This window comes from Notolepis coatsorum, assembly GCF_963971535.1.
Source record: "Notolepis coatsorum genome assembly, chromosome: 17".
NCBI classification, from domain to species: Eukaryota; Metazoa; Chordata; class Actinopteri; order Aulopiformes; family Paralepididae; genus Notolepis; species Notolepis coatsorum.
In genome coordinates this window covers 105,970,344-106,042,432 of record NC_140181.1, presented here as the reverse complement: position 1 = coordinate 106,042,432, position 72,089 = coordinate 105,970,344, and the positions used below count along the sequence as shown (strand labels likewise).

The 72,089-nt window shown below is 41.9% G+C and overlaps 2 protein-coding genes and 1 long non-coding RNA gene across 4 annotated transcripts; all 3 read right to left on the bottom strand.

Annotated features, from left to right (window-relative positions):
* Nucleotides 1–4,796: 4,796 nt before the first annotated feature.
* On the bottom strand, nucleotides 4,797–17,008 carry adtrp1 (androgen dependent TFPI regulating protein 1; the record flags this gene model as incomplete). The annotated part of the gene is made up of 6 exons (XM_084333084.1): nucleotides 4,797–5,788; nucleotides 11,258–11,418; nucleotides 13,581–13,696; nucleotides 15,357–15,458; nucleotides 16,529–16,678; nucleotides 16,850–17,008. 6 exons carry the CDS (start codon nucleotides 17,006–17,008, stop codon nucleotides 5,763–5,765), a joined length of 714 nt encoding a protein of 237 aa, XP_084189210.1. The 3' UTR covers nucleotides 4,797–5,762.
* Nucleotides 17,009–20,290: 3,282 nt separating this feature from the next.
* On the bottom strand, nucleotides 20,291–41,163 carry LOC311243641 (uncharacterized protein). 2 transcript variants are annotated; one of them, XM_084332945.1, is made up of 4 exons: nucleotides 40,879–41,163; nucleotides 29,940–29,991; nucleotides 24,940–25,155; nucleotides 20,291–21,006 (listed from the first exon to the last, which is right to left on the bottom strand). In XM_084332945.1, the coding sequence occupies exons 1-4, from the start codon at nucleotides 41,119–41,121 to the stop codon at nucleotides 21,002–21,004; spliced, it is 516 nt and encodes a 171-aa protein (XP_084189071.1). In that variant the 5' UTR covers nucleotides 41,122–41,163; the 3' UTR covers nucleotides 20,291–21,001. The 2 variants fall into 2 exon arrangements, with proteins under 2 accessions (XP_084189071.1, XP_084189070.1); XM_084332944.1 differs by lacking the exon at nucleotides 20,291–21,006 and adding an exon at nucleotides 21,052–23,140.
* Nucleotides 41,164–43,319: 2,156 nt separating this feature from the next.
* Nucleotides 43,320–68,030, bottom strand: LOC311244353. Its single transcript, XR_014620688.1, has 3 exons — nucleotides 67,621–68,030; nucleotides 46,879–47,058; nucleotides 43,320–45,506 (listed from the first exon to the last, which is right to left on the bottom strand). It is a non-coding gene; the product is annotated as an uncharacterized lncRNA (long non-coding RNA).
* Between the last annotated feature and the right edge of the window lie 4,059 nt (nucleotides 68,031–72,089).

Here is a 72,089-nt window from a genome sequence, read left to right as displayed (position 1 = left end):
GCATGATCGCACGTGGGAGGAACAATTAAAAAGATTTGTAGATTAAATCAACAAATCGAGTAATCAACCAAATCTATGACCTTTAATCGATGAGGAACTTCTTTAGTGGAAGACAGACTTAATATATTTAATACAGCGGCGAGGGCCAGCCCCTCTTCATTATCTCGTAGGCATTATAGACTTAATTGTAGGCCCTGCACATGTAAACAACACAGTAACTTTCTAGATTCAAAACAGGCTTCAACTGAATTCTGAGGACTGTTTGTTTATTCATTTATGAAAACATACCAGATTTGTTTTTTTTTATTGTTTTTATTTAACCTTTATTTCACCAGGTAAGAAGCTTGAGCTCAAAGAGCTCTTTTTCGAGCAACACCTGACATAAAACAACAACAAACAACCATACAGGACAGCAGTGATGCCAGTAACTAGTTACTAAGTAACTAGTTACTCTAATCTGATTACTTTTCTCAGTAAATACATAGTAATCTAACTTGTTACTTTTTACAAGCCAGTAATCTGATTACAGTTACTTTTCCAAGTGGCTGTGCGTTACTATTTAGTTACTATCTCATAATGCTGATAAGAGAGCCAGGGGTACAGTCAGCTACCTCTCCAGAACCCAGACCGGAGATGGGACGTGCGCTCGCGCACGCACACAGCCACACACACATGTTTACGCTTATAGCTGATTTTAGAATAGCTTCAGCATGAAGTTAAATCAACTATCCAGTTCGTTTTATAGTGTAATTTGGCTACTTGAGAGAGAGTGAGAGAGTGAGAGTGAGAGAGATTCCTGTTACCCGCGACTTGCGGAGTACGCACTGAGTCCGTTGTCACAGAATGGATGGAGTGCCTGAGCAGTGAACAGCTGCGACCTTATATGGCCTGATGGCTGATGACGTCTCATGATTTATGACATTATGCACTTTCAATAAAGCATTATAAAAAAAAAAAAAAAAAACTGTTGTCATTCTTAAGTTGTGGCAGCAGCAGGGGGGACAACGACGACTTAGGCCCAGTCCACACGATCACGGGTATTTTTGACACGTTTTTTAAAATTATTATTCACACAAAAAAAACTCTGTATACATGTAGTACAACGCCAAAGCAGTAGGTGGCGATGTAGTTCAAACATGAAGGCCATTTTCAACCAATCAGAAGGGTTGAACCATCACTACACGTCCTGCTCAAAAACAGAAACCCACCATCTTTAAATTACCTCGCATGAACCATTTAGCAACATAGCATTTATTTGCAGCAAGAAACAAAGTGCAATAAAAGTGCAATAAACAAAAAAGGATACATTCACTGCGTGTTCTGCCTCATTTGTTGATTAAACAAAACCAACATCAACACAATTTACCACCAAGAGCGGAGAGTTTAGTCTCACAAAAAGATCTCTGATGTTGTTAGCTACATGCTAATGTAATTGGTATTTTCCATTTATATAGTTAGCATTGAGGCTAGCGTACATTAACGTAGTAACGTTAACGCTAGTAGAATAAATGGATGAAAACGTTATTTAACAGATTGCAGAATGGGTACAATACAATACGGCTCAATACAAACAATTGTTAAGGGGATGCAGACTGTTATAGTTTGGACTGGGTTCCTTATAACAATAACTTTTATTTTTTATCCACTTTTTCTCCTCCTTTTTCTATTTTTCTCCAATCCCAATTTAGCCGTGCCAATTCTCCCCTCCCGTCTTGAACGTTGCTCGCATGTGCCCCCCACTGGCCGGTTGTAGGGAGGATAGAAGCCTGTCACATGTCCCCTCTGATACATGTGCAGGCAGCCAGTCGCATCTTTTCACCTGCCAGCGCGGACTCATATTTGGCAAGGAGTAACGTGTAGGAGGCTCACACTGCCTCCGCCATTTGCCTGTCTCTGCTGTGCAGGCGCCCCAACCGACCTGTAGGAGTCGCTGTTTACAACGTCCAGATTACCAACCATCGACTTCCACCCGCTAACTCTGCCAATTGAGTTAGTATGACGGCCGGCCCAAGCCGGAGGCAACGCAGACAGCCAGATTCGAACCCGGTGTCTCTTGCGTTGGTGACGAGCGCAATGTCCACTGCGCCACCCAGCCGCCCCTTATAACAATAACTTGACAACACATGAGCTTAGTTGGTAGCCGCAGCTACTTGGGACAGCTCTGCTGTAAACACTGGAAATAACCTCAGTTACTATGTCCACACGCAACCACTGCAACCGGGATGCGCGCAAAACGTCACCCTGGACTCCGGTTGTAAAAGAACACGGTTGCAGTGTTCCAAAAACCCGGTTGCGTGTGGACGAACAGTGCAACCGCGCACATTGAGGGTCGGTTATATAACACCCCGCGTTCGTGTGGACAGGGCCTTAGTAACCTAGTTACTTTCAAAGTAACGATAATCGAGTAATCAGTAAAGTAACTAGATTACTTTTTAAAGGAGTAATCAGTCATCAGTAATCAGATTACTTTTACAAGTCATCTGTAGCATCACTGCAGGACAGTAAATGAACATAGACAAAGGACAAAAAGATAAAGATAAAAAGAGCAAGCAGCAGCCCGGGGGAGAGCAATGCTTAACCTGAGAAGCATTTGCACACTCCCATATCGGTCATTAAAAGGTCAGTAATTACTAGTAATTACTTTTACTTTTCTGAGGTTCAAGTTTCCCTCACAAATCTACACGCTGCAGCTTTAACCCTGGACAGACAGCCGTTGCCAATATCAGGACTTGCTACTGTACAGGCTCAGTAAAGAACAGCTCAATGTTTTCAATCCTCTACGCTGAGGGGAAACGCAGGATTAGCTCCGATTAGCGATCTCAATCAGGGTCAACTATGACAGTAGTCTGATCCCGGGCCAAAGAGGACCCGCTACAAAGTGCTACATCTCTCAATAGGGAGGTGTAGTGGTTACGTCATTGCTGTTTTTCGTGTTCCACCCTCTGTCCAACGCAATGTATTTCCCCATTGCCCATTTCTAAATCGTCTCATTTAAAACAAATAACTCCTCACCAACGACAACGAGGAGGAGTACAGAGCTGTGGTGGAGAGCTTCACAGAGTGGAGCAAGGAAAACCACCTACAGCTCAACATCAGCAAGACAAAGGAGATGGTGGTGGACCATCGGCGGAGCAGGAGGAAGCCCCCAACTCCCATCATCATCCAGGGGGTGGAGGTGGAGATGGTGGAGAACTACAAATTCCTGGGTGTTCTCATGAACAACAAACTGGACTGGACGGACAACACGAGGCCCTCTACAGGAAGGGACAGAGCAGACTGTTCTTCCTGAGAGGGCTCAGGTCTTTCAATGTCTGCAGCAAACTGCTGCAGATGTTCTACCAGTCTGTGGTTGCTGGTGCCCTCTTCTTCGCTGTGGTATGCAACACCAACACAGACAAAATAAACAAACTGGTCAAAAAAGCAAGCTCTGTGGTGGGAGCGGACCTGGACAGTCTGGAGGTGGTGGCAGAGGGGAGGACGAGGAGGAAGCTGTACGCTATCCTTGAGAACCCCTGCCATGATGAGCTGACCGCAATGCGGTCCACGTTTAGCCACAGACTCATCCCCCCCCCCCGACATACCACAAACCGATTTGGGCAGTCCTTTGTGCCGGTGGCAATCAGGCTCCACAACCAGGCAGGGCCAGGACGGGCCAACTGCCGAGGACTGGAGGAGCTGGGTTGTGGACTGTAACCAATTAATTTAATTATTTAACATCATGATTGGACTTGTTTCTTTTTCTTTTCACCACTTTTAGCTCTATTTTAGTCCTATTTTCGCTATTTTTATCCCTGTGTACTTGTCCGTCTTGTTTTTAACACACACTAATACGTGTATGTTATGTATTAACTGTTTTTAAATTGCTGTTATGCTGTAAAGGACATCTGAATCTCCCATCGGGGATAAATAAAGGTTTTCAATTAAATTCAAATCAATAAAGCATTAACATTTGCATGGTGTACCTTTCTGTGCGTATTCATCCACAATCTATAGCTCAACATGAAAATATTCCCAATTAATCATAAAAGAAAATCGCCAAATTTTATTTCAACCAAAAATACTTAAACAATAATGTTAGTGATAGAAGGGAACTCATTTTGTGCAAAAATGGAAAGCTTTTCAATTTCCATGTGGCAGAATTGTTACAATAGCTGATAATCCATTTTCCCAATGATAAATCCCTATACGGGTGGACCTCGCGGGCGGTCCAAAGTGACGTCAGACTACACCTCCCTAATGTGTTGTGTTTCAGCACAGTGCACTAATCCATTCATTCAGGAATTTTCCATAATCACAGTGAAACACTGTGTTTGCCATCGTTTTCTTTTCATGGGCACAATAGATTCTATCACAAATTGTTACTTGTCGTCGCCTGGTGTAACAGGACGGTACAAAATCCTGTAAGAACAAACGTGTTCTCTTCACCTCTCAGCGTGGTCTAATTCAGTGGTTCTCAAGTCGGGGGGCCCCCAGGGATCCTTAAGGGTGTTCCGGGGGGGTCCACACAAAATGGATGAATAGTTTGATTTCACTATTCTATTTTTTTATTATTACAATGAGAGAACGAGACTATTCTAATCGTAGGTCTCTCCGCGGTTTTCTCTTCAACTACAATATAGACAGCTATAGAACTCTGGACTTAATCATATGAAACTGCAAAAGGCTCACTAAGGCTAAATCTAATCAAATAGGGCTCTATGGCCTAATGAGTATCAATTCGGGAGTCCTTGACATTAAAAAGGTTGCGAACCACTGCTACAATTCAAAGAATCAACAGACCCTCATCGGCACCTTTATTCAGTTCATTATAGTTCACCGTTTATTTTTTTCATATTTTCAATATTCAGATCTAATTGTATTGCCTATATTTATGTATTTCTACTATTACCCTGCTCATACCTGTACCTCCCCTCCCCCATGCTGCTATGACCCCCTGAACTTTCCCCAAGGAGCTCAACAAAAGGAATATCTCATCTTATCTCAATAATTGCTCCAGTCTGCTGGGGAGGAGAACTTTGCCAGACGGCTCCCTCTCCTGGCTAGAAGTGTAACAGCAGCCATCTGCTGAAGAAACAGGATGGTGAGGAATTACATAAATCACTTTATTTCATTCTAACCAAGAAACATCCTCATCTTCACATACATAATAACAGTAAAGCTTACTAAAAAACCACTAAGTCATCGGTTGTAAAGGTAAAATAGCAAGTGCAGGTTCGGAACGGTCCCTTTCACAGAGTCACAAATTCCCATGAATTTGTGCCAAGCTAGGCTAACGTGCAGCCAGATAGCTTTCTACTGAACACACAGAGAGGAAATTGGTATTCTGCAATCTGTTAAATAAAGTTTTCATTCATTCATTCATTCAGTGTACAGTATCAAGACAAGCAGCTTGGTGAGAACGGAATTGGAACACAGGGAGAGGGGAGGAATCACGAGTATTGTACGAATCCTATCCTGACTTATGTCGGTGCTAATCTGAACAGAACCCAAACGATGGGTCGACGAGGGTCGATGTGACAACAGTCAGTTAGTTAGCGGCGTTGCCCTTGCAGATGACGGTGTTGCCCTTTTATGTTTTATTTATAGTGTGTCTGGCCACAGACGTCACGTGTCCAGCAGTAGTTTTCAATAGATCCATCACCGCGGTGACCTTGAGGAGGTAGTCGCGCTGGGGTTCTGTTCTGTCCGGTCCTGGGGCGAGGCAGGCCGTTTCTGGTCCCCATCTCCTTATGTTGCTCCTCAACTTGCACGCCAACAAATTCTTATTTCTTCTTTTTCTTCTGAGGCCCTTTCAGAGATAAGTAGAAGAAGAAGTCTTTATTTGTCATGCAGATTAACACACACACACACACACACACACATGCACTGAGTCGCCGATGAAATGTCTCTCTGCACTTGACCCCTCCCGTCGCCCTTCCCCCCTAAAAGGCAGCCGGGAGCAGACATGGGCTGCGCCCGGGGACCAATCCAAGTGCTCCTGTCCATCTTCGTCAGGGACACGACAGCGTTAGTGATCTGTTCTGTAGGGCTGTACCGAATGTCATTTTTTAACATTCGAAGCTTCGATTGAAGTATTCGAACGAAGCTTCGAATGTCTAAAAAAAAAAATTTACTTCAAAACTTAATTTTTTTAAATACTTTTAAAAAAAAAATGTATAAACTAAATCCTCAATTTGAATAAAGTGATTAATCTGATTAAATTAGTCTTTTTCTTTTATTAAATCAACTTTCTTTAATGAATATAACTCATCAGTTTCGTCAACATAAAGTGAAAGTGATGGTGACGTCTTATAGTATAATATTATAATATTAGTGTAGCCTAATCTTTAACTGCAACTGTGAAGAAAACCCCCATTGGTTTAAACAGATTGAATAGACACAAAAAAAAAGATTACATTTTTTATATATTTTTTTATTAACAATTAAAAATTCAAATGTTGATTTAGAATTCGAATGTCAACATTATGATCGAAGCTTCGAAAGCATTCGGTACAGCCCTACTGTTCTGCATGTTTTTCCATTGGGTTCATCTTATCAGGAGGGGCGAGAGAACACGCAAACTCCACACTGAAAGGCCCGGGAGATACCCCACCTGGGTACCTGGCAACCTGGTCCCCAAGCGGGAATCGAACCCTGGTGTTAATCAATCATGTTAATATGCAACCGACACAGATACAGAAGGTCAACGTTTCTCACCCAAGGATGAAATGATTATCAAATCTCAACGAGGAACAGTTGTTGATGGCAAGGAAAGTTATGAGTAATAATCTTTACATTTTCATAAATATAAATGTCTATTTTTCCCCACTCTATTGCCAACTGATATAACACACACTACCTATACCCAGTTCAGAATGCTTTTACGTTTGTGGTTTTTGGGCTGTTCTAAAACACTGTTTTTTTTTTTACTCAGTTTCTTTTTACTGTATGTAGCACACTCTCAGGGGCTCATACAGAAACAAGCATTTCATCATAAAGTATTCTGTATTTTGTTGTGACTAATAATAAACAAACTTGAACTTGGTAAGATGCTCCTAGGTACATAGGAAGGGTTTTTCCACATCAGCAGGCAGCAGCAACAGACGTTTGTTTGGAATTAAATCTGCAGTAGGAACCATTGGAGAAATTAGAGTGAGTTTGTGTATGTGAGTGAGTTTGTGTATGCGAGTGAGATTGTGTATGTGAGTGAGTTTGTGTATGTGAGTGAGTTTGTGTATGTGAGTGAGATTGTGTATGTGAGTGAGTTTGTGTATGTGAGTGAGTTTGTGTATGTGAGTGAGTTTGTGTATGTGAGTGAGTTTGTGTATGTGAGTGAGATTGTGTATGTGAGTGAGTTTGTGTATGTGAGTGAGTTTGTGTATGTGAGTGAGTTTGTGTATGCGAGTGAGATTGTGTATGTGAGTGAGATTGTGAGTGAGTTTGTGTATGTGAGTGAGTTTGTGTATGTGAGTGAGTTTGTGTATGTGAGTGAGATTGTGTACGTGAGTGAGTTTGTGTATGTGAGTGAGTTTGTGTATGTGAGTGAGTTTGTGTATGTGAGTGAGTTTGTGTATGTGAGTGAGATTGTGTATGTGTCCATGTGTAGGCTGGTGCTGTGAGTTAGACCACCACTACATCTATGTAAGGAAAACAATGCCTAGTGGTGAAAATCTACCGGATCTTTTTCTCCCATCTTCCCAATTTAGTCGTGGGGCGACAGTGGCTCGGGAGGTAGAGCAGTCGTTTGGTAATCAAGATGACACCAGTGTTAATTTCGTCAGTTATTTTTTATTTTAGTTTTAGTCATGTCTCAAATGCTCTTTTTCGTTTCATCATATTTAGTCACCTTTATCTATTTTTCGTTTGGTCAAGTATTTGTAGATCTGGTATGTCATAACCGTCTGTAGTGTGATAGTAAAGGGTTAACCTTCTGCAGTGTGGTAGTGAAAGGGTTAACCCTTTGTCATGTGGCAGTGAAAGGGTTATACTTCTGTATCGTCGCAGTGCAAGAGTTAACCATTTGGTAGTGTGTTAGTGAAAGGGTTAACCGAATTGTACAATATTATATAAGGGGCAACAGTGGCTCAGGAGGTAGAGCGGTCGTCTGGTGATCGGAAGGTTCCCGGTTCAATTCCCGCTCCTCCCGGGCAGCGTGTCAAAGTGTCCTTGAGCAAGACACTTAACCCCTAACTGCTTCCAATGAGCAGGTTAGCACCTTGCATGGTCACCTCCACCATGTGTTCACACGGGAACCGGTTCTAAATTAGAAAAATGAGTATTGATATTATAAGCTCCGACGGTACTCGAGAAATTATGGAGGTTTTTTTTCGAGGAATTTAAACGTTGCAAACTAATCTTGTTTGCCATTTTCTCTATCTCTCCTCTCTCTGTCTCTCTCTCGGTCTGCACGAGGAGTGGGGCTGTGCTGTGCTCTTACACACACAGTCACACACTTGCGACTCGAGTCGCTCACACATGCACATACGGATACTTGAGAGATTTGATTTGATTTTATTTTATTAGGGATCCCCATTAGCTGGTGCGATAGCAACCAGCTAGTCTTCCTGGGGTCCACACACAAAAAAAACATACAAAAACAATCACTATTGCAAAAACAAAATTATTAAAAGTCAGTACACACAATGCATAATGAAACTACTGTAACAATTAAGATAGCTAAAATTACATTAGTGTAAAACAAAAACAAAAAATTACTTTACAGTGTTAAAAACAATTTAAAAACTATTTAAGATTCTTTTTAAAAGTGAATCTACTGTAAATGCAGCAGAGGTTCCGAGGCAGGCCATTCCAAAGAGTTAATGCTCTAAAAATAAAAGAGAGGTGTTCTGACATAAATATATCGCGTTAATATCGCGTTAACTCCCGATTCTATTAATGCCACTAATTTTTTTAACTCAAGATTAACAAACATTTTTTTTTTTTTTTTTACTAGACTTCACTCAGGTGTATTATTGATGCTCTCATTGATACTATGTTTGTTTCTGAAGTGTGTGTGTGTGTGTGTGTGTGTGTGTGTGTGTGTGTGTGTGTGTGTGTGTGTGTGTGTGTGTGTGTGTGTGTGTGTGTGAGATATAGAGAGAGAGGGGGGTGAGAGAGATGAGGAAGGGGCAAAAGAGAAAAAGAGCTGGGAGAGTGTGTGTGAGGGAGAGAGGGGGGGGTGTGATTAATCAGCCCTTGTGTGTGTGAATGTAACAAGTTCCTAACGTTTTCTTTCCCCTATTATTTCATGCACACTTTATTCATTGTTTTAAATTATTATTTTCTTTTAAGTTATTTTGTGCATCACTCTGTTTTGAATTTGATGCAAATTTGCAATGCATGAGGGTCATCCTTTTGTGTTAAATGGCTGCACAAAGCAAGCATTTGTTGACTCGCATGTTGATAAGAGTATTAAAACTTGGAACTTGAAAAAGGTCTGTTTAAGGTATAAAAAGAATTAAAAATAAAAATGCGATTAATTTGCGATTAATCGCGAGTTAACTATGGACAATCATGCGATTAATCGAGTTAAATATTTTAATCGTTTGACAGCACTAAATATTAATCTGCAGAAATGCGCCGTTTTCGACTGCTTTGGTGTTCTATCTCCATCCACTGCAGGTAAGAATTGTATGTCGTATTTATGCTTGATATAAATAATCATTCAGGACGAGTAAGTTGAGATCTTTATTCAGCGTTGGCATAACGAGTGTGGTTCTAGCGTATGCCAGTAGCCAACTGACCACCAGGGCCATGTGTGGGTAACCAAACAGAAAGGTGCGCTTTGTGCGCCCGTCATAAATTAACATATTGAAGGCATGAATATTATATCACCCTTCTTTTAAAGAAAACTTTAAAGCTACTAACAACAGACTGCAAGTAAAAAAATATATTATGCATGACTTCTATATTCTTCCGAAAACATTAACCAGGTGTGTTAACAATATATCAGGTAATATAATCAGGTAAGTATTAATATGTATCAAACTTAAAAATATATACTCTTGTTTCAAAGGTATTACAGTTCTTAGTTTATTATTTTTCTTGCAAAATAATCAAAAAGAACCGATAAGAGTAGCGATAAAGTACCGAACCGTTAAGCAGTATCGATAAGAGTAGTAGTATCGATAAAATCCTAACGATACCCATCCCTATGTGTGAGTGAATGTGTAAAATTGAGCAAATTGAAAAAAACGCTTTGGATAAAAGCTGCTATATAAATGCAGCCATTTACCATTTTATCATTTAGTCATTATGACTGGTCATTGTGCCGCCCTACTGTCGGTCTGGGGAGGGTGTAGACTAGACATGCCTCCTCCGACACATGTGGCGTCGCTTCATTTCACCCGACAGCGAGGAGTTTCACTGGGAGAAAGTAACGCGCATGGAGGTTCACACCATCCCCCCCCCAGATCCCCTCCCTGCTGAACAGGTCAACCAGTAGGAGTCGCTGTTTTGCAATGACCAGGACTCATACCCCACGGGCTTCCCACCCACGAACACTGAGAATTGTGTTCGTAGGGACGACTGACCAAGCTGGAGGTACCGCTGCCAGGAAGTTAACTCGGATTGGGCAAGTGCTTAGACCTCTACATTACCCAGCTGCACAAACTGTGGGATCTTTAATCTTTAATACAGTCAACACAGAGTGGGGCGGCTTTGGCTCAGGGGTAGAGCGGGTCGTCCAATGATCGAAGGGTTGGTGGTTCGAATCCCGCTCAAGCCCATGTCCATCCCATCTCCGTTGTGTCCTTGGGCAAGACACTTAACCTACTTGCCTCGTATGAATGTGTATGCATGTGAATGAATGTTGGTGGTGGTCGGAGGGGCCGTAGGCGATGATTATTCGCCACGCTTCCGTGAGTCTGCCTCAGGGCAGCTCTGGCTGCAATTGTAGCTTACCACCACCGGTATGACTGTGTATGAACGAATAATGGACTCTGAAGCGCTCTGGGTGTCATGAAGAGCGCTATATAAATCCAAGTCATTATTATTATTATTGTTGCAATGGCTGAAACACAAAACCTCCTATCTGCAAAATTTCTGATTTTCTGATTTCACTTTGGATGATGAGAAACCTCCCATCTGCACCTATTCAGTCTGTTTGCAAGATATTTTCCAAAAGCAGTGTATTGTATTGGGTATCATTAAAAAAAAAAAAAAAAAAAAAAAAAATTCGTTTTCTCAAAAAAGTTACATTTTCAGATAGGAGGTTTTGCGTTTCAGCCATCAATGGTGACATTGTGAACTGTACTAGATATCTCCCGTGTCATCCCACCTGCACTGCCCCAGATTCTGCGGTTGAGCTTCTCTCCCAGCAGGTAGAGAGGAGCCATGGTGAGGGACGCCACTCCAAAGAACACCACCAGGCCTACAGGACTCAGTTTGGCCATGATGGGGTACACCCAGGTCCCTGTGACGTGGTGCACCCAGAGCACCCTGGGGGAGAGGGAGAGCGGAGAGGCGGGGAGCGGAGAGGCGGAGAGACGGGGAGCGGAGAGACGGGGGAAATCAGACATCCTCAGTAGCAACGCTTGTGCCAAAACTTCAATACTAAACTACATTCATTAGATATAATGTAGAAGTTAATTGACATTTTAGGCATTTTTAGCAAATGCTCTTGTCCAGTGGGACTTACAACAAAGATCAACGGTAGTTAAGTTTAAATTCTAGTAACACAACATAGCAAGCAAGTTGCCAGAAAGAGCAGTACTCAGAATGAATAGCTTTCTACTGAATGCATATAGAGCAGGGGTCAGCAACCTTTACTATCAAAAGAGCCATTTCCCCCCCTCCCACAAAATAAAATCCCTCTGGAGCCGCAAAACCAATTTACCCTTAAAATGAAGATAACAGTGTATAACATTTTATATATAGTTATCCCCAAGCATACCCCACATTTAGCATAAAACGCCTGACAATTGCATACCCAAAGTAATTTGCGATGTATTATACTTTATACTTATAGCACACAGTTTGTTGCATTAATGGAATTATAAAGCAACAAAAAGAAAGATTTTGACTTTTTATTGCTGTTTTTACCCGTTATAACAAAGAAAAACCTCAAACTCTTATGAAGAGGAGAAAAAAGACTGGCTGTGTAGACCTATTTTTAAATAAAACACTGAACTATGCAGGTATATTTGAGTATTTCCCTTATTTGTGGAACATTTATAAAATAAAAAGTAGTCCACTTTGAAAAAAGACTACCATGTGTAGACCTACTTTGAAATAAAACCCTGAACTATGCAGCTCTATTTGAGTCCTTCCCTTATTTGTGGAAAATCGATAAAATAAAAAGTAAATTTTTTGTTGTTCGCAAATTTCTCACCACATATCAGGCATACAGGTAAGCCTGCATCGTTAGTCGTGAAAGCAAATGTATCTGTCCACGGACTCCACGCTGAATTAAACCCTCTATTTTCCTCAGATTTTCCTTTTTTTGGATTTAACCATGGTTAGCTTACTGGGGGGTCAGAAACTCAAGATTAGCCACTTGCAGACGGCAGGGAGAGGCGCGGGGTGTGACGTACTGTAGAGTTGATGAAATATTTTTTCATTTCAGTGTCACAGTATGACATCGATCTCCAAAATAAGAGATAAAAAAATAAAAAGTATAAAATAAAATAAAATGCTGCAGGTTGCCAACCCCTGATATAGAGGAAACTGGTATCCATCTTCTTGTCAGACTAGTAAAGATCATAGATATAATAAGACTAGATGGCACAAAGCGGAGTCTCCCGTGTAATTCACTGGCGGCCATCTTGCTACAGTTAACTACTGCTTTAAGGTGAGTGATCTGCACAAAAATACTCTTAACGGATTTACAAACGTTTATTACAAGCGTTATTAACGTGGGTATGATTCTTGCTTGGAAGAATTTGTTTTTTTAATCCTCTCTTTCTCCGATTTTTCTCTGTTTTCTTCCCGTCCCAATTTAGTCGTTGTGCCAATTCCCCCCCTCCCCTACCTGGTTGTTGTGCGCATGTTCTCCTACTGGTCGGTACAAGGGAACCCTGAAGTCATCCGCACGCTTCCTCCGACACGCGCGGCGACAGCCAGTGACTCTTTTTTCACCTGGCAGCGAGGACTCTCACTGGTGAAGTGTAATGCGTGGGAGATCACGCTGCCTTCATCAAGTCCTGCCTCCGCTGAGCAGGCGCCCAGACCCGACCTGTAGGCGTCGCTGTCCACAACGCCAGATTCCCACCCATGACTTGCCCTCCCCCTAACCCAGCCAAACGGGTTAGTATAGCGATCAGCCCAAGCCCCAAGCAATGTGCTTGGAAGAATTTTATATATATATTAAAAATATATATTTTCATATGAAAGTCCATTATAAGTATACAGTATGATAACTACATCTCTGATGTTAATTTTCGGTTGAAAATTGAGCAAGCTATGGTTATTTCAATAGTACATGCACTATAGACATTCATGTTGTGAGTGGGCGTGCTACCCTGTGGCAAGATGGCCGCCATGTGGCAACGTCGGTCTCCGTTGGCCAGCAGCGCGGGTGAGTCATCTAGCCTTTATATATGTCTATGGTAAAGATAGTCTCTAAAGTCTGAGTAGAGGGTGAAGGGCAGCGGCGTTCTTACCATGACAAGTACAGGGCTGTGAAGAGAGCCAAGCCCAGGACGCCCTTCATTCTCCTGCCATATCTGTGATTCTGAACGTACGTCTGCAGGAACAGCAGGGGCAGGATGACGGTGTGCTATAAAAGAATAGAATAGAAATACTTTAATCATCCCGAGGGAAATTTGACACTACAGATCGCTCACATTAAAGAATTTAGACATTTAGACAGAACAAAGTCACGAATAAGAACAACAAAACAAATGGCCTGAGAATAAGAATAGAATAAAGTATACAGTAAAAATATACAGAAGTAAGATGGTAACTGTCACCCTGTGCTCAGTGACGCAGTGAGGCACAGTGATGCGTTGTAAAGTCTGATGGCTGTCGGAATGAAGGACTTCCTGTGCCGTTCAGTGCTAGATTTAGGGAGTGTTAGTCTAGCACTGAACATGCTCCTCCTGTCAGCCAAGTCCGTGTAAAGTGGGTGGGAGATGGGTGGGGAGATAAACAGGGAGATGTGGCAGAAAGGGGCTAGCCCAATACAAATAAAAAAAAGATAACCTTTAGTTATAGAGAGCAAATAATTACCTATTGCAAAATATATTATGTCACTGTGCAACTTTTAACAGCGGTGCGCCATAAAACTATCACAGCTGAATACAGCAGATGAGTGAGAGCGCGCCCTACACGATCCTGACCGGGTCAAACAAGGTGGGTTGTGCAACTTAAAATGTTCCGTGTGAGAAGGGAAGGAAGTCCTGTTGTGCAACACAGCATGATTGTAAAACATTCATGGGGGGGAAGTTCATATAAGGCTGTGAGCAAAAATCCACCCTAAAAACTACATTTACATTGTGATATTCCAATGATCTAGCAGAGTCAAGTCAATATCTATAAACACGAGAGCCTGAGCATCAAGATAACACTTTTTGGAGTTGGTTCCATTGATAATGAATTAATGGCCAACTTTGTGGTCTCGTGGAAATGTTGTTTAAATGCAGGGCTTTTACAGCTCTGACTCAGAACATGCACCATAGGTTCTGTCATGGCGTCCTGTGTTCCACGTTATTCACCATCTATGGAGCGGCTCCAGGATTTATCCGTTGATGACATCACTAGAGTCTCTCTGGCATTCAGCCTAAGGGTTTATATTCTACATAATTTAACCGAGTTGTACAATATTATATAAGGGGTGTCCTTGAGAAAGACACTTAAGACCCTAAAACTGCTCCCGATGAGCAGGTCGGCACCTTGCACGGTCGCCTCCGCAGTCGGTGTGTGAACGTGTGAGCGGATGGGTCAAAAGTGAGGAACAAAAATTGTAAAGCGCTTTGGATAAAAGCTGCTATATAAAATGCACCATTTACCATATAAATAATATTATGTGAATTCTCATTTAGGGTGGGTTTTCCCTTTCGGTACTAAGGCTTATAGGACTAGCTGATAAAACTATGTCTATGGTTGTATTATATCATGCAATATTAAATTAGTGCTACCGAGGACACACAAAACGTGCATTCATAAAACACTATAAATAATGTCTACATTGAACAACATACTGTGTCAAATGCGATTGCAAGGACTCAAAGAACGACACTGTTCTAACCAACCAAAGCAAAGCCACGGGCACTTAGTCACAAGAGACCCTACAGAGAAGCCCGTCTTGTGATCCTCTCAAATGACCACGTGATACACAACGGCATGCCTGTAGTTGGTGTGTAAAGTAGAGACAACACATTATCTGTAATTTAATCTTATAGTGCTATTTCTCAGTCCAAATTAGCGTCAAGACTTACCATAGCATGGTTCAACCAAACGGGGATGATGTCATCCAGGACCTTCGGGTAGACCAGCTCTCGGTCATAGGCGTATAACGACCAGAAAGATAAAAATACAAACTGTGAAAGAGGGGATAACAACGATAGTTATGTTGCACAATTGGTTTGGCGATTAATAAGAGTGCAGTATCATCATAATAATAACAACTGTAATAAACTGTATTTGTATATAGCACCTTTCATATAAGAATTGCAGCTCAAAGTGCTTCACGGCAGTAAAAAAAAGACCGGCATAAAATGAGCACGAAATTGGCAGATCAATGCATAAAGTGCAGACATATAAAATAGATAGCTGAAAAATAGACAAGGTAAGGTAAAGGCATATAGAGCATCAAATCATAGTTTTTCACATTAGTTTCTATAGGCTAACAATCCCAATAATAGGCCTTTTTGTTGATTATATGGATGATTGATTGATTGAAACCTTTATTAAGATTGCAGAATGGGTACAATACAGTACATCTCAATACACACAATTGTTAAGGGGATGCAGACCAGAGAAAGACTTTCGTCTTGTTTACATCAGGGTCCCCCATTTTCAATTCATCAGGACATATATGACATATATGACATACAGATAGACAGTATTCCTACATCTATACATTTATGACATACCAGATTTGCAAATACAGTACCGTTTGTGATACAAAAAGAGTCCAGAAAAGAGAGTATATACATTTGACGTAAAAACTGTACATTGGAGGAGGTTGGGTAGGTGGGTGGGTGGGGGACACTGTACAACTGTACAAGCAAAACTGTACATTGGAATATTGACAAAACCATACTAGGTAATTTACTGTACATTGGAGGGGGTTGGGTTAGGACATTTACAGGGGCCAGTTTCGAATTGCAGTCTCCCGTAGGTGTTCTTTGAGAATGGTTTTGAAAGTGGGTAGTGATTCACATTCCTTTACAGCTTTGGGTAGGGCGTTCCACGTTGATGTGGCATAATTGCGAAACGTGTTTAGTCCCTTGTTTGAGCCGAATCTGGGTTTAACATGATTTGTGGAGCTCCCTCTGGTGTTGTGGTCGTGGTATTCACTGACCGTTGGGAAGTATTTTGACATGTACAAAGACTTTCGTCTTGTTTACATCATGATTATAATAATATCGCAGGTGGAGTTCCTTACTGTGCCGATAGGGAACGCCAGAACGGTGAAGATGTTGTCCCTCAGCTTCACCAGCAGCGACGCGACGCGGCTCCTCAGCTCCTTGGCCGGGAGGATCAGGTGGATGATGTCCACCAGGACGCACGAGCCGAAGAACCCGGTCTGCAGGACCTGTTAGTGTTACAACACCACGCCAGTTATTCATCAACGAATCGTTTCTTTATTCATAACCACACACATGCATGCAATGTCAGTTTTCTCGTCCCTAAAGTAGCTATAACGTTAACGTCATGTCTATATAGTATAAACTCGACCTGCTATAAATATAAAGCTGCTAGTTACCAGGTTGAGGAAAGTTAAATATTTCCATCGTCCTCCGTAGGTTTTTGCTCCCGGGTGTGTGTTATTCAAAGAGCAGTTGGCGGATAATGTGAAGACATACCACGCGAGTATTAAGATGTGAACGCACAGGCACGAACCCCAGGACACGGTCGCAGCCATTTTGTGCCAGCAGTGACAGCTCCCCTGGTCACGTGACAACGGTGAGCGCAGAAAAAGCTCGTCACGTGGGTGGAGTTTAACTCCTGTTTGACTATTCAAATCTCCCAAACAGTGTCGTTAGATCATTGCGACCAAGCCCCCCTAAACCTAAATATATATATATATTTATAAAAATAGATATATATCTCTTAGCTTCAGCAGCATTCCCAATTCCCCTTGACGTGCCAGGCTGATTGATTTATTGATTGCAGAATGGGTACAGTACCATACAATCTCACTCCAGTGTTTCCCCTGAGAAAAAATTCAACAGCGGTGCTGTGCTGCGCGCACTCTGCCGGAATCCATATTAGCGCACGCTGCCGGAGAAATAACTTAAAACTACCGTATAATTGTTCGAGATAGGTTATTCATGTTCATGGAGTCATGTGCGTGTGAATTCGCTAGGATGTTTTTGGTGTCCGCTGACACTAGAAGTGCTCTGGAGGCCCAGGTAGCTGCGTATTTGTACACGGCAAAAAAAAGAAATCTTATCAAGTGAAAATATCTTGTAGTTTTTTGGTACCAAAAAAAAAAAACAAGATTAAATCGACAAAAATCAGAAAAAAGCTAAATCATCTGCCAGTGGGATTAGATAATTCAAGATACTGTAATTCTACTCAATATACTTATTGTACTAAATACAGGATATGTTCACTTGATAATAATTTTTTTTGCAGTGTAGTTGTAATCAAAGTAAATGTCAAGATTAATGACATGCCTCAACACTTGTACACCATTTGTAATACATACTGTCTGTACATGTGCCCCTACCCTGTAACCCCCCTACAAGGACCACAATGGAAATAAGCTGAGCTTTTTTGTGTCTATCCTTGGCAGTATTCCAGACTGTGCTTCTGTCACATGTGTATTTATATATTGTCAAAATAAAATCAATCAACTGGCATACTCTAGCTATAGCCCACTATAACTGTACCGTGTCACTGTCTTAACCTGTAGGGGACAGTGGCTCAGGGGGTAGAGCAGTCGTCTGGCCATCCAGAGGTTCCTGGTTCGATTCCCGCTCCTCCCGGGCAGCGTGTCGATGTGTCCTTGAGCAAGATACTTAACCCCTAATTGCTCACGATGTGCAGGTTGGCACCTTGCATGGTTGCCTCTGCCGTCGTGTGTGAATGTGTGGGTGAATGGGTAAAAATGTGAGTACGAAATTGTAAAGCGCTTTGGATAAGAGAGCTATATAAAAAAGCAATCATTTACCATTTTATACTTCCTGTTAGTTTTGTTTTTAACTTCACCGACACTTTTGCCAAGACCAGTGTTTTTCATTTCGACTGTCTTGTTTTGATGCCCTGTAAGGTGACCTTGGGTGTTTTGAAAGGCACCTCCATGTAGCAAGCTACATTGCAAATTCTCTAGTCAACTATGTGCCTTCTAGAACATTGCGATCATCTACTGGTCTATTGAAGGTTCCAAACAACAGCCTAAAGAGAATCGGGGATGCAGCCTTTGCAAACTATGCACCAAAGTTATGGAACACACTACTTGTGGACATTAGGGAAGCTAGATCTCTTAATATTTAAAATAATAAGCTAAAAATGTACCTCTTCACCATAGCCTTTTAATACTCTGCTGTTGATTGTACTCTAGCACTATTTTACGCCGTCCATTCTATTTTATTGCACTTCTATTTTACTTTACTTTTTATTGCACTGCACTGTTGCATACTTTTACTGTCTATTCTATTGTACCGCACTATTTTACTGTCTATTGCTTTTTATTACAGGTTCAAAACTGTCAGGTATTCAACTGTGTGGGTATCAAACAAGAAAGACTGTCAGGCTTTAAAACTGTGTAGGACCCAGGCCTAGAACTGCACCCTGAGAGGGAGGTTTGCCCTGAGTGGATGAATGAAAACTTTATTTAACAGATTGCAGAATGGGTACAATACAGAATACAGTAGGGCTCAATACACACAATTGTTAAGGGGATGCAGACCAGAGAAAGACGTTTGACTTGTTTACATCAGGGTGCCCCATTTTCAATTCATAGTGAATACTGGGAGGTTTGAAGGGTCAAAGTGGGTATCAAACAGGAGGGAAGACTGTCAGGTTTTAAACTGTGGATACCAAACAGAGAAGGTAGACTTTAAACTGTTAAAACGGTAATCCAGAAAAAATTTATTGCACTCTATTCTACTACTTATTACACTGGACTATTGCACTCTCTTACTCTTTTTATTATAGTCTATTTTTTTTTAACTGAATCAAACCATAAACAAGGTGGCCTGTTGGGATGTTAGATTTGATATGTCTGCACTTTATGTCTGATAGAAGCTCTGCACAGGAGCTTCTATCCTCAGGCCATCAGGATGCTCAATGACAATGACACTATGTAACAACCCATCATCTACTCACTGCACACACATCCACACTCACTTTAAACAAACACTCACTTTAGACACTTTATATTTATCTATCATTAAAGAGATTTGCACTACATTCATACCTCATTTGCACCTTACCCTAAGTTTTGTACCTCATTTAATGTCTGCATTGTACCTCACTGTTACTCTGCATTGTATATTATGTATTGACTGAACATTCCTTTACTTACTTCTTAATTTTTTTTACTGTATGAAGCACTCTCAGTGGCTCATACAGAAAGAAGCATTTCATCATAAAGTATTCTGTATTTTATTATATGACAAATAATAAACAAACATGAAACTTGAATTTATGTGCTACTTTTATGCCCGTCTTGTTTCTGTTGTGAAGCACGTGAGCTGCAGTTTCTGTATGAAAGGTGCTATACAAATAACGTTTTTTTTTAAATAATAATAATAATAATAATAATTATAATAATTATTATTATTATTATCATCACTAGCCAAGTAATTTTCCAGTAGCTAGCTGTAGGAAAGGAAGGACATTACAAATTCCATAATTGATTAAGGACATGGTGCCTATACAAGCGTTTTGAGATAAAAATAGATGTGTGCAAACAGCAAATATTATTTACGGGCACCTGTGCAAGTAAAGATGATATCCTACAAACAGTTCAATGACTGGAGCCTGGGGGGAACCTGTTCAAGTGCCCTTCTCTTCCAAACCCCAAGGATAGCCATGAAACTGTAATTCAAAAAGGTCAAAGTATCAGTTTATTGATAATATATATATATATATTAGGGATGTCCGATATTATCGGCATTAAAATGTGATATCGGAAAATATCGGTATCGGTTTAAAAAAATAAAATAAAATAAAAATTTACATTTCTATAACCTTTATTTACCCAGGCAAGCAAGTAAGAACAAATTCTGATTTTATTTATTGTCAAAAGTATGCATAATGTGTTAATTCCACAACAAGAGATATGTAATGTTAATTACCTGAAATTATTCCATTTTTTGGGGGGGAAACCCTGCATATATCGGTATCGGTTGATATCGGTATCGGAAATTAAGAGTTGGACAATATTGGTATATCGGTATCGGTAAAAAAGCCAATATCGAGCATCCCTAATATATATATATGTGTAAGATTCAGAGCAGTGTTCAAACAAAACAAACATAACTTCCCTATAACCCTAACTTTCATAACACAAAATGGAAACAGAAATACAAAATCTAACTTCCAAATAGAAAACACGAGAAAATAATATACAAAATAAACAGGGCTTCTCCCTCTCACTGGCTGCTACTTGACAATTACGGTTATTTACATTATGTTCAAAGAGAAGAATACATCATCTATACTACTGCTGTAACCTTTTAGCACAGGTCACTTACTGTAATACTACAAAATGAAAGGCATGGCTTACCAGCATCACACAATATTACAAAATCAACCCAAGATCTAAACACAGATGGAGTGGAGGAGCGAGAGAAAGAGGACTTGACAGTTGGAGTTTAAATCTGCTGGCTGGACCAATCAGTCACCTCCTCTGTGAATCAGTCCTCCATCCAATCAGAGGAACCCCACACATAAGACTAATTACTCACCCTGGGAAGGAAGAAGAGCAGGTTGACCGACGATACACAACAAATGTAAGTAAAGTACAACTTTATTTATATAGCGCACAAGTGCTTTACAACAGTAATATACAACATCAACAAAATACAGTAAGGGGAAACATTTGAAGAAAAGAATAAAACATAAAAGGAGCTAAAACAACAAAAAACTAAAAGACATGAACAGAAGAATGGCTATAGGTGTTTAAAAGCCTGCCTATATAGAGGTAGTTTTTAGCTGCCTTTTAAAAAAAGAAGTAGAAATCTGTTGACTAATGGTACAGCAAAGCTTGTACTACAATCTTTGGTCTTATCACGCCTGGCCTACTGTCCTACTATATGGTCTAACGCCTCTAGGCTTGACCTGAACAAACTCCAGTTAGCTCAGAACAGGGCGGCATGCCTCGCTCTGCGCTGCTCTGTGAGGAGTAGTGTTGGAGTGATGCATGCCGCGCTGACCTGGATGACAGTGGAACAGAGGATGGCATGTAGCCTGGTAACTTTTTTGTTTAATATCTGTAATACTGGGAAACCGGAGGGTTTGCACTCACAACTGTACCCAACTAATATGAGACATGGATATAGCACAAGGCAAGCATTAGATTCATGCTTTACCTCTACCAAAAACAAATGCTCTGAAAAAGGCGGTAATATATAGAGCAGTTGCTTATTGGAATAAAATACCCAGAAATATAACTATGATAAGGAACAAATTTATGTTTAAAAAAAAAGGTTTTAAATTGCGCTCATGAATAATGAGTTACATTTTGGCCATTGACTTTTGAAATTAGTATGGAAATATAAAGGTGATCGGTGAAATAAAAGTTATGCTATAATATGAGTTCAAATCATATATATGATTTTGATCCGTTTTGTTCTTATGGACTGAATATGTAATTTGTATTTTATGGTTGAGAATTGTGATATCTAACTTTTATTCACCGTTTTGTTCGTTGTGATGTTTTCTTGCGAGTACTTCAATGTTTGCATATATTTTGTGTTTGTATTTTTAATGTTTGGACCCCAGGAGGAGTAGTCTCACTTTGGTGTAGACTAATGGGGAGCCACAATAAAACAAAAAACAAGCTCAGAGGGAGCCGTTTTCATGTTTAGGGGGAGGAGGGCGTCACTGCAAAAGCTCGGCCCCCTTATGTTTTTAGCCTGGTCCTAAACATTGATGACCGCAGTGACCGGCTAGAAGAAAGTGGGTGGATGAGCTTATAACATGACCTAAACTAACGTTGCTGCTAATGTCAACTAGGCCTAGTCCCAAAAACGGATCCTGGAACTGCTCATGGTTCATATCAAATTATAGTTGCTGCAAATTCTTTTTCATATTGGCGAGCTCCAGTTCAAACAGTGAGGAATGAGAGAGGATGCTGAGCCCGAGACCCTTTCTACCCTTCTCCCTCCCTCTGGTAAATTGTTACTATCCCAGGGTCTTGTACTACTCCTAAAGCGTTTGCATTACTATAAGAAACACAAATATACTACGATATATACCGTTACCGTCCAAAATTCTAAATATACCATGATATACATTTTAGGTCATACTACCCACCCCTAATACCATTATTCTCAAGGTTCAACCACTCAGACAGCAACTGATGGCTTGGTTTCCGAGGACAGGTGGATGGCACGCGCTGCCATGTGCTTTGGACAGGGCTTCCCGGGACGGGCCGAACTGGAACTGCATCAGGATGGGGAACCAGTGTGCTGACCCTGGGTCAGGTGCTATTAAAACAAGAGTCTGGTGCTCTATACTCTCACTCTCTCCAACAACTGATCCATCAGATGAATTGGAGGAAAGCATCCACTCCGAGAGGAGGGTTGTCCTTTTGCCTGATGGAAAACAACAGGGGGGGCAATGTGTGGTCTCTCACAGCCTCCCTGAAAATCCAAATTTGTCTGACAATGTGCAACCGCCACTTGTCATCACTTGTCTTTACATCACAACAACACCGACCAAGCCAACTGTCTTGATGGAATCTAATGACAGCTTTTCAATTATTCATGCAGCTTATGTTTTAACAACCTGATCTCCAGATGAAGCTTTTCTCGTTCCAGCATGAGGTTCTCCTTCTTTAGTTTCAACACATCAATCTGCAGACTCTCTTGGAGACTCACTGAATGAACACACACACACACACAGACGACACACAGGTTATCACCACCATGTACTGAAGGGAAATCTTCTCCCTCTGCTGCCATCTAGTGGGAACTAACCAGACTAACAACCTGATTGATTGATGACATGCACAAGTGACAACACTTATTTCCAGCATGGTCCCTGATGCGTGTAGCTTTATGCCAAGCAAGCAGTGCAAAAACTTACCGTAGTGGCATGCAGTAATGCGCCTTTCATTTTCCGCCGCCCAGCGCCCAGGTCGCGCGGAAATAGGCTGTCTATTGCCATTCTCTTTGACAAACTCTAACCTTAACCAGCTCCTTAACAACGCCTAAACTTAACCGTTCTAACCTTAACCAACTCCGAAACAATGCCTAACCTTAACCATAGAAATTATATTGCCATTCTCTTTGACAAACTCTAACCTTAACCAGCTCCTTAACAGCGCCTAAACTTAACCGTTCTAACCTTAACCAACTCCGAAACAATGCCTAACCTTAACCGGCGAAAGAATACACGTTAAAAAATATTTTCGATGGGATTCGAACTCGCCAGCAAACAAGCCATAGGATCCACAGCCATGTGTCCTTGCCAATTGAGCTAGTGCCAGATAGTGAATAAGAGGCGGTGACTTATATATATTGAGCTCCAACCAAGGCGGGATCTCATGCGCATGCGCGGGCACCTCGCGCGAGCACGCCGGCGCACGCACGCACCTGAGCGAGCACGCCGCCGCCGGTGCACGCACGGTAGCATTTGTCTGAAAAGAAGGGCGCTTTACCGCACTAGCGTGCGGTGACGAATGCGGAAGCATTTTTGCACTGCTTGCTTGGCATTAACGTACAGGCGTCCCTGATGTTCTGACGAAAGGACATACACAAATAACATAAAACAACACAGAGCAAATGTCCAATACAACAAATCCATATTCTACATATCTAAAAACAAAACAATAACATCCTGACCAAATACCATAAAATAGCGCATTTCTTATACCCTCATTAAAACAATACTGCAAGTATGACCTGACAACTATCCGGCCACTTTATCCCAGAGATATGAGCGAACCTGACCTTTAAATATACCTCTAGATCCTGACAGTTTTATCCTAAGTGGAAGGCTGTTCCACGTTGAGATCCCGGTGTAGCAGAATGAGCTCTGAGCCATGGACTTGACCCGCGGCACCTTACAAGAGCGAACCCTGGCCCTGGTATCGTGTCCATGCTGCATGTGGACCATAATGGATCCGATATTTCAGATAGCTTGGGGCTGTACCATTTACTATGTTGAACATGTGGTTATAATTTTCATCTGTTCAACCCTGAGGTGCACTGGTAGAAGTCCCACCTTTATGAATTCGGCACTTCCTACATGCGTTCTGGGAGGCACACCTAGTATGTACCGAATAGTGTTGTTTTGCATCACCTGAAGTTTATTTTTAAGTTTAGTCGACAGACCACTTGACCTTCTACACATCCATTTCTGCCATGTAGTCATTACTCACCATAGCAACCACTCACTGCAGAGATCATTACCAATTTTAGACATCTTTAAAACTCACATTTCACCTCAAACTTCAGTCATTCTAATTTTACTCCGGAGTGCGCCATCTCATTATATAGGGTGTCTGGTAATATTTGTTATTATACAAATAATAATAAATAGCCTAACTGTTCATCTTAATTGTTTGTTGGTGTTGGTACTGTATTATTAGGACCTACTGTAATGTGCACATTAAACCACTGAACAAACATGGGTTGATTAAAAAAAGGGAAAAGTTGTATTTAAATACCATACCAGTCTTTAGGTGGCACGGTGGTGTAGGGGTTAACACTGTCTCCTCGCAGCACGGTGGTGTAGGGGTTAACACCGTCGCCTCACAGCAAGGAGGTCCCGGGTCCGGTTCCAGCTTGGGGACCAGGGTGCCGGGTTGGCAGGCACTCAGGTGGGGTATCTCCCGGGCCTTTGTGTGTGGAGTTTGCATGTTCTCCCCGTGCTCGCAAGGGTTTCCCCCTTAAAAAGAAAAGAACAATGGAAAAACATGCAGAACAGATCGCTAACACTGCTGACGAAGATGGACATGAGCACATGGATTGGTCACAGGGCGCTGCGCCACGCTGCAACCCATGTCTGTTCCCGGCTGCCCTGGGGGGGGGGGGGGGGACGACGACAGATGGGTCAAACGCAGAGGACATTTCAACAGCGACCTAACAATTGCATGCGTCGCCCATCTCGCATGCGTGTGTGTACGCTGCATGACGATGTAGCAATGTGCTACAAATAAAGACTTCTTCAAAGTCCAGTTTCATTTTAGAAATGTGGGTTACAAGGCAAGGCGCCCTTCTTTTTCCATAATCTTAACACTGTTAGGAGTTATTAATTCTGCCAATTCACCACTGCCATTGGCTTCCAGTGTATCTGAATTATAATAAAACACAAGATACGTGTGCCCTAATAAGGATAAATTACGTTCAATGAAGAAACCCAATGGCCATCACAACAACCCAGAACCCAGCATGCAGATAGATGGGCAGCAAGAGCCAGCAAAAACAAAATTCCCAGCAAGAGTCAGCATATCACCATGGTTATCAAGTGGGCACCCCCCCCTTTCACTGGTGTTTCTTCAAGTTAGGCCCACGACACTCTGGGAAGGCTCAACGGTTAGTTCCAGCGTCCCAGAACCACTAGATTCTATGTATCATTCATATCACAGCAGGTGACAGATATGATACACACACCACTGACTCTTATGAGAAAGTCAGGTTAGTCTTCTCTGGCAGATGGGCGAAATCAACACAGTATTTATTTATCCATAAGGCCATTAACGGGAAATTACCTCCTCATCTCACATCACTACTAGTTTGGAACTCTAGACCCTATAACACGCTCAAATGATTGGCTTACACTTGGAAAATCAGCCTTTCATTATAGTGCCCCTACTACATGAAACTCTGTTCAGCTCTCGCTGAAGATAAAACTACCTATAACCAGTAGGGCCGTCTTAAATACTTCGAAGCTTCGTTCGATGGCACAAGCTTCGATAAAAAAATCGAAGTTAAAAATTTAAAAAAAAAATTTACGGTACTTTTTCAATTTTTTTTTTACTTCGATTTGTGTGCGTGTGTGTGTGTGTGTGCGCGCATGGGGCCATTGGGTGGGGCTGGGGGACAAACACACTGGAGGAAAGTAACCCAGCTCAGCACTGCCCAAATTATATCATCACTATTGCCTGTTTGAACTAAGGATATCATCCTCAAACACATATACACCTACATGCCTTGTAGAATTCCACACATAAGAAAGAAAGATACTGGGATGAATAAACAAAATTGGAAATAAAATGTAGAAATGCATGCAATACATAAATAAATATGAATCTCCATATATGAAATAGAACATTTAGATAAGGTGCTACTGAGATGTTTTGGTGAGTTCTTTGTTTTTTTGTGGAAGTAGCCCTTCTTAAAAATGCATGAACATTCACTGGTCTGTAGTGGAGTCTACAAGGTCTACATTGCCGGACCATGTAGAATCCGGACCTTGTAGACTGACATAATTCTGTGCATAGTTTAGACTACACGCCATATTTCAAATAATCAAAATCTTACTTCATTCATCTTAAACATTCTTGATTTGGGGGATTGGTAGTTCCCATGAAATCTGAAGTTGTTCAAACGACAACAGTGATCCACCTTGAATTAAATCACACAGCCGAGTGAAACCTTGTTGGCTGCGTCACAGTCACGAAAGGGGCTACTTAATTAATTAATCCAATCCACTTTATTTATAGAGCACATTTAAAAACAACAAAGTTTACCAAAGTGCTGTACAAGTCCCACAACATAAGATACTTTTTTTTAATATAAAAAAAAAAACAAAAAAAAAATCCCCGAAGCTTCGATTGCCAAAAAAAGCTTCGAAGGTCAGCCCTAATAACCAGTGGTAATTTCGTCAGCTAATTTTAGTCTTAGACATGTGTCAAATGCTCTTTTTCGTTTGTCATATTAGTCACCTTTATTTATTTTTTGTTTAGTCGAGTTTTAGTCAACTACAGATCTGAGCATTTTAGTCTTAGTCTCGATTTAGTCTTTTTTGTTTAGTCTAGATTTAGTCACAGAAAACGGATGACATTTATTTTTTTTGATTTTTTAATGAAATGGCATTTTAGTCTCTTTTTTTTTTTTTTTTTTTTTTAATCTTTTTCCCCCTCCATTTTCCTCCGATTTTCTCCCATCCCAATGTTAGTCGTATGCCAATTCCCAATCCCCTTCCTGGTCGCTGCGCACTTACCCCCCACAGTCAGATCATCTGGGAGAGTAGAGGCCATCACATGCTTCCTCCGACACACGTCCAGCCAATCAACCGCTTCTTTTCACCTGGCAGCGCGGATCCTCCCTGAGAGGGCGTAGCGTGTGGAAGGATCACACTATCCCACTCAGGTCCTATCCGCGCTTAGCAGGCGCCCCGACCGAACTGTAGGAGTCGCTGTTTACAACGACCCGGACCCACCCCGCCAGCTTCTCCCACCCTCTAATACTGCCAATTGTATTAGTGTGAACGGCCAGCCAAGCTGGTGACAACCCCGGAGCTGTGAGCTGGCTCACAGCTCCGGGGTTGGTGACGAACGCAATCTCCGCTACGCCACCTAACCGCCCCATTTTAGTCTCTTGTAATGCAATTCTATTTATTCTTTTCTTTCAGTATAGTCTAACTCTAGCCAAACCCAAAATATTATTTTGTCTTTTTTAGTCAAACACTATCAGCTGATTCACAATACGTTCAGTAGAAGCCACGTAATCAAACATTCCTTGAAATGGTCAATAGAGAAATAGTCAGACATGGAACATATTCCGATTTAAATTGCATATATATATATATATTTTTTTAAACCAACAATAGGATAGTGTAAATAGTACACACTGACTGATTGCAATCTGCTTGCATAAAAACATTATATAAAACATTTATATAAAATCACATTCTGAGGTCGGTGTTAAAGTGCCACATGGAAGAGGTCTAGGTTTGGTTAGGAGTTACAGGTGGTCTAGGTCTGGTTAGGGGTTAGAGTTAGAGGTGGTCTAGGTCTGGTTAGGGGTTAGAGTTAGAGGTGGTCTAGGTCTGGTTAGGGCCCTTAACCAGTAGGGATGGGTACCGAATTCGGTACTTTTAAGGTACCGAACCGAAACACGTCGGTACTACCCAGTATCGATTCAAGAGAGATACAGATTTTTTTTTTTTTTATATAATATAATTTTTTTTTTTTTTATGTCAACGTTCACACGCACAATATATGCTTACCTAGGATTTGACTTGATTCAACAACAAAGCAGTCGGAGCAATGGCAAGCCGAAAACAGTCGAAATTGTAGTTATTTCAAGTTTGGATTTTTTTTCACGGCTGATGTAGGCACATTTTTGAGACTAAAGTACCGAAAAAAGGTACCGTTGAACGCAGGGCGGTACACTGCGACGAGATGGTCGCAAATTGCGCCCTAATTTGGTCCTTGCGAGTTAAAAATAATATCTGGGGGCAAGCTTGCGAGTACTGATTTCAACCCTTCATTCGCATTTCACTCCTAAATTAATCCATACAAATTGGATACAAAAGGCATGTAGATTTATAATATTTTAACTTAAAACTATGCTACTTTTGCGTATACAGTCATTATATTCCAAATAAAATAAGTCCAGAGTCGAGACTCCGTGCTGCTCCCAACGAATCCCAATAGTATGCAACTGCAGAGCCGCAGAGCAGGGGCGCTTTTAGGTCCGGTCACAGGCCCGCTCAACAGCGCCCCCCACCCAACGGCTGCATTGCCAATGGCTGAATTGGAGTATTGCACTGTGCAGCAACAGAGGCCCCGCTCTGCGGCTCTGCAGCTGCATGCTTCTGGCAAAATCCAGCTTCCAGCTCCCGCTGCCCAGCCGTCGTTATCAGAACACTACACACATTTCATAATGTTCACGGCAAACTGTAGTTGATCACCAGGTATGTTTTATTAACGTAGAATAATTCATATAAGAAAAACGATAGGGAAATCTCTTCCCTTTCTCCACTGGTTAAAAATGCCAGAAACTGAAATTGAAACTTGCTGTGCGCCGCAGTGATATGTGTTTATTATGAAATGACAATTGCATGTTGACACGCCCACTGCGCGAAGGCTCCAAATAACTTTTTCCAGTTTGCACATATCTATTATCTATGACTAATTCTATCTATTTTTAGGGGCAAATGCAGTGAAATAGTCGTGCTGTGGTTAAATGACGTCATTGCTATTTTAGAGCTGCTCTACCGGTTACAAGGTATAGTCAAAAGTGGATAGAAAACACAGTACTGTGTAAAAGTCTTAGGCACCCAAGAGTTTTTATATAAATTGTCTTAGATGTAAATAATTTTTTTTATTAGTGTGTCAGTAGACTACTCATGGTTTAATAATGCAAACATATGTTGCAGGGACTTATTATAATCATCATATTGGCGTGACTGTATGCATCAAAGGGTTAAATCAAGCATTTTTAAGTGCTTTAGAGGAAATGTCAAAATATCGCGATATCATTTAGAGGCCATATCGCCCAGCCCTACTATAATGGTAAAATAGTTATTTAAAAATTTGCCCCTAAAAAATATTATTTGCCCCTAAATTTCTCATTTAGGGGCAAGTGTGCCCCTAGTGAAAAAGCTTAGCGTACAGCCCTGCTCTAACTCTAACCAGACCTAGACCACCTCTAACTCTAACCAGACCTAGACCACCTCTAGCTCGGGGGAGTTCTGTTTGTACAAGCGGCCAAAGAAATCACCTGCGGATGGAGGCTTGACTAATTTCTTGGGTGGTTCCTGCACATCTGCAATCTAGGACAGGAATAAATAAAGTCAGAACAGATGCAACTTCTGAAAAGTCTAACTATTCCACTATAGGTCAGAGGTTAGTACCTTAAAGTTATGAGACACTTGAATTTTGAGCTATTTAACAGGTGGAGGGACCACTGGATGGTCAACTCTCTTGTTAAAAAGGACTGCATATCCAGTCACGTCCAGATTCAGGCTGAACGCAGTGCTGAGAAAAGCTATGTTGATGATTAATTCAGTGTGAAACAGTGTTTTTCAATTAAATCTTTAATATCTCTTGGTCTCTTGGTCGAGATAAAAAATAAAACACACAACCTATATAAAATTACACACAACAGGCAAAAACAACAACTTAAAATACACATCAATGTCCTACAAATAGACCACTGTGCCAATGTCTCCAGTCATAGGCTCTATGCTAACCTTTTTCCCAAGGAGCACATGTGCTCCTAAATAAAAAAAAAATTTAGGAGCACTAGGCCTGCCGCGATAAGCAATAAATCGATTAATTGCTGCGATAATTAAAATGAATGCAATGATTTTGACGGGCGCGATTAATTGCTATTTGCGCGTTTGTTTTAATGAGGCGGAACCAGTGCCCCTCAGTCACTGTCCGTGTTGGGAGGCGGGCCGCTGACGTTACTAGAGTACAGCACGGGAGCTCCGTGGGGCAACGCCACATAGACATTTCTCAATAGTGTTGCTCCTTTTAACCAAGTAGCATTATTTGTAGTGTAACGTTAGCTATTTTTAGACCCAAGTAGTTACTCGCTACTGCCCGGAGAAACTGGACTGCTAAATAAAGATTAAAGATCTAGCGTTCGTTGATGCTCATTCAATGCTAACAACATTAGCTACAAACGAAATACAACGTATAGCATAGCTACAAGTACAACACAGAATAACGTTAATACAATTACATGCATCATTGTTTACAATTAACGGGTGGGGCTAGTCAAAGGACTGGACACGGGGACAAGTTAAACATGAATTAATTTATTATAACACTCCGGTAGTTTCGAGTCGTGCTGCAGTGCTTACGCACCACAGCTATTATATTATATACTGCTTTGACGCTTCCTCCTCATCGTTGATTGCCTGTAGTAGCTGCATCTAACGTTAGTAGCTAACGTTAAAACTAACCTAAAGTTAGTTGTTCACCAACAATTTGTTTTATCATTAGCTCAAAAACATCATATCATTAGCCCAAGTTGTCGGCTCATAGTTTCTGCTTAGGATAATAACAACAATACTTCCGGTCCGGTCGGTGGGCTTCAAAATAAAAGTCTAAACACCGGAAAAGACGGAGCGGTGGGCTTCAAAATAAAAGTTTTGGGAAATAAATTTCAAAAAAAAAATTCTCTAACCGGTCGCAATAATATCGCTTATCGCGATATTTTCGGGGGCAATTAATCGCCCAGCAAAATGTGTTATCGTGGCAGGCCTACGAGCACACAAAATAATTTTTCCAGTTCGCACAAACCTATTTTTAGGGGCAAATGCGAGTGAAATGCTTGCACTGTAGAGCCCTCAGTACCCACACAGTCACTAGAGAATGGCGCTTTTTAGACTCATCACAACTGTAGTCTAGATGTACCATGCTCTCCCAAAGTAGCAGACTAACATGGGTGTAAATTATTAAGATTGTTAATGAATCTGTTGGTCAATAATTGTGTCAGCCTGGCTCACAGGATGCACGTTAGCTAGGTTTAAGCGTAATTTATATTTCGTGAGCCGTGGCTAGCTAGCGTTAGCATCAGGGCTAGCTAGCACAAACGGCCCCATACAAATGTACTCATATTGGTGCTAATGCTAGCCACCCAGTTTGATTGATTGATTAAAAACTTTATTTAACAGATTGCAGAATGGGTACAATACAGTACGGCTCAATATAGGGCGGGGGCGATATAACGATAACGATAAATATCGCGATATATTTTAATAATCGTTATCGAATATCGAAATAAAAATCGAAAAATCTTTTTTTTTTATATCTTTTTTTTTTGTGACCTGCAACAGGGCAGTTTTAAAACCAGAGACAGTGGACAGACTTGTCTTTCTTGCCTGCAACTTAAAGTAATGGCTTTGCTTGTCCAAATGACAATACTGACCAAATTGAGATTTATTTTTCTCTTGTCCATTTATTTTGTTTGCTTTCTAATTTAAAATACAGTTTGAAACCGTCTGTACACAGTAGGCTATGTGTGCTAGCAGAACTAAACTCCAGTCACGAGTCACAGTGCACATGTGCGGTGGTTTGTCCACCAAAAAAGCGCCAAAAGATCGAAAATAAACTAGCAGAGCCAGAACTGTTCAACTCCCCTGGAGCCACAGCCAGCAGAGAAGCCGGTTTACTTTCGCTTTTAAACCAGCTGCAGCCTGAGAACTGGAGTGTGAGGGGATGCAACACTAAAGATGGCGGCAATGACAAATAATTGCTGCAAAATAAACATACATCCGTTGTTAAAAAAAAAAAAAAAAAAAAAAAAAAAAAATTATATACCGGTACTTATAACAATTCGATAATTTTCCATATCGCCCAGCCCTAGCTCAATACACACAATTGTTAAAGGAAAACTCCAACATTTTGGGAAATTAGATTATTTAACATCTTCCCTGGAGTTAGACAAGAAGATACATACCTTTTTTGTCTCTCTGCATGCATTAGGCTTAGGGAACGCCCACACAGTTAGCGCAGCTTAGCTTCATCACTGGAAGTGGGGCAGTCCTTTACCCTGAAGTTCCCTACAGTCTCCTACACTACAGTCACGAAATACACTCCAAAACATTCCTGTAAACATGTTGTGACCCGTGTATTTACCACGTGGAGAAATAAAAAATAAATGAATTCGACATTTACGTTTTTTTTTTTTATTGGTCTTTTTCCCCCTCCATTTTCCTCCGATTTTCTCCCATCCCAATGTTAGTCGTATGCCAATTCCCAGTCCCTCCCTGGTCGCTGCGCACTTACCCCCCACAGTCAGATCATCTGGGAGAGTGGAGGCTACCACGTGCTTCCTCCGACACACGTCCAGCCAATCACCGCTTCTTTTCACCTGGCAGCGCGGATTCTCATTGAGAGGGCGTAGCGTGTGGGAGGACCACACTATCCCCCTCACGTCCAATCCGCGCTTAGCAGGCGCCCCGACCGAACTGTAGGAGTCGCTGTTTACAACGACCCGGACCCACCCCGCCAGCTTCTCCCACCCTCTGATACAGCCAATTGTATCAGTGCAGACGGCCAGCCAAGCTGGTGACAACCCCGGAGCTGTGAGCTGGATTCGAACAGGCAAATCCAGCTCAGCTCCGGGGCTGGTGACGAACGCAATCTCCGCTCGGCCACCTAACCGCCCTGACATTTACGTTTTCTAAGCAAATATACTCTGAACAATTTTTTGCCTAACCACTTCTCTCTGGGCTCAGTGATTTCACGCAACGCAGTGCTACTTTCTAACGTGATGCCAGTGTTTGTTTACATTTTCATTTCATTCAAAGGATCCGAACCGATTGAAGTTTATGGATACCATGACTGTGGTAAGTTTTCATTTATGTTTTTAGATGGAAGGCTGTATTCCATCTGTCTAACGTTAGCGAATATTGTGAGATTGATGAATAGGACATAACGTTGCTGGACTATCGACCTAGTTAAGCCCCTTTCGTGACTGCGATGCACGGCTACAGGGTTTGGGCGAGTGAATCCATCAATCCACACTTGTGGTATTATTATAACTCATTTATTGTTTAACGCTAGCCCCTTAAAACTTACCACAGTCATGGTATCCATAAACTTCAATCAGTTCGGATCCTTTGAATGAAATGAAAATGTAAACAAACAGGTTTACAGGAACGTTTGAGTTCTATTTGGAGTGTATTTCGTCACTGTAGGGAACTTCAGGGTAAAGGACTGCCCCACTTCCAGTGATGAAGCTAAGCTACGCTAACGGTGCGGGCGTTCCCTAAGCCTAATGCATGCAGAGAGACAAAAAAGGTATGTATCTTCTTGTCTAACTCCAGGGAAGATGTTAAATAAGCTAATTTCCCAAAATGTTGGAGTTTTCCTTCTAACACTTTGAATGCCCAGCAGGGGGCGCACATTTAGTGCTTGAATGCCCACATCCACTTCAATGTTAGCATTAATATTGCCTAATCTATGTTTTAAATTATGGCTGTGTCTAATCTGCCCGTCGCATTATCAATGACCTATTTCCAGTCAACATTGTCGAAGCAGATTGTTTTTTTATCGGTTAATTTCCGTTTCATAGTAGGGATGCCCCGATCACGTTTTTTTGCCACCGATACCGATCACCGATCGTCGTGAGCCATATCGGCCGATACCGATCCGATCGTTTTTGATAAAAAAAAATAAAAAAATATATATAAATTCTTTTTTTTTATAAAATATATATATTATATAATTAGACTTGTACTTGTATTATCTGCGAGACATCGCCACCACGCAACAAGTCAAAATGCTCGCTATCTGCAAACAGCTCCACTGTCTGTGTGTACTCTAGTAGCCTCCAGCTCCAGCAAGGATTCTCCTGCGCTGCAGCTGGACCCTATTGGTATAACGTTACTGTGCTTTGGTCATATCACATTCAGCAAGCCCTCGGCTCGAATACGCATTGAATCAATGTTATAAGTAGGGCTGACCTTCGATTTTTTTTGGCAATCGAAGCTTCGGGGCCGAGCTTCGATTTGAATTCGAAGCTTCGAATTAAAAAAAAATTTTTTTTAATTAATTTAATTTTCTTTTATAATTTTTTTTTTTATCTTATGTTGTGGGACTTGTACAGCACTTTGGTAAACTTTGTTGTTTTTAAATGTGCTCTATAAATAAAGTGGATTGGATTAATGAATTAAGTAGCCCCTTTCGTGACTGACACAGCCAACACGGCTGTGTGATTTAATTCAAGGTGGATCGCTGTTGTCGTTTGAACAACTTCAGATTTCATGGGAACTACCAATCCCCCAAATCAAGAATGTCTAAGATGAATGAAGTAAGATTTTGATTATTTGAAATATGGCCTGTGTAGACTAAACTATGCACAGAATTATGTCAGTCTACAAGGTCCGGCAATGTAGACCTTGTAGACTCCACTACAGACCAATTATCAGTGAATGTTCATGCATTTTTAAGAAGGGCTACTTCCACAAAAAAACAAAGAACTCACCAAAACATCTCAGTAGCACCTTATCTAAATGTTCTATTTCATATATGGAGATTCATATTTATTTATGTATTGCATGCATTTCTACATTTTATTTCCTATTTTGTTTATTCATCCCAGTATCTTTCTTTCTTATGTGTGGAATTCTACAAGACATTTACATTCACATTTAGATTTAGTCATTTAGCGGACGCTTTTATCCAAAGCGACTTACAAGTTCTGTACGACAAGTCTTCAGGAAGGGCACAACTCTATCAGCTGAGTAACAATATTCATCAAAGTGTTGCGTGTTACAGTGTAGGTTAGTTTATTAGGACAAGTGCATGACAGTAAGGTTAGTTAGGGTTAGATTTTTTTTATTTTTTTTAATTTTATTTCAGATAATGGTTGAAGAAGTGCGTCTTTAGTCGACGGCGAAAGATTGGACAGGATTCGGCTGTCCTAACTGGGGTGGGTAGTTCATTCCACCATTGTGGGGCAAGGACTGAGAATAGGCGTGTAGGTGGTGTATATGTGTTTGAGGATGATATCCTTCAAACAGGCAATAGTGATGATATAATTTGGGCAGTGCTGAGCTGGGTTACTTTCCTCCAGTGTATTTGTGGCCCGGCACCACCCAATGGCCCCATGCACATTGCACACACACACTGAAGTAAAAATAAAAATAAAATAAAAGTTGACTTTTTTTGATTTTTTTTTTTTAAACTTCGATTTTTTTTTAATGTTCGAAGCTTGTGCCATCGAACGAAGCTTCGAAGCTTCGAAGTATTTAAGACAGCCCTAGTTATAAGACATTGATATCAGGAGCTATCTGTAGCTACTGCTAGCCGGCTAGATGACGTTAAGACAACGCCTCAGTGAACTATTTAGTTCAATGGGACATTTCGTTTTGAACAGTGAACTAACGTCAGCTAACGCGAGCTAACGGAGGTATCAACATGGACTACTAGACTTGCTGGAGCATTTGTTGATATCAGGAGCTATCAGTAGCTAGCCGGCTAAATACCGTTAGACAATGCCTACTAAAAGTGAATAGTTGACTGGGTAATTTTGTTTAAACAGTAACGATAGCTAGGTAGCTAACGTTAGCTCAGGTTGAATGCACTATACTGAGCAGAGGAGCCTCCCTCCTCTGTGTTTACAAACTGTACACGGGTCACGGGTGCGGGCGGGGCTAGGGAGGAGGAGCAGCGGCAGTTTGCAGGTCCTGTGTGTCTGAGACAGACAGCGAGTGAGATCTCCGCTTGATCGGTTTCCGCGATCTGCGAATATGACTCATTATCGGAATTCACCGATCGCATATTTATACTGATTATCGGCCGATAACGATCGGGGCATCCCTATTTCATAGCATTTAGAAACCCCATCGTTTTCATGAGAAAAAAAAAGGTTTCCATGATAATCGCCCCGTACTGTAATATTCTAGAACATTGTCATTTGTCTGCCTATTTATGAATCGTTTTCAAATAAACGCTAGATTATCGATAGTATATGTGTACGTAGGGATGGGTATCGTTAGGATTTTATCGATACTACTACTCTTATCGATACTGCTTAACGGTTCGGTACTTTATCGATACTCTTATCGGTTCTTTTAGATTATTATTTAAAAAAATTATAAATTATTATTTGAACGGCTTAAGGCTATATCTGTACTTGATATTTGTTTGTTGTGTTGCATATTTGAAATAAACTTCAATCAAATCAAACCCCCGGCCCCCTCTTAAAAAACAAAAACCTGTGTTTAACCTGGCCATCTATAAAACATCATGCTAAAACTGTGAAACAAATGTCCTACTCCCCTAAAGAAAGAAATACATAGCAAACATGACTCAGTTATGCAATAGTGCTGCTGCTTTTTATTTTGTTAAAATCTTTTAGTTAATAAGACTACAAAATGACTACAACGATTTCACGACGTTTTCCTGTCCACGCCGGAAGTGCATCGGATACCTACCTTAACGTTAAATTTTCAACAACGGAACAGATTGTTGCTAATTAAACACTTCATGGAAACGGAGTAACGTTAACGCTATGTCGAGTTCATACGTGTAGTGTAGTATGAACTCGGCGAGTCGGCATAACGTTAACGTTGTTGCTGGATGGTACACTCTATTAGCTCCGTAGCTAACGTAGCTAGCCACGTTAACGTTAAATGTTCAACAACAGAACAGATTGCTGCTAATTAAACACTTCATGGAAACGGATTAACGTTATCGCTATGTCGAGTTCATAAGTGTAGTGTAGTATGAACTCGGCGAGTCGGCATAACGTTAACGTTGTTGCTGGATGGTACACTCTATTAGCTCCGTAGCTAACGTAGCTAGCCACGTTAACGTTAAATTTTCAACAACAGATTGCTGCTAATTAAACACTTCATGGAAACGGAGTAACGTTAACGCTATGTCGAGTTCATACGTGTAGTGTAGTATGAACTCGGCATAGCGTTAACGTTAGAGTGTACCATCCAGCAACACTGAAACTGACTACTAGCTCCGTAGCTAACGTAGCTAGCCACGGACAGGCACCTCCAGTCCCTACCCGTGTATGTGTGAGTGGCTCGTGACAAGTGTGTGTAATGGCTTGCTGCGGCTCGCTTCTCGTGCAGAGACAGAGAGAGGATCGTTCGCAACTTTTAAATAATAATAATAATAATAATAATTTCTCTAGAGTATCGATAGCAGTACCGAGGACGTCGGAGCTTATAAATACTCCGGTATTTTCTAATATAGTACCGGTTCCCGTTCAAAACCGGGGTCCGGGGGGCATCCCTATGTGTACGTGTGCACGCTGGTGCCGCAAGCTGAAAATCGATTCTCTCAGTCCCTGATCGCTCAGAGTCAAACAGCCATATCACATTATAGGGGGAAAGCTTATATCTCCGTGAAAACGGGTCTGATTATCCTAAGACTAGTAACATAGATTCCTTACCCGAGATCAGATGGTCTCCAAAGGGATTATTCCAATTCCTGATCGCCATTCGAAAAAAATCGATCCTTTTATTGATCCCACGAGTATACTGTAAAAACACATAATCCCGCTGCTCTGAGGGTCCAGCATGAAGCTGATCGACCCCAGTTACATGAGTGAGAAGTAAAATGTGGAGTCCGGGTTTTTTTTTCTCATTCATTTTCATTGAGTCCAATCCAAAAGGGTGAATTACCATCTGGGAGACGATAGGGGGCGCTTTTTTCACATCCGAGCACCTGGGGTGGCTGATTTTCCAACGGTAGACTCGGTTGATGAAATATGAATTCAGATCACTAATAAAAAAAAACGAGAACCCGAGAAAACTCGGGTTGGGCATTCAAAGTGTTAAGGGGATGCAGACCAGAGAAAGACTTTTAGTGATGTGCATCTCCATCACTGAGGCCGATGCGATGCGCATCTCGATACGGTGCCAACGATACGATACATTAACGATACATTGAAGCACCGGGCGATGCGATACACCCCGTTGAGATACAATACGATTCGCTACGATTTGATTCAACCTAATGCGATTCGGGGCGATACGATGCGATTCAACACGATGCAAAATAATGATACAATTTTATGGTATGACAGAGGATTTGGTTGTATTCCTTATATGCAGCTTATATTATTATTAAAAATAAAATAATCTACTGTAAGACAATTTATATAAAAACTCTTGGGTGCCTAAGAAGACTTTTGCATAGTACTGTGTTTTCTTTTTTTTTTATTTTCTTTTTATTGATTTTCACCATGGTCCATACAAACAATATCTTGACTTCGCCTTCTGCTGTACAAATTGCATCAATTGTTAATAATTATTACTTAACTTAAAAGTTGCGGTGCAGAAGTACCATTACATACATGAGGACCCATACCTTCAATAACATCCTATACTTCTTGTTTTCCCCCTAGACAAACAAAAACAAGAAATAATAGATAACAAAATTATATGTTATGGTACCTCTTCAATACATCTGCATCTACCATAAAGTAAACAAATAACAAAATAATATGTTGGGATGCATCTTCCCGATACTCTACTCCCTTTACACAAGTTTCACTTAACAATTATCCCGAATGGTCATTTCTGTATACCTTAAACAAATGAAGATCGTAACGGTGTAATGTACATTATCCATCTTTCCCATTTCTTCCGAAACTTATCCTGTTGCAACCTAAAAGAAAAAGTAATTCTTTCCATCTTAAAAATAAATAATAAATAATATCAATCCAATCATCCACTGTAGGAATTTCTGTTCTTAACCACTTTCTAGTAATGGCTTTCCTGCTAGCCGCACTTAATATCTGAAATATATATCTATCCCCATTTTCTGATGGCCTGGCGCCGAAATATAGACTCTCCCACTTAAATGGGATGTCCCCCTGGAATACTTTTTCAAAAATTGTATGGACCTCCCTCCAGAAAGGCATCAGCAAGGGACAAGACCAGAACATGTGGTAATGATTTGCCTCCAGCAGTTGGAAGACTTGGTATGGTGGCTCCCTTGAGCTGGAGTACTAAAGAACCTAATCAGAGTATGGAGTACTGTGTTTTCTATCCACTTTAGCTAAAAAAAAACACACACAATGTATATATATACACACTACTGTGAGACAATAATAATCACACACAAAGGGATAATGGCTTACAGCAGACTTAATGATTTTATAATATTTCAGACAATGAAATTAAATGTTTATCATCAACTATCCAATTAGTATTTATATTGTAACGTTTGGCCACTTTAAATCATTGAACAGAGAGAGAGAGAGAGAGAGAATTTTGTTTCTCGGTAAAGAACTTCCTATTTGGAATAATGGTGCCTGGGCTCCAAAATGTGGAGGTGGTGTTGGAAGCCCTCGTTCTCGGTGACACTGTATGGCTGTATTATATCTTTACAGATAAAGTAGGCGATAGCATTTGTTATTGCCTTTGAACGGGTAGACTCGTTAGCCAGCGGAGCGTGAAAAAAAGCTGCTAGTAGTAACTCACCGGTCTTGCTGCCGCTGGGCAGTGAATCCGAGGCAGTCCCTGCCCCACACATAGCCTACTACTAGTACTAGTATATCCCACACCGTGTCGCCTCTTTATGTGCGTCGCCAGATTCGTTGTACTACTCGTGTACTTTATTGGGACACGGCATCGCTTGCAAATTGCTCGCGATTTATCAAGTTGTCCATCTTTTTTGTAGAATCCAAAGTATTGCCAAACGTTAGATTTGTATGTACCTTTCGGCATGCTGTGTATCTCTTTCTCGACTTCCATGTTGTTGATATAACTGTGACGCGGCTCTCGCCTTCCGTGGTAGCGAATAAAAAAATAGTGCCGATGCGGACTTATTCCACCGGTGCACTCGCATCGGGACCGTTTATGCCGGTGCACCGATGCATGTCTCAAAGACACTCTGACGTCACGAGACCGTCGCCATCTTGGTATTGGGGGAAACAAACGGATTTCTACGATCAAAATGTATGCGTTGAGCTCCGTTTTTATTACATATTTTATCACACTCTTGTTCATTTCATAACCTTTTCATATAATTTGTTTTGAAAATATTGAGGTCAACGTGGCATTTCACTATTTCGAACGCCTTTCTGGTGATTCTAAGTGCATGTTTACCCCCAAGCCATAGACATGATGCACTTAAGACAGAAAGTTAAACGTTGTTGTTCTAAACAAAAACAAGCTAACGTTAGTGCTAGCTGGGTTACACTAGAACACTATTAACCTGGTCACATGTACCTGGATGTCCTTGTGGAAGGTCTTCAGGTGTCGTTTGAGGTTCGTGGTGTTTTTGCCCTTGATCGTGTGCCCACATGTGCCCCCGGGCTGAGCGGGCTCCCCCTCTTCTCCCGGGACCCCACTCTCCACCAGACACTCTGTGGCTCCTCGCAGCTCGATGTATCTGAAGTAAGCCCAGAGGTCTGCTCTGCGTCTCCTCCCGAGCACACTGCACACAAGACCCTGTTGCTGCTGCCCCGCCATTGTGCCTCTGAGCACGGAGCTATTTGTGATGTTATTTATTGTAAAGTAGCCACCTACTGGTTTAACGTACCTTCTCAAAGACCACTGCTATTCGAAACTGGCCCCAGACAGTTAAATGTCTGAACCCACCCCCCCTGATGTGTTCCCTCCCCCTCGTATGTATTATGTTGTGTCTGTCAGGATCTCGGTTTAACACAGTACTGTATATTGTATGTCACAAATGTAACAGTACTGCATGTCTTGTATGTCATTATGAATTGAAAACGGGGGACCCTGATGTAAACAAGACGATTTCTCTGGCCTGCATCCCCTTAACAAGTGTGTATTGAGCCGTACTGTATTTGTACCCATTCTGCAATCTGTTAAATAAAGTTTTCATTCATGCATTCAGTCATGATGTACCTGATTCCGTTTGCAACGAGGAGTTAGTTGCACTTGCTGGCTGCTGGTTGACTGTCCGCAGTGCCAGTGGAGGAAGCGACGGGTTAATAAACACAGTACACTGGTGAAGTATTATACCATGCAGGCGCAGGTGTTTCGCCATGTTTGTTGTGCAGCCACGCGGCGTAGTGATGCGCTTGTCACAGGTGTTGCACTGCGCCATGCCGTCCTTTATCAGAGTGAAGTGAAGCCAAGCCTTTGAGCGCTTCTTGCGGTACATGTTGCGTGATGTTCTTCTTCTTCTATGGGGTTAATGGCGGGTCGCGACCGAGTGGATGTTCTTCTTCTGCGTCTATTCGAAGCCCAAACAACTCCTGCTTCCGCGTTCGAGTTTTGCGCTCTGATTGGCCACTGACTTACGGTATTACGCCCCCCTTATCTACGCCAGTTCTGCACGCCCAACTCTACTAACAAGCCTGCAGCCTGCTCGCTAGTCCTGCCTCTACTAACAGCCTGCATTATCCAATTCATATCAATCCTCTCTATATTAACGTGATTCCATCAACACAACATAAATGTTCAAAACACGACAAGACCGTTTGCATCACTTCCCACGGTTCTCGGCACTTATTCTACCGGTAATGCAGTAGTTGTTGCCACGGTCGGTATTGGGTCTTTGGGTGAATACTTCATTGGCGGGGAAGAAGAACACTGATAGCGGAGTGTGGACCGTCCCGCGAGCCCCAGAGGCTCCCCAGAGTTGTGTTGTGTTGATGGAATCACGTTAATATAGAGAGGATTGATATGAATTGGATAATGCAGGCTGTTAGTAGAGGCAGGACTAGCGAGCAGGCTGCAGGCTGTTAGTAGAGTTGGGCGTGCAGAACTGGCGTAGATAAGGGGGGGCGCAATACCGTAGGTCAGTGGCCAATCAGAGCGCAAAACTAAAACGCGGAAGCAGGAGTTGTTTGGGCTTCGAATAGACGGCTTCTTCTATGGGGTTAATGGCGGGTCGCGACCGAGTGATGTTCTTCTTCTTCTATGGGGTTAATGGCGGGTCGCGACCGAGTGATGTTCTTCTTCTTCTATGGGGTTAATGGCGGGTCGCGACCAAGTGTTGTTCTTCTTCTTCTATGGGGTTAATGGCGGGTCACGACAGTCTGTTTTAAAGTGTCGTTTTACTAGCGGAGCACGGGCGGAGTAATACAGGCAGAGGAAACAACAAACTAGTGCGGGCATTTAGGAACCAAAAAATAATAAGAATCCAAATTCAAACATCTTCTTAACGGTTGCAGAACCGGACGTTAGGAACCGGTTCTCGGTGCCCAACCCTACCTACGGCGTCTTCTTCTGCTTCTATGCGGTCAATGGCGGGTCGCAACCACAGAAAGGCGCGTACCGCCACCTACTGTACAACCCAGCAACTGGAGCGGAGATAAGGGAAGAACCCGGCAAAGAAAAGAAAACAATAAAGAAACCAACAAACTAAACAAAAATACCCAACCCTAACATCACCACCCTATACAAACCTACTAAAATTAAATTAAAACCTAAAACACAAACAAAATGAAAAGAAATTCAATTCAAATCCTACCGTCATCTACCTCGTCCTTTTATCATATTTGTCCCATCAGTCCTGTTCGCTTAAGAAATCTACTCAAACACTTCCTATCCCTGTCGGGTGAGGAAATTAATCAAAGCGCTTGCGCTGCACACACAGGAAACGGAAATGCTGCAATAATAATAACATGAATTATTAATAAGAAAATTGTTGGACCAAATCTTTAATTTTTTTACATGAAATATAAAACACCACATGACAACACACAATACAATAATAATAATAATAATAATAGACACGACTTCACAGGACAATAATAACACTAACAATAAAAACAATAGAATCACAAAAATAATATAGACATGAAAATCTAAATGTTTATTTTACTACAGACACCACAAAATACATTTCCTCCCCCACTACAGCCCTGATTATCTGATTAATAGACAGAGTTTCTAAGAAGAGAGTATATACATTATATACATTTGAGAGTATATACATTTGAGGGGGAAGAAACTGTACATTGGAGGAGGTTGGGTAGGTGGGGTGGGGGAAACTGTACATTGGAGGGGGTTGGGTTTGGACATTTACGGTGGCCAGTTTCGAATTGCAGTCTCCCGTAGGTGCTCTTTGAGAGTGATTTTGAAGGTCGGTAGGGATTCACATTCCTTTACGGCTGTGGGTAGGGCGTTCCACATTGATGTGGCATAATTGCTAAACATGTTTAGTCCCTTGTCCCCGCTGAATGAGTTAAGGCTGGTTACTATGACCACACAAATCCATTGTTTATAAAGTCTCATGTTATTATAGGTTTATTATACAATTATGCAAATAATGTACAGAGCTAAAGCAAAGTTACTCCCGGATGGTGTGCAAAGGTTTTTTTCAATACATGAAAGAAAATATGATTTGAGAGATATTTGTAAATTTACTGTTCAAAAAGCTAAGAAAGGGATTAAAAGGAGGTGTATTTCTATTGTTGGGGTTAACTTGTGGAACAATGCTGATATACAGTGAAGAATGAGTCATTCGCTTTTGGTTTTAAGAAAATGGTTTGTATAGCTATTTTTGAAGACTACAAATGTGAATAATACTTTTTTTGTTATTTTCTTTTAGAATACTGTTTGAGTCTTAATTTTGTTAAGAATATAGGACAGGCATGTATAAGCATTATGCTTCAGTCTGTACCTTTTCAGTCACTGCCAAATCAAATATTATGCCAGAGTAGAGACACTCCCCGAGTCGATCAGACCTTCCTACGCTGAGACATGGTAACTTTTGCGCACCTACCGCATAATACCTCAGAGGTGCTCAAAAGTTATGATACCACAGTGTAGGAAGGTCCGATCGCCTCAGTAGTTGTCTCTATGTATTCAGGAGACTCAGGCGCACAATATTTTAGCATGGTCATGTCTCTACTCCCCAGACAACCCAACCTACGAGCGAATCTATGAAGGGGAGCAAAATATGGCAGGAGACTTATTTAGCAAAAACCCAGTTTTAAAACAAAAGCACTCCATACATTCAGGAGGTGATCACCACTAATAAACTACAAAACCAAAAGGTCCATCATATCAAAACATAATCTAGTGATGTATAGGTATAATACAATCACATCTAGAATTTGCCCACCCAGATGGTACCAAAAAAGTGTTTGGCCCAAGGACTATAACTTTCCTCTCTCATATCATAAGTTAAAGTGAGGGGTGTCTGGGTATTGTAGAGGTCAAATGAGTCCTGGTCGTTGCATTAGCTACATCTACTGGTCGGTCAGGGTGCATGTTCGGTGGTGAGGGGATCTGGGGGAGATGGCTGAACCTACATGTGCGTTACACTCTCCCAGTGAAGACAAACACACAGGCCACAGGGAATTGGCATAATGACTAAATTAGGGAGAATGGGAGAAATAAAAACAATAATTAAATGTCCTGGTCTGGGATTTAGTGTGTCATAGCTTTCACAATGATGATAATGATGATAATCAGTAGACTTGCAGTTTGATAGCGATACTAATCTTGGGTGATATTTCAAGTTCCAGTATCGGTGATGTTAAAAAGTGTAAAACCACCACTAGATGTCACTATATACGTGTAAAACCACCACTAGATGTTTATATACGCATCTATAAACCATACCTAAAGATTATTAAATGACGGCCCCAAATATAGTGACTATAACCTTTGAAAGGTGTCTGATGCCCCTCACATTCTTAAATACAAAATAAGTAATAAAATCGCACACAGACCAGGTACAAAGACAGAAAAAGCCAACTGTCTTGATGGAATCTAATGACAGCTTTTCAATTATTCATGCAGCTTTTGTTTTAACAACCTGATCTCCAGATGAAGCTTTTCTCGCTCCAGATGAAGCTTTTCTTGCTCCAGCATGAGGTTCTCCTTCTGTAGTTTCAACACATCAATCTGCAGACTCTCTTGGAGACTCACTGAATGAACACACACACACAGGTTATCACCATCATGTACTGAAGAGAAGTCTTCTCCCTCCGCTGCCATCTAGTGGGAACTAACAGGACTAACAACCTGACCTTCTACACACAACCATTTCTGCCATGTAGTCGTTACTCACTCACTGCAGAGATCGTTACCAATTTTAGACATCTTTTAAACTCACATGTCACCTCAAACTTCAGTCATTCTAATTTTACTACGGGGTGCACCATCTCCTCATTATATAGGGTGTCTCTGGTAATATTTGTTATTATACAAATAATAATAAATAGCCTAACTGACTGTTAACACTTTGATCGCCGGGGTTAAATTCATAATTTACCATCCCTCGCCAGCCCTATTTAACATGGAGAAGTTCCCCTTCTTTGCAGGGCTATAGCTTTTTAAATTGTATTGCTAAATTGACATTACTATATGGCCCATTCAACGTCCTATATCAATTGTTCAGGGTGTAGCAACATTATACTTTTTCATTCACATATTCATACTAAAATACGGTCTAAAGTATAAGTATGTTTTTATCGTTTTCTGCAGCTTTCTCCAGAACTTGATTTATAGCCCCAAATGAATTATATTGATGATGAAATACAGTTTGATAGGAATCTGTGAGAGATAAAAAATGTCAACTGGACGTGCTTCTAGGAGTTACTAAGTATGATCTGATGTTGACCGGATGGGCGGGGGGTCGTTTATAATTCCGTGGCCAACGTTATATCATTCATCTAGTGTGGGTGATATGATCATTAGAACAGTTAGTAAAGAACACGTTGAAAAATAACGCTGGATCTTACCGTATCTTCCTCGCGCCGTTGGACGATGAGCGTGGAACTGAAATATTCCTATTATGGGATGTAGAAATATCCGATCCATTTCCAGGTTGTATAATAGTATATACACGTCCAAATCATGTTGTTTATCGAGTTATTTGCAATCGATCGATATCCAGTGTGTCAAGATGGAGTCTCGCTAACGATAGCGAGTGCCCGGACGAAATATGGGTGAGCACCACTTCATCCGCATCACTTCCTGTTTGGGCGATCGGCTCTCTTGAACCGTTGGAGAGTTGAGAGGGGCTCACCAGTACATATAATGTCTCCGGGGGAGAAATATGATTTCGATCACAGATTTTTGAAATATTGATATCAAAGACGCTGTCCAGCGTCTTCGGCAGAATAAGCATGGCGGGGAAAGACGCTGCCCAGCGTCTTCGGCGATTAAAGTGTTAATCTTAATTGTTTGTTGGTGTTGGTACTGTATTATTAGGACCTACTGTAATGTGCACATTAAACCACTGAACAAACATGGGTTGATTAAAAAAAAGGAAAGGTTGTATTTAAAGAACCATACCAGTCTGTAGGCGGCATGGTGGTGTAGGGGTTAACAGTGTCGCCTCACAGCAAGAAGGTCCCGGGTCCGGTTCCAGCTTGGGGACCAGGGTGCCGGGTTGGCAGGCACTCAGGTGGGGTATCTCCTGGGCCTTTGTGTGTGGAGTTTGCATGTTCTCCCCGTGCTCGCAAGGGTTTCCCCCTTAAAAAGAAAAAAACATTAACATTAATTTGCCGCCTTTCGATCGCCACCACACTCAACCTATTGCGTTTTTTTTGAGCAAAATAAAGAGGCTAGATCTATGATGAACTTTGTGCTCAAAACACAATTGACTAGATAGGCGAGTCAATCTATGAAAAAAAAGCACTTAACCCAAAGAAAATTGATACAAAAGGTTTTTCGATGGATTCCGATAGTATTGGGCGTTCTAAATAACATACTAAAAGTCGACCAAAATCGACCCCCCCGAAAGCCGCCATTTCCAAGATGGCGTCCCAGATGGCGGTGGAGATATTAAAATGGCTATATCTCAAATTGAGAATATGGTGCAAAGGATTTCTCAACTGATTCTGGTACCTCTGGGCATGTTCACTAACATACTAAAAATCTAGGAAAATACACCTTCCAGAAAGGCTTAATTTTCAAGATGGCGTCCAAAATGGCGGCAGACCAAGCTTAAAATGGCTATATATCTCAATAGAAAAAAATATATAACTATGATTTTTCACTTGATTCTGGTACCTCTAGACATGCTTGTGAACATACTAAAAATCTAAAAATACACCTTCCGGAAAGGCATCATTTTCAAGATGGCGTCCAAACTGGCGCCCAGGAGCTTAAAATGACTATACAAATACAAATAGCTTACTAAAAAAGGTGTTTGCACTCTCCAGCTCTCAAGCTAGCATAGTTGAAGCCTTCTTTTTGACCATTATAGTTGTTATAGTTAGAGGTGTTTGCAATTGGTACACTGATGGACGGACGGTACAGGACTTAAGGACATTCTAGGGGTAGTCTATGGGGAGAACTCAGTAGCCCATATGATGACAGGCAAATCAGTTCAGAGAGCATTCCGTGGCCATCTTCTGGTTGACAAATGTCTTAACCGCATGATAATATCAGAAATGGTAGATGATAGTCATGAATTTGCAGCAATGGTTGAACAGTCTGAAGCAATGTATACCTCAATAGTTAAGGGTGAAATGCCATTGGAAACAGTGTTCACATCAGACCCTCATTACAATAAATGAAGAGATGGGAAAAAGGAAGATGGAACTGTGTGCTAGATCCAAAACTAGTCAGTTGTGGCTAAATTACCAACACGTTAGAAGTTGCTAGGTCACTGATAACAGCAGATCGCACAGGTTCCTGGCTTTTGCACCTACGCGCTGTTTCTGAATGCATGCCGATATTCGCTGCGGCTGGGCATTACAATTACTTGAAATCGGCACACTTTTATGTCCAAGAGATGAGTCAGCTTCACATCAACCACCCAGATGTCTTCAGACAATTTGAAAAGGGTTTTCATGTTATCCGTCGCAGCAGCCAATCATGGGCAGGCCTCAGCTCAGATCTTGTAATCGAAACAACATTGATGAGGTCATTGAAGACTACAGGATGACACATGGAAGTGGAATGACCGACAATCAGAGATCCCTTTGGACAATGTCAAAGGGGATAACATCAGAGTATAACACCGCAATGCAGGAGTTCTCAAACCAGACATACACAACATCAGAACAGCACAAGGATTCAACAGAAGCAAGGATGAAAAGGGATGCTGCTGACCTGGAGAAGATCACTTCAAAACTTGCTATATGTTCACCTTTCTCTCCAGACTCTTCTTTAAGGAATGTTGTTACAGGTGTTGTCGCTGAGGATGGAGTGAACGTGCATGATTATGACTCTGTTGGACGCAACATCATGCACAAAATGATCGGACAGCCGGCATTCACATTTTCATTTAGTAGAAAGGATAAAGCCATAACCCTTGGACAAAAATCGTCCATCAAGGTTGCTCCTGATCGAATCATTGATTCTGCACTTCTTTTTCAACGTTTCCTTATTGTCTCCCAAACTGGAGAGCTGTCATTGGAGGAGGTTATGCGTTACGAACTCAGTCCTTTCCCTCCTGCCCTCTTTGAAGCCGGAAACATCTTCCGCAAAGCTGATAAACCACAACTAGCGCACGCGATCTGTGATCATGCAAGTGATGCAATCCTAGATTCTGTACCAGAAACGGAGCATTATGTTCTTGATGGTGGTTCACTCCTTCACCGAATACAATGGAAGCACGGACAAAGCTATGGTAAAATTGCACAGTCATATGCAGACTTCACCATCCAACATTATGGCTCAGCTACAACCATTGTGTTTGATGGCTATGAGGATGGGCCATCCATTAAAGACAACACACATCAAAGAAGAGGAAACAATATTCATCCCATTGTCAACTTCACTGCTGAGACAGAGTTCTCAGGTAAGAAGGAGGAGTTCCTGTCAAGAGATCTGAATAAACAGAAACTGATCCACATGATAAGTGATGAACTGAAAGAACGGGATTGCACTGTGGTCAATTCACTTGGAGATGCTGATGTAGACATAGTAAGGGCCGCAGTGGGATCATCTCTTCTTCACACCACGACGCTGATTGGAGAAGATACTGATCTCCTCGTCTTACTTCTTTACTATGCACAGAGAGATAGCAAGGGCCTTTATTTCAGATCAGACAAGTCGAAAGCTGATGGCAGTTTTAAAGTGTACGCCATAAACCAGTTGAAAGAAGTACTCGGACAGGATGCGTGTTCTCAGTTGCTGTTCATCCATGCTGTGACTGGCTGTGACACAACTTCCCGGATCTTCGGAGTTGGCAAAAAGACAGCATTCCAAAAACTTGTAAAAGGGGATCCTGTCCTTCAGGCTTGTGCCAATGCATTCACTGTACCAAACCAGACAACAGATGTGATCGATGACCTTGGGTGCCAAGCAATGGCTGTCTTTTTTGGTGGAAAGTGCACAGATTCGCTTGCAAAAATGAGATATAACATTTTCAGCAAGAAGGTTGTCTCAGCTTCATCAACGGTAACGCCTGAACGTCTACCACCAACTGAATCTGCTACCAAATTCCACTGTCGTAGAGCATACTACCAGGTCATGGTCTGGATGGGAACAGATGATGGTATAGATGCTCTAGACTGGGGCTGGAACCTGCAGGACAATAGATTTGTCCCACTCATGTCAACAATGAATGCTGCTCCAGACAGTCTCTTGAAGGTCATTGATTGTAACTGTACCACTGCCTGCAAGACACTTCGCTGCTCATGCAGAAAATATGGACTACCTTGTACTACCGTCTGTGGACCACGTCAACTTCATGAATGTGACAATCCACATAACAAGTTTCTCCCAGAGGATCCTGAAGATGATGATGAGTAGGCCTAAAGACCACAATAAGTGGGTCATTTATTTTGTGTTCAACACCAAAGCCAGCTTTCTAGGTTGAATATAATAACCAATTTTAATTTGAGCCAAAATAAGCTACAGGCAGCCATTTTGATGATGCAAATGATGCATTCCTAGCAGATATATTTAGCTAGATATTTTGCTCGTTATTAATGTATAGAGGTGCCAGAATCAGTTTATAAATCCTTTAGAAATGTTTTCCCATTTGAGATACAGGCATTCTAAGCTCCCAGTCGTCATTTTGGACACCATTTTGAAAATTAAGCTTCTTCGGAAGGTGTATTTCCCTAAAACTTTAGTATGTTCCTAAGTATGTCTAGGGGTACTTGGGGTACCAGAATCAAATGACAAAATCATTTATATAATTTTTATATTGACATATATATAGCCATTTTAAGCTTGGCCAGCCGCAATTTTGGACGCCATCTTGAAAATGAAGCCTTTCTGGAAGGTGTATTTTCCTAGATTTTTAGTATGTTAGTGAGCATGCCCATAGGTACCAGAATCAGTTGAGAAATCCTTTGCACCATTTTCTTAATTTGAGATATAGCCATTTGAATCGCCCCGGCGCCATCTGGGACGCCATCTTGGAAATGACGGCTTTCGGAGGGGTCGATTTCGGTCGACTTTTAGTATGTTATTTAGCACGCCCAATACTACCAGAATCCATTGAAAAACCTTTTGTATCAATTTTTTTGGGGTTAAACCATTTTAGCCAGCAAAGGAATGAAGCAAAAGTGGTTACCTGTGTGTTGAACTGGTTTATTTTTTTTAAATTTAAAAAATATACTGGATTACTATTACGACTACTACTGATACATCCCTATTGGCAAACTTTATATTAAAAAATATAAAAAGAATATAATAATAATAATAATAATAATAATATATACTTTTTTTTATTAAAAAAAGTACCACAGTCTAGGTCATTAATGGGAAACAAATGTGTTGGGCAAGTTATTTAAAAAAAAGTAACTAGTTACAGTTACTTCTTCCAAAAAGTAACTAAATTACTTACTCAGTTACAAATTATAAAAGTAACTAGTTACTTCAGAAAGTAACTATTAAGTAAAATCTTGCTCAAATGTGACCCGACCTCCACCCCTCTTTAACGGAACATAAAATACATGTGCATGTTCAATTATTTATGATAAATCTGAATATTATAATGAAATGGGCACTTAATACAATACATTAACATAAACAATGTACACAAATCTAAACTATTTTAATGTTGCTGTGGGACAAAGTGAGACTAGACTCCAACAATTAATGACAGGAAGAATATATAATAAAACGAAAATACAATAACAAAATACAACAAGCCATCAGACCACAGTTTGTAAAGGAAGTCCATATGGGAAATATTGGTGATCTAAGAGATGAGATTTCAGTGCTCTTTTGAATTTCAGAAAAGAGAATTCCAAAATATGTGGAGGCAAAGAGTTCCACAACTTTGACCCTCGGTAGAGCAAACAAAACTGAGATTGGGAAGTGCGGGAAAAGGGTGGTCTAAGCAAACGGGAACTACGTGTGGGATAATTATGAATTTGGTGATTGTGGGCAATGGGCAAACATGTCATGAAAAAAAGGGGGAAGGGCTCCGTTTAAAGAACTATGCACAAATAAACCAGTCTGAAGATGATTCACTTGATATTATTATTATAATTACTATGTTTATATAGTGAATCGATCAGGGTTAGAAATTAACATTTTTTTTCAAGGGCTTTTTTTGCCCCCCTTAATTGATTTTCGGGGGCTTTTTTTTGTATTTCGGGGGCACTGAATTTTTATGATGAAAATTAACATAAGGATTATAAAACATTGTTGACACTTTTTTTTACAGTCTTCGTCCCTATGTTTGATAATGTAATGTTAATGTCTTCATATATAGGGCTCTACGCTAACCTTTTTCCCCAAGGAGCACATGTGCTCCTAAATAAAATGTTAATAAATAAAATCTAAATAAAAATTTAGGAGCACACAAAGAAATTTAGGAGCACAGTGAAAATTGTTCAAGTAACACAGAGTTTATTAACTATTTATCTCATGCATTATTATACGGTGCGTGTGCACACTATGAATTGAAAATGGGGGACCCTGATGTAAACAAGACGAAAGTCTTTCTCTGGTCTGCATCCCCTTAACTTGTGTGTATTGAGCTGTACTGTATTGTACCCATTCTGCAATCTGTTAATAAAGTTTTCAATCAATCAAACGCAAAGGATATCGGTTGTCAAGCTGCTTTTGTATGTTGTAGTGTTGTTATGATACCAACATTTTGACTTTGATACAGATAGGAAAGGTAATGGAATATATTATTAGATGACAGAACATTGAAAATTCTTTATACAATTATTTAATTCATTATGAAATAGAAATTCCGTTTTTGGGTGGAACGTTTGTTGCAAGGAGGGAGGAGGCGGGGACCGCTGCGTGTTACACACAACACGGAGAAATGGTCTAGCTGCTTCGGTGCGTCGTTAACGTTAACGTCGGAAGAAATTCCCCACTAAGCCCTAAATTCAGAGCAGAGCAGTATCCTAATGACTTTTATGCTTCAGTCGATAAGGTGTTTTGCGAATTCTGTCAACATACCGTGGGGACTGGACCCGCAAAAACACGTGCGAATATCACAAAGACGACTTCAAACTTGAAATGGTAACAACCGATGAGGTACTCAAAAAATTGACCGCCCTCCAACCTAACAAGGCCACTGGCCATGACAACATCCCCTCCAAATTCCTCAGAGACGCAGCAGCCGCCATCACCCCAGTCATCACACACATAATAAACCTCTCTATAAAACAGGGGCACGTCCCCAAGGACTTCAAAATTGCGAGAGTGACCCCTCTACACAAAAAGGGCAGCAAATTAGACCCAGGCAACTACCGCCCTGTTTCTATTCTTACCTCCATCTCGAAAGTCATGGAGAAAATAGTCTACGAACAGGTCGAAAAGTACCTGGCGGAAAAAAACCTAATCTACGAATTCCAATCTGGCTTCAGAACGTCCCACTCCACTGACACATGCCTCCTCTATTTGAACGACCACATCAAACAAGAGGTGGACGCTGGCAAATACTGCGGCATGGTCATGCTGGACCTACAAAAGGCCTTCGACACTGTCAATCACTCCATTCTAATGGACAAGCTAAAAGCAATTGGTTTTGATAGCCTATCAGTGAGCTGGATGCAATCCTACCTGGAGGGGAGAGAACAGATGGTAGAGGTAAACGGTACTCTATCCCCCCCCCTCACAGTGAGCTGTGGTGTTCCACAAGGAAGCATACTAGGACCGCTACTCTTCCTAATTTATGCAAATGACATGTCGTCAGCCTGTGACTGCAACTTGTTCCTGTTTGCGGACGACTCAGCCCTGCTGGTCTCTGACAAGAACAAATTGCAGGTTGAAAAAACCCTCAGCACGGAACTAGGCAAAATCTGCATATGGCTCGCTGATAACAAACTATCATTACACATGGGCAAAACAGAGTCCATTCTCTTCGGTTCAAATAACAAACTCAGCAAGACCGACGGCTTCTCAGTTACAGTGGGTGACAATATTGTCACAAGGAAAGACGAAATTACCTACCTGGGTTCCATCCTAGAGGCAAATCTTTCCTGTGACAAAATGGCATCCAATGTAATAAAAAAAAGTCAACCAACGAACTAGATTCTTGTACCGGATCTCCTCTCTGGTAAACAAGAATACCCTGAGGACTCTGGCAGGAGCACTCATTCAAGGGTACTATGACTATGCGTGCACCTCATGGTACCAAAGCACCTCAAAGGCGCTTAAAACAAAATTACAAACATCACAAAACAAACTGGTCAGACTACTACTTGACCTGAACCCCAGAACCCACCTCACCCCTGCCCACTTTGCCAACCTAGGATGGCTTAGAGTAGACGACAGAGTACAGCAACTTGCAATGGGCCTGGTCTACAAGATACACTATACGACCGGGGTGCCCATGTACATGTCAAAATACTTCCCAAAGGTCAGTGAATACCACAACCACTACACCAGAGGAAGCTCAACAAATCATGTTAAACCCAGATTCGGCTCAAACAAGGGACTAAACACGTTTCGCAATTATGCCACAACAATGTGGAACGCCCTACCCAAAGCTGTAAAGGAATGTGAATCCCTGCCCACATTCAAAACCGCCCTTAAAGAGCACCTACGGGAGGCTGCAATTCGAAACTGGCCACCGTAAATGCCCAAAACCCCCACCACCTCCTAATAGACAGTCTCCTCCCCACCGCATGTATATATTCCCTCCCCGCCGTATGTATATTCCCCTCCCACCCACCCACCCCCTCCTAATGTACAGTCCCCTCCCCATCATATGTATATACTCTGTCAGGATCTAGGGGTAACAGTACTGTATATTTGAATACCGCCTATGTCACAAATGTATCAGTACTAAATACCTATATGTCCCTATGCCATAAATGTCATGTATGTTATGTATGTCATAAATGTCTATATGAATTGAAAATGGGGGACCCTGATGGAAACAAGACAAACGTCTTTCTCAGGTCTGCATCCCCTTAACAATTGTATGTATTGAGCCGTACTGTATTGTACCCATTCTGCAATCTGTTAAATAAAGTTTTCATTCATTCATTCATTCACTTCAAAAGCCATGTCAGCCGGATTCCTCTCTTTCTCCTCGTCTCTCTTTTGCTCAAAATAAAAATGAATGGGCTTCATGGCTGGCTGATTTTTTTTGCGTTGTCTGATTCTGAATGTATAACTTGCCTAAGCCGGTACCGTGACTTTGTTTTCGGGCGCTACTGTGATTGGACGTTTATGCGCCTTGTGTAATGTGGGACTATTATAACAGCGGAGCTGTTTTGTAATCGTCACTCGTCTTGAGTAAATGATTTTTCCGGGTGGCGCACACACACATATTATTAGGGCCAAATACAAGGGAAATGCTCGCACTGTAGATCATATATATAATTATATATATAATTAGTAAACTGTCGGGGGCATTTTCTGCCCCCCTTAACTGATATTCGGGGGCATTTTGTCCATTTTCAAGGGCATTTTGCCCCGAGCCCCCGTTAATTTCGAACCGTGGAATCGATACAAATGAAATACCACAATAGATGTTTTGGAATTTTGATATTTATTCAACAGGCCACAACTGGGAAAAATTGAATTATGCTTTTTAAGCACTATACCACAAATAAATAACAAATCAACTTTGTAGTGCAAATAAAACTTCAGACAATTGGTAGATACAGTATACTGTACTTCCAAGTATTTTCTTCCTCGAAAAAGTAGAAAAGTGTAACAATATGAGGTGCTTTCAATGTAACTGAAAATGGCAATGTATAGCAAAACGAAGGAATCCAAATGTAAACAGGTAATACATTAAAAAAAATACATCTCCATAAAAATAAATCTCTTTCTCTGGTCACTGACAATGTGCTTATAAAATGAATATCTTCAGAGTTCATCCCAGGAGATATAAAGAGCAGAGGTTACTGACCTCAGCAGCCCTAAAGCTTAATATCTTATTATCAGCAGCCCTAAAGCTTCATATCTTATTATCAGCAGCCCTAAAGCTTCATATCTTATTCTCAGGAAACCTAAAGCTTCATATCTTATTCTCATAAGCCCTAAAGCTTCATATCTCATTCTCAGGAAACCTAAAGCTTCTTATCCTTTTCTCAGGAAACCTAAAGCTTCTTATCCTTTTATCAGGAAACCAAATATAAACAGGTAATACCATTGTTGACAATCTCATTTCAAGAGGCTGCAGCCAGCCAATACATCTAAATTAAATTATGCTTTTTAAGCACTATACCACAAATAACAAATTAACTTTGTAGTGCAAATAAAACTTCAGACAATTGGTAGATACAGTATACTGTACTTCAAGTATTTTCTTCCTCGAAAAAGTAGAACAGTGTAACAATATGAGGTGTTTTCAATGTAACTGAAAAGTGCAATGTATAGCAAAACGAAGGAATCCAAATGTAAACAGGTAATAAATTAAAAAATAAATCTCCATAAAAATAAATCTCTTTCTCTGGCCATTGTTGACAATCTCACTTCAAGAGGCTGCAGCCAGCCAATACATCTAAATTAAATTATGCTCTTTAAGCAATTTACCAAAAATGTAAGATACCCTATCTAGCTATCCATTCACCCCTTCTCGTCATTGAACCAGTGGTTGTATCTCAAAACCAAAAGCTTGTCAAACTTCTGGTCAGATAGCCTGTTCCTCAGTGGAGTCAAGACTAGCTTCCCCAAGCTAAAAAGTCTCTCTACTGGGGCACTGGATGGAGTGGCTGCATTATGCCGGAGTGAAATCTTCTTTATCAGTGCAAATCCATTAAGAGAGTCTATCCCTTGTTCTCCTGATTTGAAATAATCTGCAACTTGACTTTCTGCAGTATCAGAGGTGTCATCCTCATCGGAAAAAGAACTCATCCTCTATGGCAGAGTCTGTGCTGAGGTGGCGTGTTGGTGGGATGGTACCTGCTTGCTGGTCTTCTTCTTGGACAATTTTCCAAAACTCTGCCAGCAGACTTGCCTTGGCCTTGTCCTTCCTATTCTGTGTCCGCAGCCAACGTAGTTTGAACTTGGGCAAAGTCACAGCAGCCAAGACAGCATCCTCGCTTTCCAGCACCTCTGCAAATTTTGTTTTGACTGCCTGAAATGATACATAAGGATGCAAAGTCTATATTATATTATCTGCATCTATCCCTATCCAGATAGAGATACTATTATGAACATATTTATAGATATTTAATTTTACATTAACCTATATTAATTTCCCTATATGCCTATACATTCTATTTATTTACAACAAGGCTTTGAAGGTCCATCATCTCATCTGTAGTCATAATGATTCATAACTGTAAAGGCTAGAATAGAATAGTTATCTTTTCCCATTCATATAATAAAATAAATGTATTGGGTAATTTGTTGAAGATCTAAAATAAATTAAAGTTCTTACTGTGACAATTGCCTCTGGAAGGTCAATTAGGGTGTGCAGGCCACTCTTCAGTTGCAGGGTCTTGGATATCAATGTCTCCAGCATGGGTAGGAGTGTGCCATGGAAACAATGATCTTCTCCCTGAAGAATGTCTAAGGCAACTGTAAGTGGCTTCATGACCGTACAGTACTCATTAATGAACTGGTGTTCTCGTTCTGAGATGGCTGTCAATCCAAACTTGGACGAGATGGTGTTCAGCTCAACTATAGGAATCCCAGATATACGAGCCAGGGCATCATAGAATTCCATCTTGTGGTGCATGGGACTAACAGCTTCTTGGAAATGACATCATGCACAGTCTCTGCAGCCACCGTTGACCGACTTGCCTTATTCCACAACCCTGTGCATTTTGTGGTAGCACTTCTGTAAACATGTTTTGTTCCAGGTGTTGACAGTAACCACTTGTCAATCAGTGCATGACACCAGGTTCAGGGTGTGTGACGCACACCTCTGATGTGGCGGCAACGTGATCACAGTATCGTCTTCATCACCACCATGGTCTGGTCTACAAGATACACTACACGACCAAGGTGTAGAGCATTGTGCTAGTCTGATACACAAGCTTGAGACGTGACGGCCGACTCAGGAAGTAAACACCGGTCAGGTTAGCAGCATATAGCACTAGACTGTATCGTATCGTCCCTGTAAGATACTTGTATTAAATACCCATCTACGCCCACCTGCCTACCTCTCGTTCTTTCTACATGGTGTCAGACGTTGTGGACACAGTAGTCAACCCGCGTCCGAAAGTGAAAAGCGAAGGTTTAGGAGGTAGCCTATAACTAGGATATATAACGCGCGAGGAATAACGCGTGAGGACTCACGTTCAGCATGGCGGAAGGATTCCGCAAACCAGGCCCACTCGTGTTTGACAGCCACGCCGCGGAGAATTGGAGAATATTCTAGCAAGAGTATGATATATTCATTGCTGCCGCACACTGACAAGCCGCCTCGCTCTCAAGCCTTCATCTTGCTAAACCTGGCTGGCTCGGAAGCCATAGAACGGGAACGGGCATTCGTATATGGACCAGCCCTGTACGATGGAGACGACGAGCAGGGAGAAGAAATAGTCCCCGCCCAATCAAGAGAAGACCCGGAGTGTTTGAAGAGGAAATTCCGTGAGTTATGTAATCCACAAACAAACGTCACTATGGAAAGGCACAAGTTTAATACAAGGAGCCAGAAACAAGATGAGACTATTGAAGCCTATGTCAGTGATTTAAAAATCAAAGCAAAGAGCTGTCAATTCGGAGATTTGCGCGAAGAGCTAATCAAAGATAGACTTGTGTGTGGCATTAGGGATGCCCCGATCGATCGGCCAGCGATCGGTATCGGCCGATATTGAGTATAAATATGAGATCGGGGAATTCCGATAATGAGTCATATTCGCCGATCGCGGAAACTGATCAAGTGGATATCTCACTCGCTTGTCTCAGACGCACAGGACCTGCAAACTGCTCCTCCTCCCTAGCCCCGCCCGCACCTGTGTAGAGTTTGTAAACACAGAGGAGACGGCTCCTCTGCTGAGTCTAGATAGTGCATTCGACCTGAGCTAACGTTAGCTACCTAGCTATCATTACTGTTTAAACAAAATTACCCAGTCAACTATTCACTTTTAGTAGGCATTGTCTAACGGTATTTAGCCGGCTAGCTACTGAAGTACTGATAGCTCCGGATATCAACAAATGCCCCAGGAAGTCTAGTAGTCCATGTTGATATCTCCGTTAGCTTGCGTTAGTTCACAGTTCAAAATGAAATGTCCGATTTAACTAAATAGTTGTCTTAACGTCATCTAGCCGGCTAGCAGTAGCTACAGATAGCTCCTGATATCAATGTCTTATAACATTGATTGAATGCGTATTCGAGCTGAGGGCTTGCTGAATGTGACAGTAGTAACGTTATACCAATAGGGCCCAGCTGCAGCGCCTGAGAATCCTTTTTGGAGCTGGAGGCTACTAGAGTACACAGACAGTGGCGCGGTTTGCAGATAGCGAGCATTTTGACTTGTTGCGTGGTGGCGATGTCTCGCAGATAATACAAGTACAAGTCTAATTATATAATATATATATTTTTTATATAAAAAAAAAATTATATAAAATAATTTTTAATTTCTTTTTAATCAAAAACGATCGGTATCGGATCGGTATCGGCCGATATGGCTCACGACGATCGGTGATCGGTATCGGTGGCAAAAAACGTGATCGGGGCATCCCTATGTGGCATAATAAATGATGGCATGAGGAAGCTACTACTCTGTGACAGCAAACTAACTTTAACCAAGGCAGTGGAGACATGTCAGATCCACGAAATGACAGAACAACACACTAGGACACTGGCTGCACCAAAGCAAAGCACAACCAATGTAGATAGCCTACAGCACAGAATAAAAGAACGTGTTTACAAGAGGAAGCCAAATACAGAGCACTCAACTCGGTCCATAGCCAGCTGCAGCAACTGTGGAGGCAGCCATGAGCCCAGACAAGAAAGGTGCCCTGCATTCGGCAAACAGTGTCACGGATGTGAGAAAATGAATCATTTCAAGCAGTACTGCAAATCCACTCCAGGGAGTCAGAGACAATCCACAGCACCAATACAGAAAAAAGCACGCTGTGAACCAGGTTGACAGAACAATATCGTCAGGCGACAGCGACGATTCGTTCTACTGTGATGGAGTCACAGTAGTGACAAACAGTCAATACTGTGGGATCACCAGCGACACAAAAGAGTGAAATATTCTGCAGAGTCCAGGTCCACGGAATCCCTGTCGAGCTCAAAGTGGACACCGGAGCCAAGTGCAACGTGATATCTCGCAAAACGTTCAACCAAGTGAAATACAAAGAGAGAGTGGATCGCTCCAGGACAGCGAGGCTGGTTGCCTACGGAGGAAATTAAATACACACATTGGGGACAGCAACCCTAGCATGCTACATCCCTAGCATGCTACATAACAGATAAGTCCCACTCCCTACAGTTCCACGTGGTGCAACAAGACGTCCAGACGCTGCTGGGTTTACAAGACAGCCTTAGCATGGGACTGGTCACACTCAGTAAGGAGATACACCAGCTACAACTGACAGACGAGGAAAACTTTTCACACAAGATGTTCTCGGAATATTCAGACCTCTTCAAGGATGAGGTGGGTAGGCTCCCCTACACCTACTCCATGAAAATCGACCGAGAGGCCACGCCTGTCGTCAGGCCAGCACGCCGGATCCCAGTCGCTATGCGAGAGAAGGTTAAGATGGAACTGGACAGAATGGCAAGCACAGGCATCATAACACCAGTCTCAGAACCCACTGAGTGGGTATCTTCAATGGTAGCAACCCACAAGAAGAACTCAGACGACATACGCCTCTGCATTGATCCACGAGACCTAAACAAGGCGCTCAAACGCCCACATCACCCAATGCGCACTGTGGAGGAAGTAGCAGCGCACATGCCAAACTCAACCGTGTTCTCAACACTGGACGCCAAGAACTCTTTTTGGAAAGTACCGCTGGATCACAAATCATCGCTACTCACCACATTCAGCTCGCCATTCGGACGATTCCGTTTCCTCAGAATGCCCTTTGGCATAAGCAGCGCCAGTGAAGTCTTCCAACACACAATGGAGCAAATCTTCGCAGGATACCCCTGTGCAGTGATAGTCGATGACATTATCGTTGGAGGAAGCAGCGAGAAAGAGCATGATGAAAATCTCAAGAAAGTCCTCGACAGAGCATGTGAAGTCAACTTACGGCTCAACTCCAAGAAATGCAGGTTCAGACTGAAAGAAGTTGGCTACGTTGGACACCTGTTCACAAGTCAGGGTCTTAAGCCAGACCCATCAAAGACGCAAGCGATCAGCGAGCTGCCTGCACCAGAAGATGTAACGGCTCTGCAGCGATTCCTCGGCATGGTAAACTACTTGGCCAGGTTTGTCCCAAACTTCAGTGAAATCTCAGCCCCCTTGCGACACCTAACGCACCATGACACGGAATGGTGTTGGTACAAGCAGCACCAAGACGCATTTGATGCGCTGAAACAATGTCTCTCAAACCCACCCACGCTGATGTACTACGACGTCCGCAAGCCTGTCACACTCACGTGCGACGCTTCCCAGTATGGCCTAGGCGCGGCGTGTCTACAGGACGGTGTCCCAGTCGCTTATGCATCCCGCACCTTGACGGAGACGGAGAGGCGATACGCACAGATCGAGAAGGAGCTTCTCGCAGTAGTGTTCGCGTGCTCCAAGTTTAATGACTACGTATTAGGGGTGGGAATCACCAGTTTCATCATGATACGATACGATATCGATTCTTTGGACAACGATACGATATTTGCCGATATCACAAAGTCTCTCACGATACAATACGATACGATTAGATTCAGGTGCCTGCGATCGATATGAGATGATATCATATGCCCATTTAACACAATCAGTAACATTTAGATCAACAAAAAAAAAGGTAATGAAAATATCATTTGACATTTGTATTTTTGAGCTCTTCCAGACATTTAAAGGAAAATCAATCTATTGTTTTTAATACAAATAGACCTCCTGTTCACTGTAAAGTGCCACGTTTTTATATATTGAGCTTTAAACTTTAAGCTAAATTTTTTGGAACTCAAAACTCACAACCTCCCTCTCCCAAACCGTTCCTACAACAATTTGTTGATGTTGCATGATCATGTATAGGCCTACATTTATTATGTATTATATTGTTTATGTTTAAATAACATTTAAACATCAAACTCCTCTGACCTCATCTGGTCTTTCCAAAGACGCGCGCACACACACACACACAGAAAGGGAGAATGCTATGCTGTAACATCTACACACACGGAGCTACTGCTGTTGTTCTTGGGCGGATATGAGACTCGCCACAGGATTTTCAAAATAAGAGTATCGATATGAATCGATCTTATTACATCGCATCGATCCGATTCGATTGTTGATAATTACATCGATGTATCGATCTGGATCGATGTATCGTCCCACCCCTACTACGTATACGGAAAGCACATCCTAATCGAAACAGATCATCAACCGCTGGTCACCATCCTGTCAAAGCCCCTACACACGGCTCCAGCCAGAGTGCAGCGTATGATGCTTAGACTCCAAAGGTACGATTTTGAGCTGAGGTACAAGAAGGGGAAGGACATGTATCTCGCGGACACGTTGTCACGTGCTCCCAGACAAACCACAGACCGGCTTAGTGGTGAAAAGACAGACTTTGAGGTCATGGCAGTGAGACACATTTCCTCATCACGTCTGAACGAGCTCAAGGAACACACAGAAAGGGACCCAACCCTGCAGAAAATATGCAACATCATCAACCACGGATGGCCTGCGAGGGAGTCGACGCTGCCGGCAGGGGCTCGCCAATACTTTGCATTCAGAGATGAGCTCACAATCGACGATGGCGTCATCATGAAGGGCTCAAGAGCCGTCATTCCCAAAATCACTGCAAATGGACTACATCACAATCCTGCACAGAGGCCACCCTGGCACAGAGTCGACCAAGCGCAGGGCGAGGGACATTGTGTTTTGGCCTGCCATGGTGAAGGATATCGAGGAGAAAACGGCATCATGCCACGTCTGCAACAGCACAAAACAACACCAACAAAGGGAGCCACTCAAGCTGCATCCCATTCCAGACCTACCGTGGTCAACCGTGGTGACCGACATCTTCGAGTGGAATGGACGTCACCACCTAGTGCTGGTCGACTCATACTCAGGTTGGTTCGAGGTGGACCTGCTGCGTGACATCACATCCAACACAGTGATAACAAAACTGAAAAGACACTTCGCTGTGCATGGAGCCCCACACAAAGTAATATCGGACAACGGGGGCCAGTACACAAGCCAGCGCTTCAAGGAGTTCGCCTCGGCCTGGGACTTCGACCATGTGACCAGTAGCCCGGAGTTCCCGCAGGCGAATGGACTAGCAGAGAGAGCTGTGCGCAAAGCAACTCATGGAGAGGTCCAGATGGGACGGAACAGACGTCTTCCTAAATCTGCTCAACCTCCGTAACGTTCCACGTGACCAGTCACTTGGGTCACCGGCTGAGCGGCTCATGTCAAGACAGACACGTACCACCCTACCCATCTGCAAGACACTACTGGTTCCTAAGGCGAAGGACAACAAGATGATCAAAGCACAGCTCGAGAAGAAACGCAGCATTCAGAAGTCGTGCTATGACAGATCAAGCAGGCCCCTCCAGCCACTCGCCCAGGGACATGTAGTGAGGTTACAGACTCCACGTGGATTCGACCGGATGGGCACAATCAAGAGCATCTGTAAGGAACCAAGGTCCTACGTCGTGGAGTCAGAAGGAGGAGAGTACAGAAGGAATCGGAGACACCTTCTTCCCGTCTCGGAACCGGTGACCTCAGCGACCCCTGCGACCCCGATATCACTCTCCAACCTCCGACTGGCCAACCCGAAGGCAACAGTCACCCTGTCACCGAGAAGGCAGACGCTCAACAACACGCCCAGATACAAGAGACTGTTCAAAAGACTAACCCGCACACTCAGTCTCCGTACATCTCACGGGCAGGCCGCGTCTGCAGGCCAAACAGCAGATATATGTAGTGTTTGTCACAGAAAAAAAAAAAAAAAAAAAAGAAGGAGTAATGATGTTCATACCTGTTGTGTATTACCACTTGAAGTACAGTTAACCTGTGGTTTGTTCAAATAGCCACATGCTAGATATTAATAGTAATCACTTCATGGCGTAATTTGTTATAGCCTACTAGCCTGTAGAGCATTGTTAGTATTTACATTAGAGCACAACTTAAGAGGAAGGATGTAGAGCATTGTGCTAGTCTGATACACAAGCTTGAGACGTGACGGCCCCCGTACTCAGGGAGCAAAATTAACTTTTTGACTCACCGGCCAGTGGCGGGTAGATGGGAAGAATCTACCCCGCCAAGCATATTTCTTACCTGCCAAATTTCTTTTTAAATAAAATATATATTATATAATCATACTTGTAGTTGTATTATCTGCGAGACATCGCCACCACGCAATAAGTCAAAATGCTCGCTATCTGCAAACAGCTCCACTGTCTGTGTGTATAGTATACTTGAGTAGCCTCCAGCTCCAGCAAGGATTCTCCGGCGCTGCAGCTAGACCCTATATTCAGCTAGACCCTACATTCAGCATGCAAGGATTCTCCGGCGATGCAGCTGGACCCTATTGGTATAATGTTACGGTTCTTTGGTCAAATCACATTCAACATGCCCTCAGCTAGAATACGCATTGAATCAATGTTATAAGACATTGATATCAGGAGCTATCTGTAGCTACTGCTAGCCCGCTAGATAACATTAAGACAATTTAGTTTACTGGGACATATAGATCTAACGTGAGCTAGCTAACGTAAGCTAGCTAACGAGGGAACGGAGGTATTATGCACTCGAGTCGACTATTGCTGGAGCATTTGTTGATATCAGCAGCTAGCCAGCTAGATACCGTTAGACAATGCCTCGTCATGTATTAAACTAAAAGTGAATAGTTGACTGGGTCATTGTTTAAACAGTAACGGTAGCTCATGGAGGTCCGCTCTTCTAGACTAGAGCAGACTGGTCTGCCTCTGTGTTGTTACGAGGCAGAAGCCCTTAGCCAATAGTATCCCGCTGCAGGGCTGGGCGGATATGACTCGTTGCCACGTTTTTTTTCAAAATAAGAGTATCATACGAACCGAATGTTGCTAACTGCCGGAGCCATCGATATTATGACTGGAGATGCGCTTGGGGCGGAAATGAGACCTGCACAGATTTTCAAAATAAGAGTATCGTTATGAACTTGATTGATTGATTACACGCCACACGGCCGGCAGACCTCTCAGTGGGAGGCGCCAAACGTAAAAACTAAGGCCCCGTCCACACGAACGCTGGGTTTAATGTAACCGTGATTGTATGTGCGCAGTTGCACTGTTCGGCCACACACAACCGGGGATTTGCTACACTGCAACCGCGGTCTTTTGAAACCGGTGGCCAGGGTGGAGTTGTGCGGTTTTGCAGTTGCGTGTGGGCATAGCAACCGAGGTTATTCCCAGTGTTTACAGCAGAGCTGTCGCAATTATTCCCCATGTTCACGGCAGACCGCGGGGTAGAGAGATTAGAGCAGAGCCAACTACACCAGTGTTTACAGCAGAGCTGTCCCAAGTAGCGTTATATGAAAATGATTGTAACAAACTTTTGTTCAAAACGTATCGTCTGTGTTGAAGAGTGTTGTGATCGACTGATGTCTGTTGACGCTCAGAGTAAACATGTAGCTGCAGCTAAACTAAACTCATGTGTTGTCAAGTTATTGTTATAACTTATAAGGAACCCAGTCCAGACTGCATCCCCTTAACAATTGTTTGTATTGAGCCGTATTGTATTGTACCCATTCTGCAATCTGTTAAATAACGTTTACATCCATTTCATATCGGTAACGTTACTTCTTCTTCTTCAGTTAATTAATGGCAGATTGCGACCCAACAGGAAGTTTAGTGAGCGTTCAGTCTTTTCTGATTGGTTGAAATGGCCTTCATGTCTGAACAACATCGCCGCCTACTGCTTTGGCATTGTATTACATTGTACTAAATGTATCGGTTGCTGGGTTCCAGCTCTGCCTGTGAGTACGCAGTTATACACGGTTGTCCACCTGTGTTCACCGTGTGGACGGAGTTTTATTTTTTCAAACTTCGGTCATATTAAATCCAAACTCTCGTGTGGACAGGGCCTAAGTGTCAATGGCGGGTGGCGCTCTCTAGTTTCGGTCCCTGCCCGTACTACTCTGACGTCACTCAGGAAGTAAACACCGGTCAGGTTAGCAGCATATAGCACTAGACTGTATCGTATCGTCCCTGTAAGATACTTGTATTAAATACCCATCTACGCCCACCTGCCTACCTCTCGTTCTTTCTACACAAGGTACCCATGTACATGTCAAAATACTTCCCAAAGGTCAGTGAATACCACGATCACAACACCAGAGGGAGCTCCACAAATCATGTTAAACCCAGATTCGGCTCAAACAAGGGACTAAACACGTTTCGCAATTATGCCACATCAATGTGGAACGCCCTACCCACAGCTGTAAAGGAATGTGGATCACTACCCACTTTCAAAACCTCTCTCAAGGGACACCTACGGGAGACTGCAATTCGAAACTGGCCCCTACAAATGTCTTAACCCAGTTGTACAGTAAATTACCAAGTATGGCTTTGTCAGTATTCCAATGTACAGTGTACAGTGTCCCCCCCCCCCACCCACCAACCCCACCCCACCCAACCTCCTCCAATGTACAGTCTCTACGTCAAATGTATATACTCTCTTTTCTGGACACTTTTTGTATCACAAACAGTACTGTATTTGCAAATCTGATATGTCATAAATGTATAGATGTAGCAGTACTGTCTATCTGTATGTCATCTGTATGTCATATATGTTATGATGAATTGAAAATGGGGGACCCTGATGTAAACAAGACGAGTCTCTCTGGTCTGCATCCCCTTAACAATTGTATGTATTGAGCTGTACTGTACCCATTCTGCAATCTGTTAATAAACTTTTCAATCAATCAATCAAACCATCATCAAAAACAACACGGGTCTGCAAGGCTTCACTGATGTCAGTAAACGTCACCTCATCCTCGTCATCCCGCTCCACTGGCTGATGCATTTTGAAGGCCTTTACAAAATTTGAGCCATTATCTGTGACTGTTGTGGTGATTTTGAATGATATCCCATATGAGGAGTAGATATGGTCAAGTTCCTTTGCAATTTTGTCGTATGTATGGCGTCCCTTGAACCTCCTGCATGCCAGGGCTGCCATAACTAGCTTCATGCTTTGCGGATTTATCCAATGCGCCGTTACGCCTAGATAGCCGAACGGTTAAGCTTAGGCCCTCTTTCGAACTGGTTAAGGTTAGAGTTTGGAATCAGGGCTGGTGGTCTAAAATGTTCAATCAATCAATCAAAGCGGGGAACATAGAACCCGGGGAACATAGGACCCGGGGAACATAGAACCCGGGGAACATAGGACCCGGCGGGGAACATAGAACCCGGGGAACATAGAACCCGGGGAACATAGACATGCTCCCGCTCTTGTTACATACATGCAGTCCATATGTCTGCTGTTGTAGACACATATTCTAACTTCTCAAACGTTTGTTTGAGCTCCACATTCATTTGAGTATATTGGGCTTCTATATAGTTCGAAAACGTCTTTCTACACGGTAGGGCTACTCCTCCTCTGACCGGTATATTGGCAACTAGTGCCCTGAATGAGTCCGACTCACCCGTAGATAATGGCAGCATATCCTCCACGACATACCTGGCTACCCGTTTGTTCAGTTCGGTCCGAGACAAAACGTGTGGTGGTGGATTCCATGGTGGATCCTTAAAATCAAGCTTCAGTTGCTTAGGTTTTGTGGCACTGTCTCCTTCTCCCTCGGAGGTCTTCTTAGCCACCAATTTCGTGGAAGCATGCGACTTTGAAATATGTTTGAGTAAGTTTGAATTACTCGACACCGACGTGGATAAGTACTTTTGCCCAGGGCATAATGTGCATTTCACGATTACACTCGTTCCTTTAATTTCATGGAGGGAAAAGTAATTGCTATACTTCCATTTAGAGAATGCTACTTGTTTTGGTGCAGTTGGGCTCGCCATACCCGTCTCTCGTTGACTGTGACTCGCTTGTCTTGTTGTTAAGTTCTAAGTTGTGTGTGAACATGCTTTTGAAGACCCGCCCGCCCGCCCCAACTCTTCTTCTTCTTCTTCTTCTTCTTCTTCTTCTTCTTCTTCTTCTTCTTCTTCTATGGTTTAATGGCAGATCGCGACCACAAAAGGCGCATACCGCCACCTACTGTACAATCCAATCAACCCCATAACACACAAAACAAAAACCCCATCCCTCAGGCCACTTTCTTTTTAATAATGCTTGTAATAAACCAAACCGTTTGTAAATGTCAATATTTCAGCGAGTTATGAGTATTTTTGTCTGTGCAGCTCACTCACTCTCACTCAAGGCTAACTGGAGCAAGATGGCGGCGGTTCAGTGACGTCGCTCTCCATTGGCCGGCAGCGCGGGCAAGCTATCTAGTGTTCTATATATATCTATGGTCTGGTCCCCCACCAGGATTTTTTTTGTTACAAAGACTTCATTTCCTGCATTCTGGTGCAGGATCTTTTTTTATTTGTACCCTTTAAATGCCAGTGTTTGTGATGGCATCACAAATTATTGTTAAAAAACAGGCTAACATATGTATGATTAGCAACACAGATTTTTATGGATTTTCAGTTTTTTTGTAATTAATACAATATTTTATTCAACTTCAGCCCTGATCATAACACCACATATTAATTTTATAATTCTAAGCCTTTAAATGCCAGTGTGTGTGATGGCATATATTTGCAATATATCAAATGCAAAGTAGATTTTTCTGGGGGGGGGGGGGGGGTTATTACAGGCTAGGCTAGCATGTGTCAATGATTAGCAGTTTTTTGTAAGGGTCCCGCCTCCACCAATCACATGCGGGTCCCTTTGTGTGTGTGTGTGTGAGAGCAAGAGAGAGAGAGAGAGAGAGATAGTTCTCCAACTTGTGAGTTGCAGTGATCTCCTGGTTGTTCCCCACCTAGTTTATCTAACTATTGCGCTGGTGCAACTAGAAACACTGGCCTGGCCGCGTGAACACTTTCGGCAACCAACATGCCCTTCCGCGTTGCTCTGAATTGCTCTGATTGGCCGAGCGCGCGCATGCGCATGAGCCGCGACAAGCTCCTCAGAGGCAGGAATACTAAGCTCCCCCTTAAGCTCCAGGGGAGAGGAGAGGCTGAAAACCTGCAGTTCTTGCCCGACTGATGGGAGCCGAATCCCGGATCCGATTTTTCTGATGAATACCCCCAAAACTTGGAGGTCCCGAACGCAATTTATACGCATGGAAGTATTGATTGCGCCGTAACGAATCATTAAAAAAATATACCGTTAACTGGAATATGTTGTGCCTTTACACATATGTTGGATTATGTAATTGGTTTCTCATGACAAACCAATAAAAAAATCGCGATTTACCCGGTGGCTACAACAACACACAGTAACTACAGTATGCATCATTGTTTACAATGAACGGTGGGGCTAATCTAAAGGACTGGACACGGACGCATTAAACAGCAATCAATTAATTTAATATAACAGTCCGGTTCTATGTGTTTGTTTGTGTCTGTAGATTGTTGGTGAACAACTAACTTTAGGTTAGTTTAACGCGTGCGTGTCCAGTCCTTTAGATTAGCCCCACCGTTAATAACAGTTGTTTTTCTCGGTGCCCAACCCTACCTACGGGTCTGGCGTCTTCTTCTATGGGGTCAATGGCGGGTCGCAACCACAGAAAGGCGCGTACCGCCACCTGTACAACCCAGCAACTGGAGCAGAGATAAGGGAAGAACCCGGCAAAGAAAAGAAAACAATAAAGAAACCAACTAACGAAACAAAAATACCCAACCCTAACATCACCACCCTATACAAACCTACTAAAATAAAATAAAAACCTAAACACAAACAAAATTAAAAGAAATTAAATTCAAATCCTACCGTCCAAACTGGTATCATCTACCTCCTACAATGTCCTTTTATCATATTTGTCCCATCAGTCCTGTTCGCTTAAGAAATCTACTCAAACACTTCCTATCCCTGTCGGGTGAGGAAATTAATCAAAGCGTTTGCGCTGCACACACAGGAAACGGAAATGCTGCAATAATAATAACATGAATTATTAAAAAGAAAATTGTTGGACTAAATCTTTAATTTTTTTACATGAAATATAAAACAACACATGACAACACACAATACAATAATAATAATAATAATAATAATAATAATAATAATAATAATAATAATAGACACGACTTCACAGGACAATAATAACACTAACAATAAAAACAATAGAATCACAAAAATTATAGACATGAAAATCTAAATGTTTATTTTACTACAGACACCACAAAATACATTTCCTCCCCCACTACAGCCCTGATTATCTGATTAATAGACAGAGTTTCTAAGAAGAGAGTATATACATTATATACATTTGAGAGTATATACATTTGAGGGGGAAGAAACTGTACATTGGTGGGGGTTGGGTAGGTGGGGTGGGGGAAACTGTACATTGGAGGGGGTTGGGTAGGTCGGGTAGGGGAAACTGTACATTGGAGGGGGTTGGGTTTGGACATTTACGGTGGCCAGTTTCGAATTGCAGTCTCCCGTAGGTGCTCTTTGAGAGTGATTTTGAAGGTCGGTAGGGATTCACATTCCTTTACGGCTGTGGGTAGGGCGTTCCACATTGATGTGGCATAATTGCTAAACATGTTTAGTCCCTTGTCCCCGCTGAATGAGTTAAGGCTGGTTACTATGACCACACAAATCCATTGTTTATAAAGTCTCATGTTATTATAGGTTTATTATACAATTATGCAAATAATGTACAAAGCTAAAGCAAAGTTACTCCCGGATGGTGTGCAAAGGTTTTTTTCAATACATGAAAGAAAATATGATTTGAGAGATATTTGTAAATTTACTGTTCAAAAAGCTAAGAAAGGGATTAAAAGGAGGTGTATTTCTATTGTTGGGGATAACTTGTGGAACAATGCTGATATACAGTTAAGAATGAGTCATTCGCTTTTGGTTTTAAGAAAATGGTTTGTATAGCTATTTTTGAAGACTACAAATGTGAATAATACTTTTTTTGTTATTTTCTTTTAGAATACTGTTTGAGTCTTAATTTTGTTAAGATTTTGTAAAATCAAATATTATGATGTGCGTATTGTATTGTGTGAGATGACTGAAACTACTACTGTATATTCTATATCCCTCTGTTTCAGTCCTGTTCCCAAGCCCTGTTTCTATGTCTGTAGATTAGATACGATCAGAATCAGAATGGTCTTTATTGCTAATAGATGGGCTAACCACCAAAATCAATCACATCAAAAGAGAATCTAGGGATGTATAGAAATTAATTAATTAATTCTGGAAATATATGCAAATGCATATATTTATGTGGACAATGCATCATTTGCATATTAAACATAACATTTCCAAAAACCTTTTACACAGAAAATAACTGTCTCAGTGTAAGTAATGAACTGGGAACGTTTTGTGGCGATATCTATTATGTAAAATGTTTTACCCTTTTCATCTTTTCAGATGGAGCCAAAAAGGTCCCCTGCTATATGCTGCTCCCCTCGTGTAATTCGCTCACGGCTCGGGCTGTGGTTGAGGTAGAGACATGAGCCTGCTAACGGTTTTATGCGCCAGAGTCTCCTGAACACGTAGATACACTCCCCGAGTCGATCAGACCTTCCTATGCTGAGCCATGGTAACTTTTGCGCACCTACCGTATAATACCTCAGAAAAACCGTGAGGCATTCACCAGTAGGGGGTAGGTGCTCAAAAGTTATGATACCACAGTGTAGGAAGGTCCGATCGACTCAGGAGTTGTCTCTATGTGTTCAGGAGACTCGGGCGCACAATATTTTAGCATGGTCATGTCTCTACTCCCCAGACAACCCAACCTACGAGCGAATCTATGAAGGGGAGCAAAATATGGCAGGAGACTTATTTAGCAAAAACCCAGTTTTTTTAACAAAAGCACTCCATACCTTCAGGAGGTGATCACCACTAATAAACTACAAAACCAAAAGGTCTATCATATCAAAACATAATCTAGGGATGTATAGGTATAATACAATCACATCTAGAATTTGCCCACCCAGA

What these genes read in the sequence shown, in the direction of transcription:
- LOC311243641 (XM_084332944.1), bottom strand. Translation starts at nt 41,121, where the DNA reads ATGGCGGGGCAGCAGCAACAGGGTCTTGTGTGCAGTGTGCTCGGGAGG. An exon ending in CCTTCCACAAGGACATCCAG is followed by an intron (nt 29,992 to 40,878) that starts GTACATGTGACC and finishes TTCCTGTCCTAG; the next exon opens with ATTGCAGATGTGCAGGAACC. An exon ending in AGTCAAGCCTCCATCCGCAG is followed by an intron (nt 25,156 to 29,939) that starts GTGATTTCTTTG and finishes TTTCTTTTTAAG; the next exon opens with GGGGAAACCCTTGCGAGCAC.